The sequence below is a fragment of the Mus caroli genome, unplaced genomic scaffold (genome assembly GCF_978045245.1).
Source record: "Mus caroli unplaced genomic scaffold, Mus_caroli_1 scaffold_8, whole genome shotgun sequence".
NCBI lineage: Eukaryota > Metazoa > Chordata > Mammalia > Rodentia > Muridae > Mus > Mus caroli.
In genome coordinates, this window is record NW_028227263.1 from 138011524 (window position 1) to 138083612 (window position 72089).

The 72089-nt window shown below is 37.1% G+C and overlaps 2 protein-coding genes across 2 annotated transcripts; both read right to left on the reverse strand.

Moving 5' to 3' along the window:
- Positions 1 to 6711: 6711 nt before the first annotated feature.
- On the reverse strand, positions 6712 to 26983 carry LOC147003695 (vomeronasal type-2 receptor 116-like). The gene is made up of 6 exons (XM_085842315.1): positions 26691 to 26983; positions 23587 to 23878; positions 21032 to 21844; positions 19203 to 19430; positions 13190 to 13313; positions 6712 to 9247 (listed from the first exon to the last, which is right to left on the reverse strand). The coding sequence occupies exons 1-6, from the start codon at positions 26885 to 26887 to the stop codon at positions 8343 to 8345; spliced, it is 2559 nt and encodes an 852-aa protein (XP_085698441.1). The 5' UTR covers positions 26888 to 26983; the 3' UTR covers positions 6712 to 8342.
- A 24395-nt stretch (positions 26984 to 51378) lies between these two features.
- LOC110288668 (vomeronasal type-2 receptor 116-like) lies at positions 51379 to 65211 on the reverse strand. Its single transcript, XM_085842486.1, is given in 9 exon segments — positions 51379 to 52214; positions 52217 to 52288; positions 54679 to 54799; positions 56979 to 57187; positions 57190 to 57205; positions 58701 to 59164; positions 59167 to 59507; positions 61210 to 61500; positions 64977 to 65211. Coding segments are annotated over 9 exon segments (2547 nt in total). The 5' UTR covers positions 65174 to 65211.
- Positions 65212 to 72089: the final 6878 nt, after the last annotated feature.

Here is a 72089-nt window from a genome sequence, read left to right on the forward strand (position 1 = left end):
CCTACCATGACCATTACTGATAAAACTAGTTTTCTGTGACTGACAGATCCAAAATGTTTCAAAATACCTCCTGTACACAAGCCGAAAGTCCCATCATTTTGTCTTCACCAAAATGCCTATTTTCTCTGGCTATTCTCAGTGCAATGTCTTCTGTACAATGTAGTTCAGACATGATCAAGTGCCAGGAAGAAGAGTCACCTCCCCAGATTGAGCTGTACACTCAATCTGTTAGGGAGATTCTTGTGATTATAGATGTGCCAATATTTCCTTGAGCTACAAAGGCTGGGCTTGCTGAAACACTCCTAAATTACAGAACTGCTGGCAGAGGCAAGTTGATGTTTGGGATTAGAACCTAGCCTGTCAATGTGAGTTCCATACCAGACAGGAAACCTCTGGGAGAGTTACAGTGTGAACATGACCCAAGCTTGGCCATGTGAGGAGACAAGTTCTGAAAAGAGAAAGAGGGGCCACCAACCAAGAAGGGCAGCCTGAGTGAAGAGAATAGCACAGCTAAAAGTGGCTGCGTTATGTAGGTGTCAGAAGAGCTGGAAGGAGGAAAGCCCAGGGGATCACCTGGACTAGAAAGTTTCAGGGGGTGGGGCTAGGTTGGGGAGGCATGCTATCCAGGAAGGACCTATATGCAATAGAGACAGAGGGATGATGAGAGAAACTGGAGGCCACTGTACAATTGATATGTTAATGGACACTTTAGTTCAATATTTTTGCCTTGGATTTAAGACCCAACTGGTTTTAGGCCTTTGTGTGAATGATACTTGACAGGTCTTCTTGCAAAGAAAACTCAGGAAATTACCACAGAGGAAGAAAGAAAGGACATATTTGAAATTGAGTATTCTTTCACCACTGAACTCAAGAATTCAAACTCTTCTCAGTTAAACACTTCAGATATCTGTGGGAAGCCACCTGTGACATTGCAGGGTGGCGCTGGCTTCTGCTGGCCACCACACATACAAAGGAAGTAAAGTTTTTTATTTTGCCAAGATGAGGTTTTGAGAATTAACCAATATTAACCAATCAGATGAGAGAGAAGTTAACCGATCAGATGAGAGACAAGTTAACCAATCAGATGTAGGCATGCAAATGAGGTGGTAAGCATAACCCAAGCACAACCAATCTGGATGTGAGACACACCTCTCCTAGGCCTATATAAACAGCACCAGTTCTGGGCTTGGGGTCTCTTTGCTTCTGCAATCAAGCTCTCCCAATAAACGTGTGCAGAAGGAAGTGGTGCTGAAACCCTGGAAAAGAAACATCTTCGGGCAGGAGCGAAGACCCCCTGCTACAGGGAGAATTCAGAACTGCATCATGAGGAAGGAGCAGTTAATAAAGTGTTCCTGTAAAACAGACTGCTGAGAAGGATCTGACTGTGTAGATTAATAACTCTTCAGCTTAGGAATGGTGGTATCAGTAAGTCTCCCAAATTGATCCCTGGGTTAAAGGGGGATATGTTTTTTAAGAAAATGGAAAAGAAAAGGGAGGAAAAAATAAAAGGAATCAGTGATAAAGAAAAGGAAATAGTGAAAGAAAGGAAAAGGAAAAGAAAGGAAAGAAAGGATTGAGACGATAAGGTTCATGGCTTTGGGACACATTAAGGTTCCCGGCTTTGGGACAAGTTAAGGTTCATGAGTTATGCTTTTTCCTCCCATTGACCCTTTGTGGGTAGGTCTGATAGTTTTGGTCTTGTTTCTTCTGATATATTCAAACAGGACTCTGTTACTGTTTGAAACTGTGTGTAGAGGCAGTTAAGACAGGTCAGAAAATCCTTACAGAGCAAGAAGAAAGTATGTCGGAAGAGAAGAAGTGCTTAAAAAGAAAAAAGTAACAGAAAGGAGACACAGTGTTATCAGGTGGACATAAAGGACAAAATAAAAGACCCGAGGCAGAGGAGGAATGCGAATTAGCTTCCTTGCCTCCTCCCTATGCCTCCTCGTTATCTACCTATAAGCGGACCTTCTGTCTGGAGGTTTGGAGAGAGGTTAGATTCTCCTTGCTGAGATGTCCTATTTTCACCGACCAAGCAGGGCAGAGATATCATGAACCTCTAGATTTCAAAGTAATCAGGGATTTGGCTGAGTCCATGCAGAAGTACAGTTTAACTGCCTCCTACACTATGGCTCAAGTAGAGGCCTTGAATAGACACTGCATGACTCCATCCGATTCTGCAGTCTTGGTGAAGGCATGCCTTTCACCTTGTCAGTATTTAGATTGGAAAGCCTTCCTTACTGAATTTGCAAATGAACAGGCAGAGGCTAACTCTGCTGCAGGAAATCCAGCATGGGATAGAGATATGCTGCTTGGCCAAGATTGCTTTGCACAACAACAGACAGGATATCCAGTGCAAGTGTTTGAGCAGGTGAATCAGATTGCCATAAGGGCATGGAAATCATTGCCCACACGTGTTATTGGTGTTGCAGAACTCCAGAGAGGCAATGAGGCACTGAATAAGGTAAGAAAGGAGTGCTCTCAATTGGTTTGGGAAAGAGGGTCTGGTTCTCTTTCCTCAGCATCATCAAGAACAGCGGCATGTCCCAGAGCGGCTGACCAGAGCAATTCAGGGCAGGTGGAGCTGGGAGGACGTGGATGTTCCTGTGGCTGGAGGTGGTCCTGCAAGTGAGAACTGAAGAGCTCTGTGTTCCTGAAACCATGCTGTTGACACATTCGGGTGTTTCCTCAATTCTTTACATCTAATGCCAGATTTTAAGCCTTAATGGAACTCGAATAGAATCCATCATTGTTGGCAATTTTACCTCTTGGCTTACCTCTGCTTTTTCTTACTTTAAGGAATGTGTGGGAGTGATTTTGTTTAGTGCTGCCATATGCTGTGGACTGGTGTTCATGCTCTGGTTGGTATGCAAATTCAGTACAACAAAAACGTGGCAAGATGATTATGACTCAGGCACTTTTAGCTATTGAAAACTGCGTGTCCCCTGAAGTTTGGTTATCTATGCTCAAGAATTAGTCAGCATCTGAGTTCTCTGCTATTGCACCCCACAGATTTTTGGATCCATTGCACTGGGATGAGAGAGACTCAACGATCATTGATCAGCCCTTGCAAATCGCTGAGGTTTCCTCATTGCACGAGAAAGGGTGATCATGATTTCACCTCTAATTCATTTTTTGGCTGGCCTCTTTTGTAGAGTTCGCCCTAGGTCATTTAGCAGTTACTGTCACACAGCACTGAGGTATCCAGAGATGGGCAACTTTCCTCATGCACAGACCAACCTAAGACACGGGGCCCGGTGGCGATAGGGTTACCCTATGATGGGTAAGGCTGTGACATTAGAGGAACCACCTAAAACAGGAGCCACGGTGGATGGACATAATTGCACAGGCCTAGACCAGCCTCATTTTATTAAAACAAAAAGGGGGAGATGTGAGAAGCCACATGTGCCTTTGCAGGGTGGCTCTGGCTTCCAGAGGCCACCATGCATACTTAGTCAGTAAAGTTGTTTTTTTGGTTTTTTGTTTTGTTTTGTTTTGTTTTGTTTTTGCCAAGATGAGGTTTTGAGAATTAACCAAAATTAACCAATCAGATGAGAGAGAAGTTAACCAATCAGATGAGAGACAAGTTAACCAATCAGATGAGAGAGAAGTTAACCAATCAGATGAGAGACAAGTTAACCAATCAGATGTAGGCATGCAAATGAGGTGGTAAGCATAACCCAAGCACAACCAATCCGGGTGTGAGACATGCCTCTCCTAGGCCTATATAAGCAGCACCAGTTCTTGGCTTGGGGTATCTTCACCTCTGCAATCAAGCTCTCCCAATAAACGTGTGCAGAAGGATCCTGTTGCAGAGTCATTCTTGCTGGCAATTCGGGGCATGCAAGAGATATGACATCATCACCAATAACTTTTCTATTGTGCATCCCCACGCTAAGAGAAATTTGGAGATGCATAACAGAATTCAGCCCACAAAAACACTTTGGTGTGGCACGAAAGATGTACTTCGGAAGGAAAGTCTAGAGCAGCAGCTTCCCAGGAAAGGTAACACTGGAGCATATGTAAATGTGATCTAGTCTGCAGGGAGTCCCTTTTAACTCCTTACATTTTGCTTCTCCACTGTCCATCTCTGCAACTGCCCTGATATCCATGGTGAATCTGTCTGAACTACATTAACCAGAACTCACTGTGTTCATAAAGGCAGGAAGAGTGGTGGGTTGTCTTAGTGCATACATAAAATCCTAGTGGATATCTGAGTTATGTGACTAGCTTGGTCTACCATCTAGTGCAGCCAAGGCTACACAGAGAAAGACTGACTGAAAGGAAAGAAAGAAAGGAGAGAGAGAGAGAGAGAGAGAGAGAGAGAGAGAGAGAGAGAGAGAGAGAGAGAGAGAGAGAGAGAGAGAGAAAGGAAGGAAGGAAGGAAGGAAGGAAGGAAGGAAGGAAGGAAGGAAGGAAGGAAGGAAGGAAGGAAGGAAGGAAGGAAGGAAAGAAAGGCATTCACCCTGAGCCTAGACAGGTCTGAAATTTGCACCACCATGGTATAACTCGTCTAAACCTTGGGTAGAATCACTCCTATTCATGTGCATTTCTGGACAGCCCTGTCTGAGAGCTTGGAGATGCTGGATGGGGTGGCAGAGGATCCTTAGTTTACCTGATTTTTGCAGCAATCTGGGGTGTGGGTCCTAAGCCCAGGCAGAGGGCTGATGCCCCTGATAGTGATCCAGTCTTACAGTCTTGTTATATTTATTAATTTTACTCTTATAAAGATGGTGTTTGTGGCTGTGTGGCATTGGTACATATAGCAGACATATGATGGAGTTCAAGGTCAGCCTAGACTACAGAGTGAGTTTCAGGACAGCCAGGGCTACACAGCTATTATAAATAAGGTTGCTATGAACATACTGGCACATATATCCTTATTACAAGGTGGAACATCTTCTGGGTATATGAGCAGGAGAGGTATTGCTGGATCCTCCAGTAGTTCTATGTCTGCCAATTTTCTGATGAAACAACAGATTGATTTCCAGAGTGGTTGTACCAGCTCCCACCAGCAATGGAGGAATGTTCTTCTTTTACCACATCCTCCCCAGCATCTGTTGTCACCTGAATGTTTGATCTTAGCCATTCTTACTTGTGTGAAATGGAATCTCAGGGTTGTTTTGATTTGCATTTCACTGATCATTAAGGATGTTGAACATTTCTTTAGGTGCTTCTCAGCCATTCAGTATTCCTCAGTTGAGAATTCTTTGTTTAGCTCTGTTTGTACCCCATTTTTAATGGGGTTATTTGGTTTTCTGGAGTCCAGCTTCTTGAATTCTTTATATATATTGGATCTTAGTCCGCTATCAGATTTAGGATTGGTAAAGATCTTTTTCCAATCTGTTTGTTGGCATTTTGTCTTACAAACAGTATACTTTGCCTAACAGAAGCTTTGAAATTTCATGAGGTCTCATTTGTCAATTCTCGATCATACATTATAAGCCATTGCTGTTCTGTTCAGGAATTTTTCCCCTGGGCCCATATAGTAGAGGTTTTTTTTTTTTTTTTTTTTTTTTTTTCTGCACATTCTCCTCTATAAGTTTTAGTTTGTTTTTATAAGACACTACATATTATATATACACAAATATGTATTTCTATATACATTTTTACATTATACATTTATGTGATATATTTATGTTATTTCTATATTATAATTTATGTTATATATTATAATTATACATTTATATATTTATATTACTTTACATTAAATATTTATATATTTTATATAAGACCATAAGTTTTTATAAGTTTATATATATACATATATATTTATATTATACATGTATATTATATTTTCTATTTATATATTTAATTTTATATATTATTTTTTATATTCTTTTTTTAATTTTTAATATTTTTATTGCATATTTTCCTCAATTACATGTCCAATGCTATCCCAAAATTCCCCCATACCGCCCACCACATCCCTACCCACCCATTCCCATTCTTTTGGCCCTGGCATTCCCCTATACTGGGGCATATAAAGTTTGCAAGTCCAATGGGCCTCTCTTTCCAATGATGGCCGACTAGGCCATCTTTTGATACATATGCAGCTAGAGACAATTGCTCCGGGATACTGGTTAGTTCATCATGTTGTTCCAACTATAGGGTTGCAGATCCCTTTAGCTCCTTGGGTACTTTCTCTAGCTTCTCCATTGGGAGCCCTGTGATACATCCAATAGCTGACTGTGAGCATCCACTCCTGTGTTTGCTAGGCCCCAGCATAGTCTCACAAGAGACAGCTATATTTGGGTCCTTTCAGCAAAATCTTACTAGTGTATGCAATGGTGTCAGCGTTTGGAAGCTGATTATGGGATGGATCCCTGGATATGGCAGTCTCTAGATGGTCCATATATTATAATTATATTTGTATATTTATATTATTTTTATTAAATATTTATATGTAAATATAAGACATATATATATCATATATGACAGTAAGTTTTTATGAGTTTTTATAAGACAGTATTGCCTATGCTAGCAACATTTTCTGACAGGATCCTGATATAACTGTCTCTGGTGAGGCTATGCCAGTGCCTGGCTAATCCAGAGGTGGATGCTCAGTCTCATCTATTATAAGGAACACAGGGCCCCCAAAGAAGGAGCTAGAGAAAGTACCCAAGAGCTGAAGGGGTCTGCAAACCTATATGAAGAACAACAATATGAACTAAGCAGGACCCCCCAGAGCTCATGTGTTTAGCTGCATATGTAGCAGAATATGAGCCACTCCACCATCATTGAGAGGACATGTCCTTGATCTTGTGACTATTATATGCCGCAGTAGAGGGGAATGCCAGGGTCTGGAAGCAGGAGTGGGTGGGTTGGGGAGCAGGGTGGTGAGAGTATATAGGGGATAGTATTTGAAATGTAAATGAAGAAAATATATAATAAAATAATAAAAAATAAAAAAGAATAAATTCGTGAAGAATTCCACTAAACTGTAGTTGAATATCAAATCTTTCTTTGCGATAATGCCATCTTCCATGAATTTTCAATGAGTAAAATGTGGATGTTAATGAAGAATGTGTTCCTTAAAGGGACATTGCTAGTGATCGTATTTCTATGAAGACTGACTTAGGGAAGTTATTGTTTTTGTTAATGCATTTTAGACCCATTTGGTTTCCCATTATATAATGAGAATTGATAAATGTGAAATAGTGCAGCTGCAAACACTCAGTTGTCTTATTGAAAATGTCGTTTTCTAGAAAGTAGCGTAATGGAAGCATCTGCCTCTCATTCTGTTTTCCAGAATTTTCTGAGTCCAGAAACTCAATCAAAACTGCACACAAAGGGCAATCTCTGAAAACAAAATAATAGGTTCAGGCTAATGACGGTAGTTTTACCTATCCCTTCCATGAGTACAATATAAATAACATGTTGAAATATCTTCATGCTTATTTCATTTTATTTTTTTTATTATTACTCAATTTTTTTTCACAGTCTAGTAGTTATCGCCCTCCTGGTCTGCCCCCTGACTTCGTCATCAAATATCTCCTTCCCCATTTCCAAGATGATACCCTACATCCACAATGCCCAGCCCATCCCAATCCCTGGTGACTTAAGTCTCTCTAGGGTTAGGTGTTTCTCTCCCACTGATGCTAGCCAGGCAGACTTATGCTGCATATATATTGGGGGCTTCACATCAGCTAGTGTATGATCTCTGGTTAGAGGTTCAATGTCTGAGAGATCTTGCTTGTCCAGGTTTGTTGAGAATGCTGGTCTTTCTAAGGCTCACCCTTCTCCTCAGCTTCTTACAACTATTCCCAATTCATCCAGAGTCCCTGGGCTTCTGATCATTGTTGGATATAATATATTTGTATTTGACAGCAGAAAAGGAACATTTCCTCCTTAGACTATTGGCCAATAGCTTGAAGAACATATGAAAAAAAGGCAGTATTTTGTTATGTGTGTGCTCTTACTGGAAATGAGAAAATATGTTCTGATTTCATCTTTGCTGATTATTTAGTTAGTCTGTGTTTCTGATTGATTATTTGATTTGGTAGATGGTTTCTATGTGTAACCGTGTCTGTCCTAGATCTCATTTTTCTGCACAAAGTGATGGATTCAATGGCCTTATCAACATTTTTTGGACATTACTAGAGGGAAATCTCCATGAAAGCAAAATGAAAAATGAAATTGAAATAGAGAGTTTAGTTCTGTGAGAATAAATGAAGCAAGTGAATGGGTGCAACATTTTATGGACTCAGTAGATGTGATACTTCCTTATATCACTAGAGCAACCAGTGAGAGTGATTCTAAAACTAGGCAAATGCACTATAACCCAATATTTGGTGGGTATGTACCAAATTTACATTTGACAGAATTCCTGAAATATTTGTTTAGAAATATGATTTTTCCCTGATCTTTTGGGTAGAATTTCTCTCTGGTCGCATTAAAATTATATATATCTTGGGTACAAAAATACATCCAAGCATTCCTGCACTGGATGCCAAGATGGAGAAGATCTCCACAGCAACCATGACCTTGCCCTTGGTGCTATGATAGACAGGGAGGAAAGTGACCCAGACACTGAAGAACACTAGCATGCTGAAGGTCAAGAACTTGGCTTCATTGAATGTGTCAGGCAGATTCTTGGCCAAGAAAGCCACAGAGAAGCTTCCAAGTGCCAGGCAGGCCAAATATCCCAGGATACAGTAGAATGCAGTTACTGAGCCCTTGTTGCAAACAATGATGATGTGGCCATGGAGAGTGTGTTCATCAATATCAACAAAGGGAGGAGAAACTGCTAGCCAGATTGCACACAGAACACATTGGAGTAGGGTACATATGGGAATAATGTAGTTGGGTGTCCCTGATACCAGGAAGTTTCTCAATCTTCTTGCTGGGTCTGTGACTTTGAAAGCCAGAACCACAGTGACTGTTTTGGCCAGAACTGTGGAAACAGCCACAGTGAATACAATTCCAAATGTGATTTGCTGTAAGACACAGATGGCTCTGTTTGGAAGGCCAATGAAGAAAAAGGAGCACAGAAAACAGAACATGAGTGACATAAGTAATATGTAGCTGAGGCTTCTGTTATTGGCCTTCACAATAGGAGTGTCATGGTGCTTCACAAAGACACAAAGTACCACAGCTGTGAATGCAGAGAAACAGAAGGCCATTAAGGCAAGTGCCATCCCCAAGGGATCTTCATAGCTTAGAAATGTGACTCCTTTCTGAATACATTTTTTCTGTTCTGTGTTGGCATAGTGGTATTGTGGACAATTCACACATTGATCCATATCTGAATTCCAAAGGAAAGCTTAGTTAGGTCTGCCTTAGAAATTTTTTGTCAAGGTATTTCAAGTAAGGGTAATGAATGAAACCTTGCAATGCTGCCTTTGATACTGAGAATGTAATGTGAAGGATATTGCTGCTGAGCATTGATTTCAATTTGTAATGTTCATAAAGATTTAAAAGAAATAAAACCAAGCAATTTTTTCTTTGTCTACTTAACTTGATTGTATCATTTATGATGTTATTAGAAAGGGGTTTGTGGGGTGTGGGGGGGGTGAGAGGGGAACCAATCCCTGAGGACCAGCAACAAGAATATTAGCAGGCAACCTCACGTAATAGGAGGGTGGGTGGACCCACCAAAATGCACCAGAGACTTGGGACGTCAGAGACCCTAGATGAAATGTACTAAAGTAGATAGAGAAAACGTATAGAGCCCACCTCCAGTGGGAAGACAGGATATCAAGTGAGTGATGGGGTTCCCATCCCATAGTCACATCTCTAACACATAATTATTCCTGTCTGAATGCAGGGATGAAATGGAGAGGAGCCTGAGGAAAAGAATTTCCAATGACAGGGCCAAAGTGTGATCTAGGTCAAGAGGAGGTCCTATGGCCTCACATTTTACTGAGGCTCTGGAGCTCTCACAAAAAGGATCTATCATGACTGCCCTCCTAAATAAAGTTATTTGCACCCAACCAATGGACAGGAGCAACTAACCCCTGAATTAGGTAAGACTGGAAGTAGTTGATGAGTAAGGTGATCTTGTAGGCAGACCAGCAGTTTCAATTAATCTTGACCCCAGAAATCTCTCAAATAATGTACCACCAAACAGACACAGTACACCAACTGATATGGTTCCCTCAATATAGTAAAGGACTTCTGTGTCAGTGTTCATTCAGAGAACATGCAGCTAACCCTCAAAGACTGAAGGTTCCAGGGAGTTTAGAGGTCAGGTATTGTGGGGCATTGGTCTATGCACAGACAGGCTCGTCTCCAGTCAAACTGAGATGCTGAACCCTTGGACTCGGTGGTCCTAATTTACCTACATAGGAGGGAAGGAGTTCTCTCATGGTCCTGGAACTCTGGATCCTGCCTAAGTTACCTTCCACTACAGCTCCCACAAGAGAAACAAGGCTAGAAGTCATGTAGGCAATATCCCATGCTTTTGACCTTCACGGTAAACTCCTCCCCAGTTACCTAGCAACAGAAAAGATAGCATATTTTAAAAGAGGCTGATTGGCCACTTCTTGCCCTCTCTCTCTCTCTCACTCCTTTGTTCTCTTGCTCTTACTCTCCTCTCACTCTCTCCCTTTTACTTTCTCTTTTTTTCTAGTCCCCCCCTCTCTTTCTTGTTTCTTGTTTCTCTTGGCCTTTCTACAATAAAGCTCTAAAAGCATAGACTGTCTCTGATTATGAAGGCTGTGCTCACTCTTGCCAGTGTGGGAACCTGTCTTCTCTCTTCCCTCTATCCCATAACCTCTGGGCTACAGGGTGTTGCCCCATGGCCCCCAGGTTGGGCTGCCCTTGTCCATCCCCTGTTGAGAGAGTCAGAGGCTTAGATGCCCATGCAGAGCTGAATGGAAAGTGTCTGGCAGCCCCCCCATGTCTGTCTGTCCAGGGCATAATTGGACCTCTAGGGGAAATGGGTCTACACTCCCCTCTCTTTTCCCAGGCTCCCTTTTAATTCCTATAAGGTGGTGTGGGGGATGGGGGTTCAACGTGAAGACAGGATGGGTTGAGGAGAAGGTGTGGGATGTGGAGTATTCAATCGGTCTATGGGGGGATGGGGAATGGAATATAAAATGTAAAAAATAAATAAAAAATAATGTTATCTGAAAGCAAAGATTTCCTAAGCCATTTTTTTTTTTGGTTCTATGTTAACATCAAGTAGATTATTTAACTCAGAGAAGATACATTCATAAACCACAATGTGGTTGGGTATATTTTATAAATACAAAACTCTATACTCTCTTGTTTTGAGATCACTGAATATTTTATGAATTCCTTCCCTATGACACATTGAGACTCTGACTTCTACTGGGAAAAGATGTGTAATAGCTACTGGAGAATTTACTAGCTCAAACTTGTTGACACAGAAACAACACAAAATTGAACAGGTAGGCAGTATATATGTAAATCCTTATATGTGTGAATTCATGTGAAGGTAGGTATTGCATTATTGTATTTAAGTGATTCCTGTCATGTCATAGGAACAGGGTGGAATATGAGAGGAAATATAATGTTTATGTTTGAATAGTAGAAAATATTAATGAAATAAGCCCTAAGATGTTTCCTTATCTGGCAATAATTAATCAAAAGTTCTGGTTATTGTTCATGAGGTGCACTAATTTTTGCACTGAAGAAAAAATACCTCTGTAGATACTTTGTACTGAAAGATCCTTCACCTTGATTTCTTCTTCATATGGAAAGCTGAGCACTTTAATCCTTGCCTCACCTCCATTCTTATGAGAATCAAGGATGAAATCAGTGTTGAGAAACAGAATGAGCCAAATAACAGAGGAATCCTCTGGTAAGGGTGGTAACCCAGGTGGTTTTTGTTAAGCAATTATACTCCATTCTAAAATTGTAATCCCCAACATGGTAACAACATGAACAGTGATTATAATTGCACTTAATTTCCAAGTCATTTCAGAGAATGTTGATGTGCTTCCTTGGTTTTCAGAATTCTTATCTACAACAATGCATTTGTGGACAGATATTATTTGATAAGTTGCCTAAGAGCCTAAGAAGTTGGATTAGATATAAATAGAATATGTTGCTCTACCAGAGAATCTGAGTTCAGATCCCAGTACCCATGACAGATATCTCACAAGTAAATATAAATTTAATGACAGCATTATTATTTGCTCATATGTACACCTGTATATGTGTTATCCACTCCACACACTTAAGCAACTAATGCAATAAAATATTTTATGGATTTTTGTATTTAATTTTGATGTACGTATTAATTTCATCTACGTCTAAAACAATTTCATATACTTTAAATTTGTTTTCAAGCACAGTATATGTTAAAATATATGACTTCAAAAGACAACTTAGTAGATTGCTTGGTTTTACTCCATGCATCATGGGAATAAACTCAAACTGTAAGCCTTAGCAGCAAATGATTTAACTGTTTAAGTGTCTCACAGGCATAATATGTCTTTTAAGAATTTTAATTCATTATGTAGAAGAAAAGACAAAATATTTGAAAAGGTAACCATAAACTTATTGCATTTTGCAACCCTAAAAATTATCTTCACAATGGGTGTAAAATGTAATATACTGAATATGAATCTCATGGTTTATTCCAATTCATAGGTCAACTCTTATCCCCTACATCCTGGATTCTTACTACATCTGGTTTTGAACATGGCCCTCTTAATATCGCATACTTAGCATTTTTTCATAAATTTGCAAATACTTTTGTCTTCTATATTAATCTTACAGAGAACATGGATTTTTCACCTAGTAGTCTCATGATCTCATCCAGTAGATTAAATATAATATTCAGTTCTTCATGGGCTCTTATATGTACATGGTGTGCACAATCATATTTAGGATAGATCGATTCATGAAATATGACTAAATCAATACTAACAAAATTTGTTACTAAAATCTAAATGTACATGTAGTTTTATAATAGATTATCTGTTTGGAAAATCTTGTGCAGTATTCCTGCAAATTGCAGTTATATTTTCTAAAGTATTTTCTTTGTGAAATATAATCTACCATGAATTTTCAATGAGTCAATATGTGGGTCAAGGCACCAGGCATGTTTGTTTGCTTTTGCAAGATTTTGTTAAGGATTTTTGTATCTACAAGTAGTAAATTTGATAAGTAATATACTTTATATCTGCAGTTGCCTTTTAGCTGAATTCAATATTCCAGGGTGATGCAAGAGAAATACTTATTTTCAGGATTTATCAGAGTAGCAAACACTCACTTGTCTCATTAGAAATTTCATTTTCAGGGCAGGGGCTGCAAACAAAACAGCAGGCTGCCATTCCCTCCTTCCATAATCTTCTGAATCCAGGACTACAATCTGCACTGCACACAGAGGATGGCATCTGAGAAAATTAGACACATACTGATAATTAGTTTTAGAAGGTTCTTTTATGTTTTAGATTAGCACTTTAAGATTTCAATAAGCTCATTTTATTCACACAATCTGGTTGACATATATTTGTTTGTTTGTTTTTGTGTTTTGAGGCAGGGTTTCTCTGTGTACCCTGGCTTTCCTGGAACTCACTTTGTAGACCAAGCTGGCCTCAAACTCCGAAATCCACCTGCTTCTGCGTCCCAAATGCTGGGATTAAATATGTGTGTGACCACCGCCAGGCCCCTGATTGACATTTTACAATGTTCACTATTTAATGGCCAGAAATGAATATTGGAAATGCATTGAAGAAACGTTGAATAGTATCTGAGAGTCTAGTAATTTAGGAAAAAGAGCTGATATTGAGATGTATGTGAAAACTACAGAAGTTGCAACCTGATGTTTTTTAGTTAATTATTTTCAACTTAGTATTAAGTCCTATGGACAGAGGAAACTTAATTGAAATGTTCTCTAAGCCCACACTAGCCTGTCCTCATATCTTTGAAGCATTTTCTTCTGTGGTAATTGATATAAGAATGCCCATCTTACTGTGGGCAGTTGAGCCAGTAAGTAGTGTTCTTTTAAGATCTCTTGGAAGAAAAAAACAGCCTAAAGTAATGTTGGTAGTTTTTTCCATTAATGGGAGAATCAGAAAAATGTTTTGGGAAACTGATATTAAAAGATTTTGCCTTACCTTACAATAAAGAAAAAAAATCAATTCTTTAGTTCCAGTTGCCTGAAATCCACACTTGTCTTTCTATAGCTATAAGCCATATGTCAAATCACACCTTCCTCCCCACTTTCCTTATAATCAAAGTTTAATGAAAGCAACACAGAGCAAGTGTGTATTTGAAGAAATTTGAAATAGAAAAAAAAATATGTCCTTAAGTTACAGATAACAAATATGACCTCAAATAAATTACTTTTGCAAAGTATGAGAAATTGTATATAAAAATCGAGGAGTATGCAGACACTGGTTTAATATGGTTGGAGATGATAAATTATTCTGTAGCGACCTTGCATATGGACTATTCCATGATGTCAAAATGCCCTACAGTGGCTTCAAATATTGGGAAAAGCTGGATAAATATTATATTGTTTAAAGTTAATTGACGATTTGAAGTATTCTTTCTATATTTTTGATATTGTTGAAAACTGTCTTACACTTTCCCATCAAAGATCAGAGTATATTTCTCCTGCCCATCATTTTCTTTTTCTTTCTTTCTTTTTTCTTTCTTTCTTTCTTTCTTTCTTTCTTTCTTTCTTTCTTTCTTTCTTTCTTTCTTTCTTTCTTTCTTTCTTTCTTTCCTTATTTCTTTCTTTCTTTCTTTCTTTCTTTCTTTCTTTCTTCCTTTCTTTTTTCTCTAATATTTTCTTTCTTTCTCTCTTCCCTTCTCTTCCCTTCCCTTCCCTTCCCTTCCCTTCCCTTCCCTTCCCTTCCCTTCCCTTCCCTTCCCTTCCCTTCCCTTCCCTTCCCTTCTTCCCTTCCCTTCCCTTCCCTTCCCTCCCTCCCTCTCTCTCTCTCTCTCTCTTTCTTTCTTTCTTTCTTTCTTTCTTTCTTTCTTTCTTTCTTTTTTCCTTCCTTCCTCCCTTCCTTTTCTTCCTTCCTTTCCTTCCTTCCTTCCTTCTTTCTTTCTTTCTTTCTTTCTTTCTTTCTTTCTTTCTTTTTTGTTTTTGTTTTTTGTTTGTTTGTTTTTCGAGACAGGGTTTCTCTGTATAGCCCTGGCTGTCCTGAAACTCACTTTGTAGACCAGGCTGGTCTCGAACTCAGAAATCTGCCTGCCCCTGCCTCCCTAGTGGTGGGATTATAGGCGAGTACCACCATGTCTGGCCCCCATCATTTTCTTTAACTGTATATTAATCCTTTGTTATATATGAAGACTATTTTGAGTTAGAGTATGGAAAGTGTGCATACTTTTGTATTTATGATAATTTATTTTAAGGTAGTGTCTCCATATCACACATGGCTGTTTTGGACTCACAATATAGGGTAGACTGGGACGAAACAGACATAGATATTCAGATTTTGTCTCTAAAGTGCTTGGATGAAAACATGAATCACAAAAACAACCTGATATTATTTCTGATTTTCATAGATAAATTTTTCTCCGCATGTATTATAGTATTGTAAATAGTTTTGTGAAAGAAAATGTTGCAATATCAATATAGGTTCCTTCTGTTCTATCACTATTTTTGTTTCTTTATCTATGAATTAATGTTGGAGTTGGCTAAGAGCCATTTCTGAAGATTTTTTTGGAAAATAATATAATTCTATATTTTGTCATGTATTGCATTTAATGGAACAGCATATATTGAAGTATGCTTGCATCCCTGAAATAAATTCTCCCTTAGAGGAAGAAAAGAGGGGGAGGGGAAAAATAGGAGAAGAATCAGGTATGGTAGAAAATGGAAGATGTGTACAGAGGTCAGGAGGTTGAACAGAGGAGTATAGCAATCAGGGATGGAGTTCTTTGGGTAGCAACCAAAAAGTCCCAGATTCCAGGAAATCAAGAGCATCCCAGGAACCCACAGGGATGACATTAGCCGAAATATCCCAGAATTGGGAGGAAGAGTCTATGGATACCATATCCAGAGGTTAGGCATGGCCCCGTAGTTGAGGAATAGGGCCACCCACACATCTACAAAATTTTAAACCAGAATTGTTCCTGTCTAATGGAAATGATGGGGCAAAGAGTAGAGCAGAGACAGAAGGAAAAGACACACAGAGAATACCCCACCTGGAGATACATCCCAAATGCAGTCACCACACCCAGACACTATTGTGGATGGCAAGAAGTGTTTACAAACCGTAAATACAGCTATCTGATACAGCTATCTCCTGAGAGGCTCTGCCAGATCCTGACCAATACAGATATGGATGCTCACAGTCAACCACTGAACTGAGTACAGGGACCCCAGTGGAGGTGTTAGGGGAAGAACTGAAGGAGTTAAAGTTTCCTATCTGGCATCAATGGGAGGGGAGTCCTTTGGTTCTGTGAAGGCTTGATGCCCCAGTGTAGAAGAATGCTTAGGTGCTGAGGAAGGAGTGGGTAGGTGGTTGAGAGAGTACCCTCATAGAAGAAGGATAAGGGGGGGGATGGTATAATGGGTTTGCGGAAGGGAAACAGGGTAAAGGAGTAACATGTGAAATGTAAATAAATGAAATCTCCAATTTAAAAAAATGGAAAAAAAAGGCACAAATAGCAAAATCACAATTAAAATGGGAGTATAATTCATGGATAGCTTCTAGCCTAACACATACTAGGTTCAATCTTCAACTCTAAGAATGTAATAAACAACAGTAAAATAAGAGCAGTGTTTTGTTGTTGTTGTTGTTGTTAAGGCTTTATATATATATTACTTTTATTAAACCAAAGGCAGCTGGGCAGTGGTGGTACACACCTTTATTCACAGCACTTGGGAGGAAGAGGCAGGCAGATTACTTATTTTGAGGCCATCATGGTCTACAGAATTTGTTCCATGACAGTCTGATAATAAAACGAGTTTTTGTTTTCTTTTGTTTTGTTTTGATTTTTTTTTTTTGTTTTTGATTTTTTTTTTTTTGGCTTTAGTCTCTTTTATACCAGTTGAATGTTAGGTATATGATTGCAAATTTTTCCCATAAAAACCCTACTACATATCAGGCCCTATTGAAGGCACTAAGGTAAAAATAATAAAGTTTTGTGTATATATATATATATATATATATATATATATATATAATATAAACTTGCTATTTACTTCTGTTTCTTCGTATAAAATATTAAAGTATACTGCGATAAATGATACTTATATTTTCATGCAGTGTGCCACATAGATACATATGAGGGTTATCTAAAACTCATTTATTGTATTGTGGTGATTCCTAAATATTTTATAAGTAGCACAGCTCCAAAAATAACAATTTTCAGAGTGAATGATAAAGAGTTGACAAAAATCCTAAGTAGAAAAAAGAATGAGCAAGCCAGGAATATCAGCAGTTGTGGAGGTGTATTAACTTTGAGTAGTTTGCAAGCAAAACTGAGAATTGGACTCATCCCACAAACCTCAAGAAATTCTGTCTACAATAGAAGGAATAGTCAAGTGGAAGCAATGAGTTGGTCTTATTTTGGCTCAAATATCAACGTGATTGTATTTTCACAGTTTTGCTTTCAAGTCCTGAGTACATTCAGTTTATATAAGATTAATTTCCAGGTAGGGGAACAGGGCATTTGTGAGTCACAAAAATTTTCCTACTGACCATTGTATTTGGTAATTATTTTATGATTAATCAGTCATAAAAGAAAATACCAACAGTGTTTGACTACCAGATTCTTGTGTTTTGGCTGGCTTCGAAAAGGACAGTCTATTTCAGGGTGTTAATGTAGAATTCCCATTGACATATAACATCACTTTGTCCAAGTAATTCCTTTTGCAATTTAACATTAATAGTTTATAGGCGCTTCTTCTTATGTTTTTTCACATGCAAATGTGGAATAAATGATCTGAATCAGTAGTTCCAGATGTTCTGATTATCGAATTGACAGTTTGAAATATATTTTCAAAAATAAAGTATTCTTAGTTCTAAACTGGGAATAGGATTTCGTGGTCTTTTCACCTAGTTCAATTTCATATGTTTAGTTACTGTAATGTGTTATGAAAATTTTGTTCTATTATGATGGCTAAGATTTGTTTAATCCTGTTTTATTTTATTATTCTCCCATAGAATCCTGTCATTTTCTAATTAGTGACATAAAGTGGATCTGATGAAAAGGGAAAGAAATAGGAATATTAACTATGATATATTTGCCAGTAGAACTGACAATTGTTCACATCCAAATGGAAACTGTAATTAGGATATATTATGTGAGAATAATTTATTTTCAATAAATAAAATAATCAAAATTAAAAAAAAATCTCCCTGTTCTCAGAGAATGATCTTTCTGTTGTGTGTTTTGTTCTTTTGGTAGGGGTTTTGTCAAGAATTTTTCCACACATATCCATCAAATGTATTGTTCTTGCATGACCTTTTTTCCCTATTATTAAACATTATACTATTTTCCTCCATTTTTTAATAAAGAAAAGTTCCCCTCTTGTATATGAATGTGTCTTACTACCCTCTGCAGGCAACTTAGGAATGTCTTAAAAAATAAACCAGTTTTGTTGTCTTTGAATTCATTTAGAGAATGTTAACAAAAAAGTTCAATTATAACTGAAAATTATTTGTCTGGTTGCTGTTATTGCTGTACTTGAGGTGTGTTAATAGACATTATTTTTTTCTTTTGATCCAGTGATGTCTATATGTTCCTTTGACCTTCTGGTCATCTTATGTAAAAGAGTGAATGGATTCTTCAAATTTACTAAAAAGTGATGTTTCTATGAATATGATTTTCTGTAATTGTGTTCATTAGTGAATGTGGTGAATGTCATTTTATTATATGGTAAATATTTTTGGGTATAATGACAAGGGTTAGCAATTATTACTATTGGTGTTTCATACGTGTAACATTAGCCTCTTTCATATCAGTACCTGTTCCAGAAATTTAAGGTAAGGGCGGAGATTACTGTTTCATTAGCACAATTATGGGAAGAAAATGTTGTTTAATTTAAAGGAAAGAATATCAAACAGTGGTGAAGAACAGTTTTTTTTAATTTATTAAATTTCAAAAAATGGTTCTGATATGACAAAGGTACATGTTATGCATGTTTGAAATCTTCAAATAATTGGTAAAAATGTGAAAAATGAGAAAAAGAAATATTATACAGGAGACTAGAAATTGGTTCCTTATGTGATTAAATTGTTCATTTCAATATTTTGCCATGTATTCATCTGACACTGTTTACTGCTCTGTATTATAAACCAGTAAGCTAGCACACTTACCTTTCTTCTTCCTGTGGCCAACTCAATCATATCTACGTAAAAGTGAAAGTGTTGACCATGTGGTAAATAAGGGCTGAACTTTCCTAACTTCATCTTAATCCCAAAGTGTTGTGAGAGATTCCCAAAGTGAATAATGTCATATTCATCCTGCATTATTACTCTTTGCTTCATAAACACTTTGTCCCCAAGAGGATTAGTGAAGTAGGTCCTTCTTAGAAAGGAGTTCACCTAAAATACAAGCATTGCACTATAATGTATATATCATTCCTTCAAGTCATAAAATTCATTCTGATTTCATAGCAAAGACAAATATATTTAAAGAAAGAAAGAAAGAGAGGAATCACAACAAATGCAATTCCATAAATGAAATTATCACAATATTATAATAATTTCAGTTTTCTCAGCGAAGAATACCAAACACAAACAGAGAAAAATGCAGATCCAAGCACAGGTATGCAACACACACACCAAACACACACACAAATATACACACAGACACCGAGAGAGGCTCACATCTATTCCAAGTCACACAAATTTTACAGCTATACACTTATTTACAAACAAATATACGTACATGTTGACACACATATGTAAATATTCAGGGACATAAATGACAATAATATCCACTCAAATAAAAACAGAGATATGAAATCACACAAAATAATACTCTGGCTCACATACAACCACACACACAGACATACAGACACACACACACAGAGAAAGAAAGAGAGAAAGAAAGAGAGAGAGAGAGAGAGAGAGAGAGAGAGAGGGAGAGGGACAGGGAGAGGGACAGGGAGAGGGACAGGGAGAGGGACAGGGAGAGGGAGAGGGAGAGGGACAGGGACAGGGACAGGGACAGGGACAGGGACAGGGACAGGGACAGGGACAGGGACAGGGACAGGGACAGGGAGAGGGAGAGGTAGACTGACAGCAAAACACGGGTAGAGGTATAAATATTTAAGGACCAGCCATGAACTATGTTGACATACAGAGATTTTTCTACTCACACCTAAAGATAAAAATATAGCCAAAGGCCTTGCCAAGTACAAATAAATAGGCAGACACATACTTAGTAAAGCAGGTACAAATACATATAAGTACTTATAAACACTTACAAAATACATACATTGTACACAATGAAACATCCTCTGACAAAACACCAATGAAACACACACAAATATATAAATAAACACTTATAGAAAGAAATTCCTACATAGAAAAAAATGTTGCTCACTTCCACTTTCAAACAGAGAGATAAACATATATGTTGAAAGTAACACAGAAATAAACGCAGATACACAGAAAGAGTAGAAAATATACATATACTAATTGAGAAGCATAAATTCACACATATAAACACATTTCTACAGACAGAAATGAATACCAACACTATTTCTTATTTAGTTACTCTCAGAAAACCCAGAATGTACTCCAGAGTCCACACTCTTGACATAATCACAGGATTACACTAATGAAAGTAATTCCTACAAATGATTTCCATATAATTGACAAATATAAATAAAAACTCATCTTCTAATCATGGAGAAAATTAATGAGGAAAGACTGTTTATTTCCAATATTGGAAGGGGCATGCTAATCAATATTTGGGTGCTCTGTATAAAACCACATATTTTCAGTGCTAATCTGTGAATTCTTTTTCCAATCACATACATAACAATCTATAGATTTGCTTTTGTTAAGGTAAAATGTTTGGAAAACTATCTATTTTGGAAAATATTTCTTATTTCTTTAAGTCTGGGCATCTGAAAGACTCTAAACTACTATGCAAGTGAAGACACCAAACATCCTCCAATAGAAGAAACTTTTACCTTCAAGCAGTGAGAACTGGCTCCTTTTACATTATCTATTGCATGATTATCAGCCTGTTGCAGATTCATCTCGTGGAGGGCATGGGCTATGGCATGCACAGCATTGTATATGTTATGACTATTCTCACTAAAGGTCATGTCAAACTTCTCTTCCATTAGCCAATCAAATGAGGCATCAGATGAATTGTTCTTCAGTATTTTACAGTTAGATGCTGAGTCTTCGTAGTTAAAATATTTCCACTCTGGCATTACTAGATATAAATCTGTGTTTCTGAGATGGAACCATGTCTGTACAAAATTTTTAAAGCCAGAAATCTCACCATGGTGCGGTAGAAAAGTAAGTGATCCATAGAATATGCAATGACTTATGTCTGTCTTCCTGGCAGGGAAATTCCATTGTTTTGTGGTGATCCATATTCTCTGTAAAATGGGAGGGTCCCACATTCTGAAGATCAAATCAATGAAATTGTATGTTTCTCCATAAATGATAATAACATTTGTGGATGACATCGAAATTTGTTTGTAGTACATTTCAGTTTTTTGTGGAAATGAAACTACATCAACAGGGATCATTTTCACAAAGGCAAAGCAAATTTCCTTGTGTTCACTCTGTTTCTTCAACTCTAAAAGAAATTGGTTTCCTTGATCGTCATCTGGGATGACAAGGCCAATCCAGTTCCAGCTAAAGTAAATTATGAAGGAGACAATTGCCAATGCTAGAGATGTGTCCTTTGGGGCCATCTGATAGAGATAGGGATATTGTTCATCATCACTGAAGATGGAGTGGAAAGGACCATAGGTAAGCTGAAGGATCTACAGCACAAAGAGCAGCATGAGGTGTGGTGCATGTGAAAACACTTGTAATCACACTTACCTGCAAACAGTTGATTATCTGTGACTTTTTCTCTTATCTCTAATTCAAATTATCAAAAGTGGAAGCCTGGCACATCCACTTCTAATGGGAATAGCAAGCATAGCTGTTTCACAAAGAAGTAACAAATGTATTCACATGATATAATGACTGCCTTTCTGTCTTTCAGTTTTAGTCTTTGATATCTGTGTTTCAAATGTTTGAAGGGATTTTTATACTTTTACAATTTGGGGATATTTGAGTAATAGTTTTAAAAAACACTTTTATGCCATAATCCATAAATTCTTCTAAGATTGAAGAGAATAATCCTGTACACAATACTGATATAGCATTTGGAAGAGATATTCTTATATTGCCCTACTTGACATTAATATTGTACACTAGAGGTTGTGACTCACAGAAAGCTGCCAGAGATCTCCTTTTTAAGTTTTGTTATGAATTACTCTGGCAATGTCTGCATCTGTGCCTCCTCAGGAAACAGACAATAAGATCAAAGCATTTGTAAAATTATAAACTAGATTTTGCAGCCTAAAATTATTAGCAGCAGATTGGATTAGAAAAACTCTTCTTACTATATACCCAGGTACTTCTGGTGCAAAAAAATTGGGATTCATAAGTTGTACATCTTGAGGAAAATGTATAGAAATGAAGTTAGATTGAATGGTATTTTGTACTCCTTAAAAAGTGTCTCATAATGAAGCAAAAACCTTCATGTGGAAAAATATGGAAGAATGAGGTATTTGAACCCCATAACTCCTCTCTCTTAGAAAAGTTTACTTGTCAAGTTCTAATCTTGTATGTTATGATGTGGAAGCAAAAGAAAAAAAAAACAGGATAAAACATAGCAATAAATTCTACAGAGTATATAATAATATTATATACTGTTAATAATATACTAATATAAATTAATTACATTAATAATATAATATTATTAAAGAAAATGACATTACAGGTATAGCACTATTGGTGTGAAATTTTTGCCAGGGATCTAATGTCAATTTAAATTCTGTCTTTTAATAGTTGGTCATACACTCACAGGTAATCAAATGATTAACTCCCCAGACTGGATTGGAGCTTTTCATCCATTCTAGTACCACTGAAATGTCATGAGTTGCCTGATTAAGAATGGTATTTCATGCCTTTTCTAAATAAAAATACTCCAGATAGTTAAAAGTAAGGTTATAGAGAAAATGTTGGTAAAATTAATTTCTGTTCCATCACAGTTTATCTATGATGACTAAATTCATAACACCACCATAATTCTATTATTTCATAGATTACCAATGATAATATAATCTTATAACCAAGATAAAAATAAAACCTATCTGGGGACAGAAATAATATGTTCTATATTTTGGAACAGCATGAACACATTTCTGCTTGCTGAGATTGGTACAAATAATGAAACACCCTGACTGACAGTCAGTCAAGGTTGTAAGATACCTTCTACCACCATGCCAGACTCAATTCTCCATGGCCTCTTGTATTCTGTCTTACTGGTATCTTTCTATTTCTGGTGGTAGCCCTTAGCAGAAGGCCTAACATGTTTCTGAATAGTAAGTATCTTGGAACTACCTAGATTGATATTAGCATATGTCCAACCACATCCATTAACTTTCTTAATAGCTATAAAAGTCCCCCAAAGAAACATGATGTTAAGAATTCCTGGCCAATGTTAACTCACACGTGGAGATAAGAAGCTGTTCATGTACTTCCAGAAACTTAAAGATACCTCCCAATTGGGTCCTGTAAGCAGAAAGGAACACATAGTCTCTTCATTACAGAAATAATTAGGGATAGGGCTTTCTTTTTTTTTACGAAATAAATATGGTGTAGGTATTACAGTTTTTCCATCACAATGGCCCAAAGTGTATCTTATAATCAAAGACATATTTGGTAAAAGATCAGGATTTCTGTTGATTTCATCCATTGCAAACACCAATGCCAAAGCATATTTGTGGTTTTTAGTCGTGTTTCTGTAAAAGAGTACAGAGTTTATTATGGACAGATGATTATACATGCACATTTGTATTCAATAGAAGCACTACGCTATACTGGAAGTTTCTGAATCTGACATCTAAAGACGGGAACAAATGGCTTTTGTTATAAGATTGGATTGACACATGGACCTAGAAAATAGAAAGCACTTTAAAAGTTCATGACATTGTTGGTCCCATAAATGAGAGATGGTATTGACCTCATCCACACAGATAATTTCCATTTTTGTTTTTGAGTGCTTGATCAGAAGGTAAAGAGAAAACCACAGATATTGACAAAACAGTAATTCTGATCATGTCTTAATTTTGAAATTATTAAGCAATAAATAAATTTATTAGAGCCACTGAGTTCATGACATTTTCCTGTGAAATTAACTGAATTGGTTAAGGAAATGAAACCATAGCCAGGAGTGGTGTGACACGCCTTTAATCCCAGCACTTGGGATGCAGAAGCAGGTGGATTTCTGAGTTTGAGGCCAGCCTGGTCTACAAAGTAAGTTCTCGGACAGCCAGAGCTATACAGAGAAACCCTGTCTCAAAAAAAAAAAAAAAAAAAAGGAAAGAAAGAAAGAAAAGGAAAGGAAGAAAGAAAGAAATGAAACCATGATTTATCAATGCATAATGGTCTCTCGCTCTAGCAACATTTGATTCCTGTACTTATAATCTCTTACAATTAGGGGCCAAAATTCTTGACACATCCCTTCATATCTATCCTCATACTGTTAGTTTTTTCAATCTTTTATTGAAATAAAATCTTTTCTAAAGATTTATTTCTAATTAAATTCAAATATCAAACACAAATTTGGTAATTGATACATGTCAATATTTAAGTTTGTATGTATTTGAGCAAGGACTATTTAGGTTATAAGACTGCAATACATCCAAATGTTTTATAAGATACTTTCCTGTAGACTCTCCTCAATTCTAAAGCACAGGTATGCAGCAGTGGGAGGTGTTTAGTTCAGAGATTAAGGGCTTGTCCCACCACTGATGTATCATTCTCCTACTTCCTATTTAAAAAGGAATGTGATATATTCACTCTGGGTATTTTATTCATTATAAATAAATATCTAGGAAACATCTTTGACAACCTTTGTCATTACACTAAAACAGTATGAGTATCCTACTGAGAACTCAGAAAATAAGGAAATATCTGTGATATTTGTATATGCCAGTATTATATGCTTATAATATAGAAGAGATTTTTGTGTAAATTTATGGAATGTATTCATTGTTTATTTTTTAAATAAAAGTGGACCACTAGACCATGGGAATGGAATAATAAGATATTGGTTTTATGTTTTTGAAAAAAATGATATCTCCTGTTTTATCCTTGTCATTTCATGTGATTTTATCAATAAACACTATATGTAAACCTGCATATTTAATGATTAGAATGAAGTAAATATAATCAGTGTTTCACTAAAAAATTATACATCTATTGTGTTTTCATTCTATATCCTATAAAATAGGTCATTTTAGAATATTCTTTATTACCACACACACACACACACACATATACAAATCTCAATTAAAGTTTTCCTAATATACAAAATAAATTTGAGAGTAGACATTGTGCAATGCTCAAACTACTACCTATAACTGAAATTTAGGAAACATCAGTTACTTAAGATGTCTGTGTAGCCTAGTAGTCTAAAGGGCTGTGTTTTAAAACAATGATCAGCAATTCACAAAAATTGGTATTGATACCACGTTGTTAACCTGTGCACTAATATTTACTAAAAATATTGAAATAAGTCACACAACATTTAGATATTTTAAAAGGGTCAGAGATTAACCAACTCATACATGAATGGAGAAGACATTTTTCTTAAATATGACAAAAAAACTAATAGAAAGCTACTGTATCACTGTCCTCAAACGTTCCAACTATCCCACAATACAAATGTCACCCATGCCAGTAATAAGGGACATAAGCAGTCACTACTGTTATTGATAGCCTGCCTATTCAAAGCATGTAACCATATCATTGGATTCCATATTTTCCAAATATGGATTACTCTAAAAAGAGAGTGCCCAATTGAACTTTGCAATACATAAAAGCCAGTAATTGTACATAAATAGTGTGAAGTACTAAGCCGCAGTGCTTTTGGATTTTATCTTTTAAAACACTTTGATGTCTTGACCCCTAATGAGCTAAATATTCCTTGCTCATATACATACAAAAATATCCATCCAGGCATTCATATGAAGTAGGACTTTCTGAGTGTAAGTATCTTCTCTTTCCAAACCTGATGAAGTTTTAGAAGTCAATAAGTGACTACACGCCATGAATTTAAGACAGTAAGTTTGTATGTATGTAAAATTTTTGACAACTATATGTGCCATGAATATTACTGGCACCAGAATATGTTCTAGGAGCAACACACTTATGGAAGGACTGTCAGCACAATTTATGACCATTTATTTACATGCACTTGGAATAAAACATAATGAAATATTACAGGATCAATTTCAATAAGTCATTTCTACCTAGAGTGCAATATAAAATGTCAAAAGGCAGGGTTTATGTTAAAGATCAATGTAGATATTCCTTTATTCCAATGTTTCCAACGTTTAAATCAGAAGCCACCTGGAAGAAAACCAAAATCTCCACTGGATTAATTAAATGGAGAATATAGGATTAAATCTGTAAAAGAATTAAGGTTGTTTCTTGGAGTTCAGACTTAGCACCAGGAGAGAAGACTCAAGATGTTGCCTAATCTTCATCCTCAGAGCACTCAAGAAATATTTATGTTCTCATTTAAAGTTAAAATACAAATTTACTTACAGAACATTAAGAGTCTTTTTGAAATAATCTTTTTCAGTGGGTGTCTGAACTGCTGCCAGGATGAAAGCACAAGACATTCCCAAAGATTCATCCGTTATTTCATCCAAATTTATTCTCCAAAAGCACCTGGGATCAATGAAATTGGCCATTAGAACTGTAATATTAAGGAGGAAGAAGACTCCCATGAAAATGAACATATTTTTCCTGCCTTAAACCTGGGCAGTGTGGATTGTGAAGTGCCATGCATATCAGCACATCAGATTTCTACCACCTTTTATTTCTTTGAGCAAAGGAGATGTTAATTACATATTCATGATTCATTTTATTTTCAGGTTTCTCCTGAGCCCTGGAAGAAACTTAAATACTTTCTTCCCTGGGGCACAGCAACTGGTGTCCACAGCCCATGTAATAAACACATGTAGTTAAATACTTAGGAGGATAATTCATTCTAAGTCTCCATGATATCATTCATGTTTGCGAATCTGTGGAAGGAAGCCCCTGTGTTCAAATTTGGTCCTTGGAAAGTTTCAACAATCTGATTATGTGACCACACTTAGAAATGATGTCAGTGGATTGAATCAGATTCATAGTGACACATGCAGTACTAGCAAATCTGGAGCTACTGAGGACATAGAGGACACTGTATTATACAGTCCAAGTCATGCAGATGCAGTCTCATGTTTACAGTCACTGAGCTCCACAGACCATGTAGAGTGTGGACTATGTCACAGAAGTGATAGATAAGAATATCTAAACAAGACCTGTGCTTCCATTTATTTCCAATAAATGAAAAAGTCACCCTACCTCCTAAAAATTAATTAGTAATGTAAAAATCATGTTAATATTTGAATTCCAAACCATTATCTCCCTCCCATGAGCTCATTTTTTCCTTTCAACTTAATAGCTTAGGCTGACCCCTCTACTATATATATATATATATATATATATATATATATATATATATATATATATAGTTTTCCTACATTGTTTTTTGTCAGTTTACAATGAGGTAGTGGCAGTTAAGGAATCTTATTTAAAAATAGGTTTTAAATATCTTAGAAACAAATAGTGACTGTGACGGAACACTGTGGTTCAATTTGTAAACTTTCCCTATATATTCTTTCTACCCATGTATATTGGGTTGCAGTCTAGAGTCAACAGTGACAATCTGAGAGTTTACTGAATATTGTACACTCATGAACCTGTTTCATTGGATTTGGACTGGAAACAAACAGAGTTTATATAAGCAGTTCATCAGTTTGGGCGATGATATGCCCCATTTTATGTTTGAATGACAGAAACAACTTTAGTGTTTTGCATTGTATATTTCTGCATTATGTAAAAGTCACTGTTTTTCCTGTTTATGACTTCTGAATCTTTGATAAATTCAGAGTACAGAGAGTTGTATCTAGAGGAATGAATGAAAATGAAGCACTCTTTCATGAGAATACAGAGGAGGCCTGGGCATGGCGGTGCACACCTTTAATCCCAGCAGTCTGGAGGCAGAGGCAGGCAGGTCTCTGAGTTCAAGGCCAGCCTGGTCTACAAAGTGAGATCCAGGAGAGCCAAGGCTATACAGAGAAGCCCTGTCTTGAAAAACACAAAAACAACAACAACAACAACAACAACAACAACAAAAACAAACAACAACAAAAAAAGCAAAAACAAAAACAAAACAAAACAAAAAAACAAAAAAAAAGAGGAAATTTCTTTTCCAAGTGTGCAAATGAAATTTTAAGTAGTTCAGATTTGATAAGTTTTTTGTTTCATTATCACTTCCCAAATTGTACCTTATATCTTGGGTGTTCTAAGTTTCTGGGCTAATATCCACTTATCAGTGACTACATATTGTGTGAGTTCTTTTTGATTGGGTTACCTCACTCAGAATGATTCCCTCCAGGTACATCAATTTGCCTAGGAAATTCATAAATTCATTTTTTTTAATAGCAGAGTAGTACTCCATTGTGTAAATGTACCACATTTTCTGTATCCATTCTTCTGTTGAGGGGCATCTGGGTTCTTTCCAGCTTCTGGCTATTATAAATAAAGCTATTATGAACATAGTAGAGAATGTGTCCTTCTTACCAGTTGGAACAACTTCTGGATATATACCCAGGAGAGTTATTGCAGGATCCTCTGGTAGTACTATGCCCAATTTTCTGAGGAAGCGCCAGACTGATTTCCAGAGGGTTGTACAAGCTTGCAATATCACCAACAATGCCACCCCCACATCCTGGCCAGCATCTGCTGTCACCTGAATTTTTAATCTTAGCCATTCTGACTAGTGTGAGGTGAAATCGAAGAGTTGTTTTGATTTGCATTCCCCTGATGATTAAGGGGGCGGAACATTTTTTCAAGTGCTCCTCAGCCATTCGGTATTTCTCAGGTGATAATTCTTTGCTTAGCTCTGAGCCCCATTTTTTAATTTGTGAAACACATGAAACTCAAAAAGAACGAAGACCATAGGGTGGACACTTTGCCCCTTCTTAGAATTTGGAACAAAACACCCAGAGAAGGAGTTACAGAGACACAGTTTGGAGCTGAGATGAAAGGCTGAACCATCTAGAGACTGCCATATCTGGGGATCCATCCCATAATCCGCTTCCAAACGCTGACACCATTGCATAGACTAGCAAGATTTTGCTGAAAGGACCCAGATATAGCTGTCTCTTGTGAGACTATGCCGGGGTCTAGCAAACACAGAAGTGGATGCTCACAGTCAGCTATTGGATGGATCATAGGGCCCCCAATGGAGGAGCAAGAGAAAGTACCCAAGGAGATGGGGGGATCTGCAACCCTATAGGTGGAACAACAATATGAACTAACCAGTACCCCCCCCCCCCGAGTTCCTGTCTTTAGCTGCATATGTATCAGAAGATGGCCTAGTCGGCCATCAGCGGAATGAGAGGCCCTTTGGTCTTGCAAACTTTATATGCCTCTGTACTGGGGCATGCCAGGGACAAGAAGTGGGAGTGGGTGGGTATGGGGGGAGGATCGTGTGGGGGACTTTTGGGATAGCATTGGAAATGTAAAATAAATAAATACCTGATTAAAAAATAGAAATAAATATAAATAAATAAATAAATAAATAAATAAATAAATAAATAAATACAGTAACTGTGGTATTTAGTTATGGAGTTTTATAATTAACTTACCTATCTCTTAAAATTGTATATGTAATAAATATTCAGTATGTATCATTTTAATGGAAGTTTTCTAGTTTAGAATCATCTATTTTATTATAATAAAATAACCTTGAGAATAAATAATGAAGCTTTGGGGAAACAAGATATAATAAGTATAGAATTTTTAATAAATAAGATTTATTGAACATAAAAAAGTAATTATTATTTCTGTTAATTAGCATACATTATTGAGTGATTCATTGTTGCACAGTGACACAAATGTAGCATGTACTTTGCTGGTACCTGCACCTCCATGACCCATGCCTATTGCCCATCTTGCTGCTAACTCATTCCTCCTTTCAATCCATCTTCTTCTCCCTTCAAGACATTCTGGGTCATGCTCAATTTGCAACTCAAGAATGATATTTTTCTTTAAATTCTTTGACCATAGGCTTCATATTTCCTTTATTCCTTTATGCCTTCCATATTCCTTTATGCCTTTTTAGTCAAATAATTTCTCACTTTCTTCAGTTTTCTAATTTTAGATCTATTCATTTATCTTATTTCTATGTATATGCATGTTTTATTAATAATTATTGGTTATTTTATTTGTTTGCATTTCAAATGTTATCCTCATTCCAAGTTTCTCCTTCAAACCCCCACAGCACAATCACCTCCTTTCTGATTTTATGAGTGTGTATGCCCACCCATCCACCCACACCTTCCCTACTCTAACTCTAACTTTTTCTTAAGGAATAACATCAAGCCTTCACAGGACTTAGTTCTACCCCTCCCATTGATGCAAGATAAGACCCCCCCTCTTTTAAATATGCAGCTGGAGCCGTGGGTCTCTCCATGTGTATTCTTTGGTTGGTGTTTTAGTTCCTGGGAGTTTTGAGGTGTCTGGTTGGTTGACATCATTACTCTACCTATGGGGTTGTAAACCCCTTCAGCTCCTTTAGTATTTCTTTAACTACTCCACTGGAGTTCCTGTGCACATTCAGTGGTTGCCTGCAAACATTTGTATCTGTATCTGTCAGGTTCTCCTATTGTCTTTCATGAGACATCCATAACAGTTCCCTGTAAGCAAGCACTCCTTGATATCAGCAATAGTGACTGGGATTGTTGACTGCATATGGAATGGATCCCCAGGTCGGACAGTCTCTGGATGGCCTTTCCTTCAGTTTCTGCTGTACTCTTTTCCCCTGTAATTCCTTTAGACAGGAGAAATTCTGGGTTAAATTTTTGAGAAGTGTTGGGGTGGATCCAACCCTCAACTGGTGGCCCTTCCTAACATTTGGATATGGTTTCTATTGCTCTCTCCCCTTGGTTGGGCATTTCAGCTAAAGTCATCCCAGTTTTGTCCTGAGAGCCTTTTGCTTTCCTGGCATAAGGGACTTTCTGTTGGCTACCACCAGTTTCCCAGCTCCCATTGCTACACACCTCTTTAATTTATTGACCCATTGTATATCTCCCTCATCTCCCCTCACACTTGATCCCTCCCCATTTTTTCTTCTCCCCTTCTCTCTTTCTCCCAAATACTTTTTATCCTCTACCTCCTGTGATTATTTTGCTCTGACTACTAAATAGGACTAAAGCATCCAGACTTAGTCTTTCAACTTCTTGAGCTTTGTATGGTCTGTAAGTTCTATCATGGGTATTCCAATATTTTTACCTAATATCCACTTATAAGTGAGTATATACCATGTGTTTGTGTGTGTGTGTGTGTGTGTGTGTGTGTGTGTGTGTGACTGACTGTGTTATTTCACTCAGGATGACATTTTCTAGTTCTATCCATTTGCCTGTGAATTTCATGAAGTCATTGTTTTTAATAGCTCTGTAATACTTCACTGTGTAAATGTACCAAAATTTCTGTACCTATTCCTCTTTTGAGGGACATCTCTTTTGTTTCCAGCTCCAGGATATTATAAATAAGGCTGCTATGAACATAGTGGAGGATGTGTCCTTGTTATATGTATAGGATGTGTCCTTATTATATGTATTTTGGTTATATGCCCAGGAGTGACATGTCAGGTTCCTCAGGTAGGACTATTTCCAATTCTCTGAGGAACCATCAGAATGATTTCCAGAGTTGTTGTACTGGCTTTCAATCTTCGTGAAATGGAGGAGTGTTCCTCATTCTGCACATCCTCACCAGTGCCTGCTGTCACCTGAATTTTTTATCTTAGCCATTCTGTCTGGTAGGAGGTAGAATCACAGGGTCATTTTGATTTATATTTCCTTGATGACTGATGATGATGAACATTTCTTTAGGTGCTTCCAGCCTATTCAAAATTCCTCAGTAAATAATTCTTTATTTAGTTCTTTACCTCAGTTTTGTTTTTATAGAGTTATTTGGTTCTGTGGAGTCAAACTTCTCATATTTAGGAAGGAGAATCAGAGTAAAGTATAAGAAATAATCAAGATGAGGGGAAATAAATAAGATACAAACAAATGAAAGAACAAAAAGAATTAAATAAAGTAAACGTTTGTTGTTATAAAAAAATTAAGACACTCAAACACATAGCTTTATACGTAGAAATCCATGAGAGAAAATCGAAATTAACAAAATATGGACTGAAAAGAGGGTATCACAAGAAACACCAAATATCACTAAGAATCATAAGGGCATCCATTGAAATTTTAGACTCAATTAAATCGGAAAATCCAAGAGAAATCACTAATATTCTCAATAGATATCACTTAGAAGGGAGATGAAATATGGGTTTTCTGAGGGGAAACTGGGAAGGGGTATAACATTTCAAATAGAAATAAATAAAGTAACCAATAAATATTAAAAAAATTAAAATATATATATATACTAGAAAAAAACAGAAACATGAACAGATATAAAGCAAAAACTTTCAGATTTTGGAATTTTGTCTAAGTGGTATGCTAACTCTAAGATATTATGAAGACCACAATGGAAACTGAAATGTAATATGTTTGGCAATCTGGACTCCATCAACATGGTCACTGAGAGGGAAGGTTTCCATAGGCACCCAGAACTTATAGTGGAAAATCATTTAGAATACCTGAGAAAAACTGTATGTCAGAATAGGAGCAACAATGGACAGTGTTGGTAATCTTAAATCACTTTCTCCAGGATACTGTTGTCTCTGAATGCGTGCTCAGGGCCCTTAACTATCGCCTCCTGGTAGAAACTTAAAGAAGATCTAGTTAGGGAACAGCAGAACCTCAAACTTAAAGCAGGGACCATGCCGTTGTTGAAGCTGGTACAATCTTGCTTAAAAGATGAAGAATGTCAGCAAATGGTTAAGGCGGGGCAGAGGGTACTGGAGGAGGTTCAGGACAGTCTATCAGAGACAGAGTGGGGAGAGAGGTTAGGAGTCAGAGAAAACAAGGTGCACCTAAGAAAAAAAGCCCTTCCGCGGACCTTGAGCCTGAGGAAGAGAGAAACAAGGGAAAGTATGCCCTGGGAGAGACTAGAAAAAGGGATTGGAAGGGAGAGATGAAGAGAGATCAAGCTGGGGAGGCCCCTAGGGAGAGGAGCCTCTATCCGCTGTTAGATGAGTTTAAGGCTCTAGGTTTTGATAGATCAGAATCGGATGAGGATCTTGACCCCTCTGAGGAAATAGACTTAGAGGAAGAGGCAGCTCGATATGAGGAAGAAAGATACCATCCAGATGAAAGAGGAGCTAATCAGTCACAGAATAAGACAAAAGCACCTAGAGACAATTGTCAGCTCGCTGCACGGTCTCCGGGCCCTCGATCTCTGCGTCCTAGTGCACCTCCGCCCTATGTGCAGAGGTATCATTCAGACTCATTCATTCTGTAAGAGGAACAAAGAAAAGTGCAGCAAACGTTTCTGGTCTTTGAAGGCACCGATGGTGGATGTGTTCACGCTCCAGTGGAGTATATACAGATTAAAGAACTTGCTGAGTCAGTCTGTAACTATGGAGTCAACACAAATTTTACTATAGCACAAGTCGAAAGGCTTGCTACTCTGGCAATGACTCCCAGGGATTGGATGACTGTAGTGAAAGCTGCAGCTCCTAATATGGGAATGTATCTAGAATGGAAAGCTTTGTGGCAAAACTCCTGCCAAGCACAGGCAAGGACCAATGCCGCCGTTAAAGGGGACCAAAGAACATAGACTTTTGAGTTGCTTACAGGTCAGAGACAACATGCTACTAACCAGACAAATTACCATTGGGGAGTATACGCCCAGATCTCAGCTGCTGTCGTTAAGGCCTGGAAGGCACTCTCTAGGAAGGGAGAGGCAAGTGGATATTTGACAAAGATTACTCAGGGTACCCACGAGCCATTCTCAGCCATTCTGGCTAGAATGACAGAAGCAGCAGGGAGAATTTTTGGAGACACAGAGGCAGCTATGGCTTTAATTGAACAGTTGGTCTATGAACAGGCTACGCAGGAATGCAGGGCAGCTATTAGACCCAGAAAGAGCAAGGGATTGTACGACTGGTTGAAGGTTTGCCTTGAGCTTGGGGGGGCCGCTCACTATTGCCGGTTTGGCAGCTGCCATTCTACAAGGACAGAAGCGCCCTGAAATGGCTGAGCTCAAACTCTGCTATAATTGTGGCAAACCAGGACACTTAAAAAAGGACTGTAGAGCCCTTGTAAAAAGGAGAGCGCCAGGACTGTGGACTAGGTGTTGGAAAGGGTATCATTGGACCAGATATTGTCGCTCAGTCAAGGACATTCGAGGCAGGCCCCTGCAGCCAGAATTTCCTCAAGCAGTAGAGAATGAGGCCATTTCAAAAAACGGGTATCAGGGCCCCAGGACTCAGGGCCCCAAAACATATGGGATCCCAGCAGGCAAAAGGTGGACCCCACAGTCCGCAGGGCAACATAAGGATCAGCTGCGTTGGACTCACATGCCACCACCCGATTCATGCTGTTGCCCCAAATGGGGGTGCAGCCCATTCCTACTGACTACAAAGGGCCTCTGCCATCTGGAAGTGTCGGCCTAATACTGGGCCGGGCCTCCCTTAACTTACAAGGCCTTATTGTTCACCCTGGAGTCTTAAATCAAGATTATGAAGGAGAACTTCAAGTTTGTTGCCCGCCGCTTTTGTGTCCCCCTGGTAAGAACACGCTCAGGGCAACCGGGATCTTCTGCAGCACAAACTTTATTGCTTACCCCATCAGGAGCCAGTGGAGAAGAGAGCCAGAGAGAGAGAGAGATGGCGGAGCCCCCTCCCTTTTATGGAGGACTGTCCTCCGCCTCGGACGTGTCACTCCCTGATTGGCTGCAGCCCATCAGCCAGAGTTGTCGTCACGGGAAAGGCAGAGCACATGGGGTGGGAAACTACCCCAGTGAATGTGCAGATGGTTTGTTTATTACTTAGAACACAGGTGTCAGTGCCATCTTATAATGGCGAATGTGAGGACGGCTCCTTACATCTCCCCCTTTTCTTTTATTTAAGAGCAATAGGCCACCCATAATAATGAGAGTGGAGATAGAGGTCAAATCCCCAGTGTGTAAAATAGGGGCTTTACACAAAACCTCCTCCCAGGCTCATCACCCGAAGGGGTCTTGGTCTGCTCCCGTGTCGTTTTTCCTGGGGGAAGGACACTTGGACACTCAACCTTCTTGAAAGATGACATGTCTCCCTAGAATAGGTTCATATATGCCACAGAGCCCTTCTACTGCAGTGCTTAGCCATGCAACTCTCTCGGGCTGCTGAAGCACACTCACTCTATCCCGTGCAATGAGACTAGCCTCGTGGGGTGCAAGAGCTGAGTGGCCAGCGACCTATTGCTTAAGCATAGATAACCATATATCAGGGGAAGCACCATGTTCTAGTGCTGCAAGCGCCTGGGAAATAACCACCATGTCTCTCCTAATTTGGGCCTTAAGCTTACAGACCAATCAGAGAAGCAACACTAATCCACAGCAAAGAACAGCTCCAAATAATTCCACCCCCACCCATTCTTTAAAGAAGGAAAATGTTGAAAAGATAGTCCTTAGGTCAGGGACAGGTCCAAGTGCGTGGGGCAAGTCTCAATTTTCAAAGGGTCTGTTCAAATTTAGCCGTCCAATTCTGTATCTCCCAGTGCTGCTCTCCCTTTGTTGTTGTCGCCCTTGGCATCACCACGATGAGGGACATCAGGATTCCCTGGGTCAGTCTGGATTTTTCGGGTGAGTCTTTCTGGTATCCAAAATGGGTTGTCTTCATTCTGTGGAAAAACACAAACAGCTCCCCTGGATCTTATCAAAATAGGATCCGGGCCTTTCCATTTGTTATTTAAAACATCTTTCCATTTAACCATCTCTTTGGGCCTATCTGGCTCTGAACAATGACGTTCAGCCGCTGTATCTTTGTTAATTGTCCAGTGGCTTCACCTGTTCGGGAGAGCGCCTTCCAGGCCTTAATAGCCGTGGAGGAAATTTGGGCATAAGCTCCCCAGTGATAATTTGTTTGATCAGCGGTATAAGCTCCCTGACCCGTTTACAGGTCAAAGGTCCAATCTCTCTGCTCTGGAGTCAAAGCGGCAGCATTTGCTCGGGCCTGCATTTGTGCAGCCTCTTGCCATAGTGCTCTCCATTCCATATATTTGCCCGCACTGGGGAGAGCGGCTTTTGCAATCATTTGCCAGATGGCAGGAGTTAATGCCTCGCCAGCAAGCCTGCCTAACTGCACCAAGGTGAAATTAGCATTGGCTCCATATTTACGAACCTATTCGGCAAGCTCTTTAATCTGTGTATAATCTACCGGAGCGTGAACACTCCCACCCTCGGCTCCTTCAAAGACCGGAAATGCCTGTTGTATCTTCCTTTGTGCCTCTCTTGAAATGAACGAGTCCACGCACTGCCTCGCTGCACAGGGCTGACGCACTACGCAGGGAGGGAGCTCCGCATAGGGCGGAGGTGCACTATGACTTTGAAGCCAACTGCCCAGAGGCCGAGCAGCAAGCTGGCCTTTGCCAGCCGCTTTTGGCTTCTTTCTTGACCTATAAGCTCGCATTTCTCTCTCATAACGAGCTGCTCCCTCCTCTAAGTCTGTTTTCTCAGAAGAGCTAATTTCTTTATCTGATTCACAGCTACTAAGAACTGGCTCTTTAAACTCATCTCTTTTCTCCTCTTTCCTTCTAATCTCTCCCCAGGTATTTTTCCCTGACATTAACTTTTCTTTTTTCCTTTGTTTTTTCTCCTCTTTCCTTCTAATCTCTTCCCGCTTTACTTCTGATAGACTGTCTTGAATTTTGTCCAGAATTCTCCACCCTGTCTTAACTGCTTGTTGACATATGAAAAGAAATAAAAGGGCTTTTAACACTAGAGAAATTTCAAGACCAGACATACCTTGTAAAGCTGTAACAAACGCGCATCCGTTCCCCAGCTGAAGAGTTCTGAATCTACGCCGGATCCTTCTCAACAGTCTGTTTTGTGGGAACACTTCATTACCACAGTTCCCCAGCTGAAGAGTTCTGAATCCAAAACCGGATCCTTCTCAACAGTCTGTTTCCGGGAACACTTCATTAACCGCTCCTTCTCCGTGATGTAGTAGCTCCCGGGTTTCGGCACCATTTGTTGCCCGCCGCTTTTGTGTCCCCCTGGTAAGAACACGCTCAGGGCAACCGGAATCTTCTGCAGCACAAACTTTATTGCTTACCCCATCAGGAGCCAGTGGAGAAGAGAGCCAGAGAGAGAGAGAGATGGCGGAGCCCCCTCCCTTTTATGGAGGACTGTCCTCCGCCTCGGACGTGTCACTCCCTGATTGGCTGCAGCCCATCAGCCAGAGTTGTCGTCACGGGAAAGGCAGAGCACATGGGGTGGGAAACTACCCCAGCGCATGTGCAGATGGTTTGTTTATTACTTAGAACACAGGTGTCAGTGCCATCTTATAATGGCGAATGTGAGGACGGCTCCTTACACAAGTTCTCTGTTCCTGTCCTCAGGGTGTCTTTTCTATTTCATAAGGGGATAGAATAGCTCAGTTAATAATTTTCCCAAGGCTACATGGCTGTTTTCCCTCCTCTGGTGTCCCTCAAGCTGTCAGAGGACTTGGTTCTACTGGAAATGATTCTGCTTACTTAATAATGGCTCTTGACTCCAGGCCATCCTTAGAATTAGTTATAGAAGGGAAACAATTTAAAGGGATTTTAGACACAGGAGCAGATAAAAGTATCATCTCTTCTCACTCGTAGGCAAAAGCCTGGCCTGTTACTCAGTCATCACATTCTTTACGGGGGCTAGGCTAGGCTGTCACTCCTGCCCCACTATTAGCTCCCGTTCTTTGAGGTGGCAAGCACCTGAAGGTCAAATGGGACGATTCACTCCCTATGTTTTACCACTCCCAGTAAATCTCTGGGGGAGGGACATTTTACAGGCACTGGGAATGACCTTGACTAATGAATACTTGCCACAAGCTGTTCAAATGATGATGAAAATGGGCTATAAAGAAGGAAGGGGATTAGGGAAAGGAAAGCAGCGTAGACTGGACCCTATCCCTCAAGAAGGTAATAATGGGAGACAAGGTTTGGGTTTTTTCTAGGGGCTATTGAGGGCACCATGCAGATACCATGGCTTACAGAGGAAGCTGTATGGGTTCCTCAATGGCCTCTCTCCTCTGAAAAATTAGAATCAGCCACAAAACTGATTTTTGAACAGCTACGCTTGGGTAATTTAGAGCCCTCTACCTCACCCTGGAATACACATATTTTCGTAATTAAGAAAAAATCTGGCAAATGGTGCTTATTACAGCCATCTTGTAGCAAAATGGACCCTTATTGTGGGTCCACCCTAATGCCTCCCCTTCAAAAATCATTGAGTAGTATCCTAATGTAGTTGCTCAACTTGCACTTCGGGGGATAAAAGCAGCCATTACTCATTTTGGGAAAGAACCTCATATGCTAATTGTGCCTTATACCTCTGCTCAAGTTCAAACCCTGGCAGCAACAACTAATGATTGGGCAGTCTTGGTTGCCTCCTATTCAGGACAAATTGATAATCATTATCCAAAACATCCACTTTTACAGTTTGCCTTAAGCCAAGCCATAGTGTTTCCAGTAATAACATCCAAACACCCACTTCCAGATGGGGTAGTAGTGTATACAGATGGATCCAAATCTGGCATAGGTGCATATGTAGTAAATGTCCAAGTAACATCTAAACAATATAATGACACATCACTCCAGGTTGTAGAGTGTTTGGTGGTACTAGAGTCCTTGAAACTTTTCCGGGACTGCTCAATATTGTATCTGATTCCTTATATGTGGTTAATGCAGTTAATATGCTTGATGTTGCTGGTTTAATTAGACCCTCTAGCAAGCTTGCTCACAGTTTTCAGCAAATTCAATCTGCCCTATTACATAGAAGACATCTTGTTTATATTACTCATGTCAGGGCTCATTCTGGCTTTCCTGGCCCCATGTCTCAAGGAAATGACTTGGCAGAAAAGCCACTAGAATCGTGGCTGCTGCTCTGTCCTCGCAGGCAGAGGCTGCAAGGGAGTTTCATAAATGCCGCCGTTTCACTTTAACCAGGAACGAAGCTCGTGATATTGACACCCAATGTCAAAATTGTTGTCAATTTTTGCCTACTCCTCATGTAGGGGTAAACCCCCGAGGCATCAGGCCATTACAGGTCTGGCAAATGGAAATAACTCATATTTCCTCCTTTGGAAGAAATCAATATTTACATGTTTCCATTTAGACCTGCTCCGGTGTAATGTTTGCTACACCTTTAACAGGTGAGAAAGCCTCTCATGTTATACAGCACTGTTTAAAAGCTTGGAGTGCTTGGGGTAAGCCCACAATCCTTAAAACTGACAATGGGCCAGCATATAACTCTGCTAAATTTCAGCAATTTTGTCATCAAATGGATGTCACTCACCTGAATGGCTTTCCTTATAATCATCAAGGACAAGGCATTGTGGAACGTGCCCACCGTACACTCAAGTCTTATTTTATAAAACAAAAAGGGGAAGTTGATGAGACTCTGCCCTCAGTGCCAATATTAGCTGTCTCCATGGCACTTTTCACACTTAATTTTTTGAATCTTGACCAGCAAGGTCGCTCTGCAGCTGATCGACATAAATCAGACCCTGATAGACCAAAAGAAATGGTGAAATGGAAGGATGTCTTATCTGGTCCGTGGAGAGTCCCGGATCCTATTTTAATAGGATCCAGAGGAGCTGTCTGTGTTTTTCCACACAGTGAAGACAACCCATTTTTGCTGCTGGAACAACTCATTCTCAAGATATTAATCAAGGATGGTGTGGAAGATGCTGACCTCCCGAGGACTGCTCCTGATTCTGACAATGCTGAACTTGTCTCAGGTTCCTAGTATGATGGGCGAACAGAGATTGGCCATTCTCTCGGCTTTCCCTAAACCAATGCCAGTTCGCCATGATGCTATCATTTTTCCAAAATTCTTTACTACTAATAAAAAACTGGACTTACCATATTTGCCATTTGATCCTTTACGGGTCCTGTTAGGAGAAAATCACTCCCTCCAAGAACAAGGTTCCCTATGTTTTCAATTATCAAAAGGGAGACTGTATTCAGCTCAGTATCCATATGTTAGGATCATTTTTGGATAGTGGGAATGTAAATTTCACCCAAACTCGAGGAAAAGCAAACAGTGATATTATTCATGATACATGGTTTTGGTGGCAATCGACAGTCTGGCTAAACAGTACATTCCCGTCTCCCAATTGGAATGAGACAGAGCATTCTCGTCAACACAAGATTGCTCCTCATTGTGGTGGAGAGAATGTAGGGGAGTTGCCACCATGGTCAGACTGCCAGTCGTCTGTAGCCAGATGGATTGATGAGCACAAATATTTTACCTTCTCCCCAAATATGTTTTTGGGCCTGAAGAAGTATTTGTAATGAGTATGGGCCTCTTCTTGCAGGACCGCAGAATGAGCCCTTAAAGCAAATGGCTACTTTGTGGGATTAATGGAAGCTGTACAGGTCTTAATTCCATTGTTTTCTTAAAAGGAGGTGTTGTAGGAAAGGCCATTTGCACTAGTCTCTCCAATTATACCCTGATTGGGGCATATGGGCCAACAAAAAATACATGTAATTCATACTGAAGAAATCTCTGGTTTAGATAAGACACAGATTAATCCAACCAGCTATATATCGATTCCAGTATGTGTCTATCCTCCCTTTTTGTTTATTTTGTCTAATGATTCATTTGAAAGTTGTGTAAATAATTCCTGTTGGATTTCTCAATATTGGGATGCAACAAAGGACACCCGCGCCATGGTGGCCCGGATCCCACGTTAGATCCCTGTTCCAGTGGAAACACTCTCCATCTTATCCCTGTTTCAACAAAAAAGAGATTTTGGCATTACTGCTGCCATGATCATAGGAATTTCAGCCAGTGCCGCTGCGGCTACAGCTGCAGGGTACGCTATGGCTAGTAAGGTCCAAACAGGCACAAAATTAAATCAGCTTTCAGTCGATCTGACTGATGCCATCAATGTCCAAACTTCTGCTAGTGCCAAGTTGAAGGGAGGGCTGATGATTTTGAATCAGCCCCTGACCTGGTTGAAGAACAGATAGGCGTCCTATACCAGTTGGCCCAGTTGGGTTGTGAAAGAAAATTGGGCGCTCTGCGTATTACCAGTGTCCAATATGAAAATTTTACTCGTGCAGCTAAACTGTCTAGACAGCTTTCCTTGTATCTCGCAGGAAATTGGTCCGAAGGATTCGATGAGACTCTTGATGCCCTGAGGGCAGCAGTTCTAAGGATCAACGCGATGCGAGTGGACCTATCATTGACAGAGGGCCACTCCTCCTGGATTTCATCTGCATTTTCTAATTTTAAGGAATGGGTGGGGGTAGTTTTATTTGGTGCTGCCATCTCCTGTGGGCTTGTGTTCATGCTCTGGTTGGTCTGCAAGCTCAGAGCCCAACAAAAATGTGACAAGGTCGTCATTGCTCAAGCACTTGCTGCCATTGAACAAGGGGCCTCCCCCGAAATCTGGTTATCTATGTTGAAATAATTAATATTGTGGTGATAAGTTTAGGAACATCATGATCAGACCTTGCACACCGCTGAGGTCTCCTCATTGCACGCAGTAGGGTGGTCTTGGATCCTTCTTCCTCATCACATTTTGCTTCGGCTAGCCTCTGATATAGAGTTCGCCCTAGGCCAATTCTAACTATAGCATAAGTACTGTGGTATCCAGAGACAGGCAACCTTCCTGGTGTGCGGACCAACCTTAGACATGGGGCCTGGTGGCGATAAGGTTTCCCTATGACAGGTAAGGCCATAGCATTAAAGTAATGACCTAAAACAGGTGCTACAGCCGATATTCAGATCAACAACTCAGGCCTAGACTAGCCTTGATTTAGTAAAACAAACTTTTTCTTTAATAAAACAGAAAGGGGGAGATGTGGGGAGCTGTGAGCAATCTCCATTACAAGATGGCGCCGGTTTCCACTGTGCCTAACTGGTAAACAAGCAATGTGCACAGGTGCAAGAGTGAATTCGTGCCAAATCACTGCCTATCCCGGGGCATAGCATGAGGCAATGGGTGAGCAACAAATCAGGTGCTGTCACACCATGCTAAGGTGTATATAAACAGCACCCTTTTCTGGGGTTCGGGGTCTTACTCCTGATGAAGCAATAAAGCTTTGCTGCAGAAGAATCCGGTTGTCTGAGTGTGTTCTTGCTGGCGAGGCATTAGCTGGGGACAGGGCAGGTTAAAAATACGGCAAGAGTCTGAGAAAAAAATGACATTTGCTGAGAACGCCTCTCCTACAAATAGAGATATATCAATGATGTCTCATCAATGTGGTACCTAAACAAAAATGGAAAAGGTGATGCTGATTGACATGGGAACATGGAAGTGTTTAACTTTATGAAAACTCAACAATATGCAGAGAACTACAGACAACCAAGGAATGCTGAAATTGGGAGAAATAATCTACCCAAGAAAAAAGATTTTCAGTTGGTAATACAACACCAAGAATTCAGCCCTGAAGTATTTATACATACAAGTTATGTACTAAGTAATTTTTATTTATATATTCAGAACATTAGTAAACGTATACCACGAATATGAAAGTGTTTGATGAGTGTGCATGGGATTGATTGAAGTGTTGAATGAAAGGGGGAAGTGATATAATTATATTTAAATCTTAAAAGTAAAATGTTTTTCTTAAAATTAAACAAGTTACAAAAGAAAAATATTTCCCAGAATATTTTCATGTTATTATTATGAATTTTTTATTAGATTATACTAAGTGTTCTAATGATTTCTATTGCTTCACATGACAGCAAGTTTTTCCTTTTACTCCTAATTCAATAGAAATTAATTCTGACATGTAGTAGTATGTTCCTTTGACGAGTATTTTAAATTGGGTCAGGTTAGATGTTACAAAGTTAGGAAATAAATTGAGGGCAACTGTCTTAGTTAGGGTTTTACTGCTGTGAACAGACACCATTACCAAGGTAAGTCTTATAAAAAACAACATTTAATTGGGGCTGGCTTACAGCTTCAGAGGTTCAGTCCATTATCATCAAGGTGGGAACATGGCAGCATCCAGGCAGGCATGGCACAGGCAGAACTGAGAGTTCTATATCTTCATCCAAAGGCTGCCAGTGGAAGACTGACTTCTGGGCAACTGGGGTGAGAGTCTTAAGCCCACACCCACAGTGACACACCTAATCCAACCAGGTCACACCTATTCCAACAAGGCCACACCTCTAAGTGGTGCCATTCACTAGTCCAAGAATATACAAACCATCACATTCCATTCTTTGGTACTCATAGACTTGTTCATAAACATGAGTTTATGAAGGCCAAATTTAAACATAGCATAAGGCAACTGCATTTAGTCCAACTTTCAAAGTCGTCATAGTCTATAGGAGTCTCAACAATGTTAAAAGTTCAAAGTTCAATGGTTCTTCTGAGATTTATCCAACTAATTAACTGTAATCTCCAAAGCAAGGCAGGAAACCAGCTGGGCAAACTCCAAACTCTGCATCTCCATGGCTGATATAAAAGCAGTCTTTGGATCTCCATTCCTTTTTCATCTTTGTTGCCTGCAACAAACTGCTTTCTCCTGGGCTAGTTCCACTCCCTGTTAGCAGCTTTCCTCAGCATGTATCCAATAGCTGTGGCATCTTTAATATCTTTGAGTCTCCAAGGTAATTTCAATCTTACAGCTTCTTGTTTCAGAGTCTGGGATTCAACTTGGTCTTTTCGACTCCTCCTAAGGGCTGGTGTCACTTCTCCAGCTCTGCCCTCTGTAGCACTATAAGCTCAGGTTGATCCACTCCACTATGGCTGTTATTCTTGGTGATCATACCATTGTACTGACATCTACAGTACACTGGGGTGTTCCACACCAACTAGGCTTCACCAATATTTTCTCATAGCCTCTGTTCATGGTGCCAAGCATGAAATCCTTTGCCTGACACCTTCAGTCCTGGGCCATCAGCTACAGCTGAGGGTACACCTTCTCCAATGGCCTTCTGTGACCACCCACAGTGCCAAGCCTCAGCTGTTCCTCAGGACATTTTCATTCCTTCAAAACCAGTACCACCTTGGTGACTCTTACACATTACCAAGTACAGCTGCAGCACGAGGTACAAACTTGTCTATCTCTGGAACACAGCTTCTTTGTGCTCCCAGAAAACAACTCCCAGATTTCAACCCATTGATGCTTGTCTCTTCTTAATCATTGGTAATGTCTTAACTCCAGGTAACCACCATCAAGTGTCCCAATAGTTCCTTTCATTCTTAACTCTAGAGCCAGAGACACATGGCTGATGCTGCCGAGTTCTGCTGCTTACAGGAACTAGAACATTATCCCCTTGTACTATTTCATTATCACTGGCTTTATGTTTTCTAAATCCTTCACTGCCCAAGCTTGACTATCCTGGTTCTTGCTCAGTACACTGACCTTGAATGCAGAGATCAGCATGCTTGTTTCATGGGAATAAAGGTGTGTATCTTCATGCCTGGATCTAAATTCATTTGGGTAGGATCTTGCCCCAAGGTCCCACTCCCTTAATCTGTTATTTCCTAGAACACAGGATTTTGCTCCATTTCACTTCCTGCTATGCCTTTAATACACAAACCATATATTTTATATTTTGCCTTTCTAGGCTTGCTATGCTTGTTCAAACTTCTCTTTCTGAGACTTAACCAGAGAACAAAGTTTCTGCTGGGCTTTTTTGAAATTTCCTTTGTCAATGCAATTAATGCAATTAATCCAAGTCCCTTCACCTTAGCCTCAGGCAGACTTTTCAGACAAGGGCCAAAAGTAGTCACATTCTTCACAAAAATACCACAAAAACCAGTCTTTATGCCACATACTGAAATTCTTCTCCTTTGAAATCTCTTGGGTCAGGTAAATACAGTTCAAATTACTCCCAGCAACAAAGTCTTCCATATTTCTTCTAGGATGACCCACTAAGCCCCATTTAAAGCATTCCACTGAGTTCCAAATCCAAAGTCCAAAAATCTACATTCTTTCAAATAAAAGCATGGTCAGGCCTATTACAGCAATACCCTACTCCCTGGCACCAACTTCTGTGACTGACTTCCAGGCAACTGGGGTGAGAGCCTTAAGCCCACGCCCATAGTAACACACCTACTTCAACCAGGTCACACCCTGTCCAACAAGGCCACACCTCCAAATGGTGCCACTCCCTTGTCCAAGAATATACAAACCATCACAGCGACCTAGGATGATCCTTATGAATGATAATGTTTAGCAGTTCTGTAATTCAAAAGGTATGTACTCATTTCTGAAGATGCCTTACACTTTAGTTAAAGAACATGAAAAAATCAAGCAGGAAACTTCAACTTTACTGGCTATTTTTAATACTCTTTGAAGTAATCATACATATTATCCAAGTGTGAGCCCTGAGAGGTATAACAACAATAAGGCTGTTGGAATAGTGCCATAACCATCCTAGGAATGACCAATGGATGGGTTCATATGGACTGAATATCCAGTTCACAAAATGATTCCCCTTCCTAGAACCGTTTCCAAGGGAAAAATATGCAGCTAAAAAGTTACATAAAGTTTGGAGAAGGACCTAACAGTCATAGTTTAGATAAATGTCCATATTGATAATATTTCCTCTGAAATTTATTTTCATTTTGAAGAATATTTTATGTCTCAATCCTCACCAGGTGATTTACTTTTCAAAATTTATGGTGATTAACTTGTGGACCCATAATCATTCAGAATGGTGGGAGTAAAAAACTTTGGTGTTTCCAGCTAAAATAAAACACATGTATTATACCTTTCATTCCAAGACTCCAGAATCATCCTGGAAGAAGTTAGAAGATATGTAAAACCAGACGTGGCCTATAAAGCCACTGAAGCAGGCTTTTCTCAGACAGAAGAGGGTAGTTCCCCTCATAAATTCATTTGTTTTAACAATATGCACAAACCTTCCCCAAATCAACCTAAAAAATCTGAGTGGAGTAAAGGGTGTCAGAAAATTCCCCAACTATCAGTACACCTACATACAAATTCATTTCTTAACACTATTCATATTTCATTTCAGTTCACTAAGTAGAACACGTGGTATTTTTTCTTCATGGAACATAGGAAATTTGGAGGGAATAGTGGTGTTGTTTAAGAGATTTGCAAAGTAATAATTGCAGGTGAATTTGAGTAAAACACTCATGCAAAAATAAAATTTGTAAGTAATATTTAAGTATTAATAGTTCCATCTAGTTTTATTTAAAAGAAGGCAATTTGATTTTGTTGGAAATAGTCATTAAAACCTGGTACCAGTGAGAAATTGAGACTTCTCCCACTTTCTCACACATGTGTTTTAAACTTTTTAGAATCTTCCACAACATACTTGGTCAGTTTTCAGGGATAGTGAAAACTTATGCCTACAGAAAACACCTGATCTTTGTAAATGTTCACAGCAAAATCTTATGTATTATTGTTATTAATCAACTTGAATAGATTCATAAATGATTTGGAATCCTGAAGGTAACTCTGTCTTTGTCATTTTAGGTGACATAAAAATTGCAATCAAGTAGAAAAAAACTAAGAAGTCTCTTTGTCTAATACTGAGCTATTAAACACCAGATATCTTTTCTTACTAATATTGTTCATATATTGTGCTACATATATCAAACATTATTCATATTATGAAAAATAATAATGTTAATATTGTCCAGAATATAATATTGTAACAATATTAGTAAAATATATGAATATTTTCATATATATATAACATATATATATAACATATATATATATATATATATATATATATATATATATATATATATATATATATATATGTTAAAATATATGAAACTGGTCTAAACAGTAATACAACATTTCCTTAACTAAGAATTTGGAAGTGTTCTAGATTCTGTTTATCTCAATGTGAATTCCTGTGATTTCATCACTGCATCTCTGGTATAATAGGCCAGCAGACTAAAATGCAGAATTTTTTTCCTCCATTGTCCTTAGAAATGTTCAGTGTGTGCTGTGCAGTTTATCAGTTAGTAATATCACTCAGAATTGAAAATTAAATTATAGTCCACAGAGGAAATGAATTTATATGAAGGAAATATTGCAGTGAATTGAACTCAAAGAAAGGGACCATGACGGGACACATGGGACACCAACACTGAGATGAAGATGAATAAAAACTACTGACCTGGAGAGGAATTGGGCATTTTTAGGTTTTTATTAAATCTGTTTCCAAACATAAACCTGGGGGAATGAAGTTTAGAATTTAATTCATTCTGCTTATACCCTGCAGGTATTCACAGGATAAAGGATTTAGAATTTCAACTCATTACAGGAATCTGTGGAGATCAAAAAATGATGAGTTTTCAGTGTCATGGGCCTCATACAAGTGTTGTAATCTACCCACTCAGTACAAACTTTGGTTTAAATAATATTTTTTTAATGAAAAAAGTTCTGGATGAGCTAATTTTTCATGTTCTAGTCTAAACAATTGACACAGTAAGATTTTTGTAGGATAGTAGAAATGTATACAACAGCAAAATCTTTGATACATAATGGTGTCCTGCCTACAAGATAGGACAATGGTGGCCTAAATTTTGTGAGAATATTAAGCAAACAATACCAGATTTATATGAATTACCAATCCACAAAATTGTCTCGAGGAGACACTATTTGCTTTATCAAGTATGAAATATTAAGTAGATCAGGTACCAAAAAACCAAATCCTACTACTCACTAAAAGAGTAACAACATTACTTGTAATGACATTTTTTAAAACTCATAGGTCAATGCCTTACAAGGCCTACATCAGTATCTTTTTTCTTCTGTAGTTAGAAAAAATTGAGAGATCAACATCCAGATATTACATGAAAAATAGAAAACTAAGTATAAAACGGGCATCTCCATTAAATATCTGCAGTCCACGCCTTAGAAAGCACCATGGCACATAAAGAAAAAGTAATGTAACAGCTGAGATCATGGAAGGCACAAAGGAAACAATTGCTTCTGCATCAACAGCAATGGCACTGTAGAAAATAGATATTTAACCAAAGAAATACGGTTTCCATGGATCTGTCCCATTTGGTGTCCTAGAGCAGAAAATAGATGTGGTCACAGACCCTTTCACTATTCCTGAAGCAATGCTTGATTAATAACAATCCTGTAGTGCAAATGTCATCAAAGAAGACTCACCAGGGAAGAAAACCTCTCTTAATGTTAGATTTCCTGGCCAGCAGAAAATCTACAGCAAAGAGGAAATAAACAATTATGTATCATTGGAGGACCATGTCTGAAAATGTCATGACAGGGTTCTAAGCCTCAACACTGTTATCCAATTACATATGTATATATGTGTGTGTGTGCGTGTGTGTGTGTTGTTATTCTTGTTGTTTATTACAATTCTATTGTATTATTTTAACTTACATTTTTGTTGTTGTTTTTGGTTTCTGTACCTTTGTTTTTGTTTTGGATTTGGCTCTTCAATTTCATTCAGCTTTATCTTGTCATTTGAGGGAGTTAATAAACATAAAGTTATAGTATGGTATAATTTATTCTTTCTGCCTTACCACTTTGAATTCGTATAGTAAATATTTTCTAAATATATATTTATTTGTATTTTCTTTGTAATTATATTTGCCCAACTGTTTGTCAGGGTACCACATGAATGTTTTTCCTATGGAGGCCTGAATAGGGAAGAAGATACACTGAAAAGGCAGTTACAAAGCATTGTGTTTCCCAATTAGGGTTTTTATAACTTAACTAGGGTCTTCTATGAGATTAACCTCTGGGTTGATAAGCCTGGCTCTCTACTTGAAGCTATATCTATCTGTTGGACATGGACTATTTGAGTTCCCTCACTTTTGGGAAATTTGGCTAAGGTTTGACTCCACTGAGTCCTGGGAGTCTCTCAGCTCTCAAGTCTGTAGTACTTCCTTAAGGGTCCACCCACTTCCTTCCCCTGGTTGCTGCACACTTCAATTCATTCTCCTGGCTCTACAATTCATTCTCTCCAGCACCACCCTCCATAAACAACTGAGGTAGTTTTGTTTTCAGTCAGACTCCCCCTGTGTTTTTTTTTGTTTCCCCTTCTAACTGGGATTGAAATATTCTCTCTTAGTCCTTCCTAAAGGTTGAACTTCTTAAGGTCTATGGATTGTATCTTGGGTATTCTGTACCATTTTGACAAGTATCTACTTATCAGTGAGCACATACCATGCAATCTTTTTGGGGGCTGGGTTACAAGAACACACTGACCAGAGTAGAAAAGGTCCTGAATTCAATTCCCAGCAGCCACATGATGGCTCAAAACCATCTACACAACTACAGTGTACTCATAGACATAAAATAAATAAAAACAAATCTTTAAAAAAGGTTCTTCATATTCTATGCATCATGTATCAAAAATAATCCACACATCCTTAGATATCAAATCGTGTGATATTTTGAAATGGAAGTGTCTAGATCATGAATAACGTGTTACGTTAGCAAGTTTTTCTAATGTGACAAGAAATCATTTATCCTCTTCATTAATTTAATAGATTCCTTGAACCTTGATTTCCAGCTTCCATCTTTAACAGTCCAATTGATCTTTTGCCATTTTCTCTTCTCCTCTGGCTCCTACACTTACATAGTGACCAAGAAATATATAGGGACATATATTTAAATGTAAAAAATAATGAGGAATATTATGAAAATTAAAGATTGAATATAATATAAATATAATTTTAGAGGAGATCATTGGGTATAATAATAAACTTGTGTAGAATTCCCTTAAACTTCAGTTGAATATCACATCTTTCTTTGCAAAAAATAACATCTTCCATGAATTTTCAATGAGTAAATTGTGGATGTTAATTCTTAATGTGGTCTTTAAAGGGACATTGCTATGATCATATTTCTATGAAGAGTAACTTACGGAAGTAACAATTTTTATTAATGCTGATGCAATTTAGACCCATTAGGCATCCTATTTTGGAAGGAGAATTGACAAATGTGAAGGATTTAGTCTATTTGCAAACACTCCATTGTCTTTTTGGAAATTCCATTTTCCAGGAAGCAGCATAGTCAAAGCCTCGGGCTCCCAGGCCACCCTTTGAGAATTTATGATTCCAGAACCTCAATCAGAACTGCATATGAGGGCAGTCTCTGAGAAGATATTAATTTCATGTAAATATCACTAGTTTTACATTTCCCTACTATAAATATAATTTTCACCTATCTACAAGATTATTTTAATTTTTTTATCCTTTAATCTTTTTTTAACAGTCCATTCATTATCCCCCTCCCAGTTTGCTCCCTGACTCTTCTGCATTTCATCCCTCCTCCCCCATCTCCAAGAGGATATCCTCACCTCCCCAAACCCAAGAATGTCCCAATCTCTGGAGTCTCAATATTCTGGGGACTTAGGTGTGCATTCTATCACTGAGGCTAGACAATGCAGTCTATGCTGAATATATGTCTAGTACATCAGTTTCTGAGAGTTTCTGTTTGTCCATGTTAGTTAAGAGTTCTGATCATCCTATGGGGCTCCACTCTCTTCAGCTTCTTGCAACTATTCCATAATTCAACCATAGGGGTCCTCAGGTTTAGTTCATTGTTGGTTATAATATTATTGTATTTCAGAGCACAAAAAGAACATTTCCATTTTCGACCATTGTCTTATAGCTTGAAGAGCAGCTGAAGAGATCAGGCAATGTCTCTCATGTGTGTGCTCCTATTGAAGATCAGAAAATGTGTTCTGATTTCCTCTTTGTTGATTCTTTAGTTTGCTGATTTGTCAAATTGATTGTTAGATATGATATATGGTTTCTATGTGTAGTGCTGTCTGCCCTAGAACTCACTTTCTGTACAAAATAATGGATAAATCTTCCTTATCAATTTTTACTGGAAGTTACCAGGGGGAAATCTCCATGAAAGCAAAATGATGAATAAATCAGTCATAATAATTTAAAATTTTTAGTTTTCCTAGATTAATGAATCAAGTGAATGAGTGCAAGATTTTATGCACAATGCATGCAAGATGAGTAAATATTATACTTCTAGACATCAATACAGGATCCAGTAAGAGTGATTCTAAAACTAGATATATGCACTGTAACCCAATATTTGGTAGGTGTGTACCAATTTCTCATTTGACAGAATTCCAGAGATATTTATTCAGGAATGTGATTTACCCCTGTTTTTTGGACAGAATTTCTCTCAAGTCTCATGAAAATGATGTAGATCTTGGGTGCAAAGATACAACCAAGAATCCCTGCACTCGATACCAGGATGGAGAAAATCTCTACAGCAACCATGACCTTGCCCTTGGTGCTATGGTAGACAGGGAGGAAGGTGACCCAGAAACTGAAGAACACTAGCATTCTGAAGGTCAGGAACTTGGCTTCATTGAATCTGTCAGGTAGATTCCTTGCCAAGAAAGCCACAGTGAAGCTTCCAAGTGCCAGGCAGGCCAAGTATCCTAGTACACAGTAGAATGCAGTAACTGAGCCCTTGTTACATATAAGGATAATGTTTCCATGCTCAGAACGTACATCAATATCAACAAATGGAGGAGAAACTGCTAGCCAGATTGCACACAGAATACATTGAAATAGGGAACATATGGGAATAATGCAATTGGTTGCCCCTTATAGCAAGATGTTTCTCAACCTTCTTCTTGGGTCTGTGAATTTAAAAACCAGAATTACAATGATTTTTTTGGCCAGAACTGTGGAAACAGCCACAGTGAATACAATTCTAATTGTGATTTGCTGTAAGACACAGGTGGTTCTGTTAGGATGTCCAATGAAGAAAAAGGAGCACAGAAAACAGAACATGAGTGACATGAGTAATAGGTAGCTGAGGATTCTGTTATTGGCCTTCACAATAGGAGTGTCATGATGCTTCACAAAGGCCCAAAGTACTAGAGCTGTGAGTTCAGAGAAGCAAAAGGCCATTAAGGCAAGAGCCATCCCCAAGGGGTCTTCATAACTTAGAAATACCACAGTTTCTGAATGCATTTGTTCTTTTCCTTGTTGGCATACTGGTATTCTGGACATTTCACACAGTGATCCATAACTGATTTCCAAAGAAAAGTTTAGTGAGTGCTGCTTTAGAAATTTACTGACAAGGAATTTCAAGTAAAGTAGTTGAAAGGAGCCTTGCAATGCTGCCTTTGATGCTGGTCATGTAATTTTAAGGGCATTGCTACACAGCATTGATTTCAATTCATAATATTCATGAATATTTAAGGGTAAATAAAACCAATATTTTTTTTCTTTGTCTATTTAACTTTGTTCAACATATCACTTGTAATGTCATCAGAGACAAAAATTTCCTAAACCCCTTTTTGCCACTACGTTGATATAAAATAGATCATTTAATTAAAAAAGATACAATCATAAACCACAATGTGGTAGGGTTTTTTTAAAAATACAAATTCCTCTACTGACTGATTCCCGATATCACTGACTTTTATGATTTCATTCTGTATGACACATTGTGACTCTTACTTCTACTGGGCAAGATCTGTAATATGTACTCGAGAATTCACTAGCTTAAACGCATTGACATAGAAGTAATACTAAATTGAACATGTAGGCTGTGTGTTTGTGTACATATTTATGTGTATGTTCATGTAAATGTAACAATTGCATTATTTAAGTGATTCCTGTAATGTCATAAGGAGTTAGAGAGTGAGAGGTAATAAAATATTAATGTTTAAAAAGCAGAACACCTTAAAGAGTAAGACCGCAGATGTATCCTCATCTGTCAATAAGTAAACGAACGTTCTGATTATTATTTGAGAGATGCACTGAGATTAGCACTGGTGGAAAAGAAGCCTCTGTAGATACTTTGTACTAAGAAGTCTTTGACTTTGATTCCTTCTTCATTTGGAAAGCTGAGAACACTTATCCTTGCCTCATCTCCATTCCTATTTGATTCAGAGTCTTTGAACTTACTCAGGGATGAAATCAATAAGGTTAAATAGAACGAGCAATATAACAGAGGAATCCTAGAGCAAGAGCAGCGGTAACCCAGATGGTTTGTGTTAAGCAATAATACCCCAATCCTAAGTTGTAATTCCCATCATGGCTGCAATATCAAAAATGAATGTATTTGCACTTAATTTTAATGTCATTTCAGAGAATGTTGATGTACTTCTTTGGTTTTCAGAATTCTTATCTACAACAATGCATTTGTGTACAGTTATTATTTGCTAAGTTGCCTAAATACTAAGAAGGTGGATTAGCTATAAATAGAATAGTTTTCTCTACCAGAGAAACTGGGTTCAGATTCCAGCCCCCATACCAGGCATCTCATAAGTGCATCTAAATATACAGACAGGGTTGTTATTTGCTCATATGTGTACCTGTACCAGTGTTCCCTACCCCATTCACATAAGCAATTAATGTAACAAAACATTTCATAGATATTTTTTGTGGAATTCATTGATGTAAATATTAACTCTTATTTGTTTTTTATATCTAAAACAATTTCAGTAAAATAATTTCAAAAATATTTTCACGTGTAGTGTATGTTGGAAAGCATGACTTCAAAAGACATCTTCTGAGTAGGTTGCTTGGTTCTAGTACATGCATCATGGGAATAAACTCAGATTGTAAGCCATGGCCACAAGTGATTTAACTATTGTATTATCTCACAGGCATTATATTTCTTCTGAGAATTTTAATTCATTATATTGAATGAAAGGCAAAATAATTGAAAAAATATCTATAAACTTTATGCATTTTTTAAGCCATAAATAATTATTAGAGTAATTGATGTGGTATCTAATATACTAAACATGAGTCTTATAATATATTTAACATCATTGGTCAACACTTATTCCGTAGTTCCTGGACTCATATCACACTTACTTTTAACATGGCCCTCTGAATATTACATACTTAATAGCTTGTCATAAATTTGTTAATACATTTGTATTCTACATAAATCTTACAGTGAACATGTATTTTGTATCTATCAGCTTCATGATCCATTCCAGTAGATTATTATATTATAATTGCTTCTTCACAGACTCCTATATGTATGTGGTGTGCATAATCATTTGTAGGACAGACATACTCAGAAAATATGATGAAATTAATTGTATTTAAAGTTGTGACAAAAATGTAATGTACATGTAGTTTTATAGTAGATTAATTATTTGGAAAGTCCTATGGGGTATTCCTTCAAATTGAGTTTTATTTTTTAAAGCATTTCGTTGTGAAAATGTAATCTGCCATGAATTTGCAACGAGTGATTATGTGGGCAAAGACACAAGGTATATGTGTTTGATTTTTAATTCATTTGTCGGTTTTTGGTAGGATTTTGTTATTTATTTTAATGTTTTAAACTAGTAAATTAGAAAAGTGATATGTTTTATATTAAAAGTTGCCTTTTATGTGACTTCATCATTCCAGTGTGGTAAAAGAGGGATATATTATAGAGCAGATAAAACTAAATTGTATCATTAGAAATTTCATTTTCAGGGCAGACGCTGCAAATGAAACAGCAGGCTGCCACTCTCTCCTTCCAGGATCTTCTGAATCCAGGACCACAATCTACACTGCACACAGAGGATGGCATCTGATTAGATAATTAGACACATATTAATAATGAGTTTTAGATATTATTTTATGTTTTATACAAGCCCATTAAAAGTTTAATAAACTTATTTTATGTATAACAACTGGTAGACATTTTGTATTGTCCATTGTTTAATGGACAGCTGTGAATATTGGAAAGACATTGAAGAAATGTTGGATAATTTCTGAATGTCTATTAATTCAGGAAACAGTGCTGCTAGTGAACTTTGCAAAAACTACAGAGATTGCAACCTGATATCATTAATTTTTTTTATTTTCAATTTGGCACTAAGTATTGTAAACAGACATAGGGAACATTATTGAGATTTTTTTTTCACCCAAAACTAGCCTGTCCTTATGAGTTTGAATCATTTCCTTAATTGGTAATTGATCTAGGTGTGCCCATCTCACTATGGGTAGCAGAGCCAGTAAGTATTATTCTTTGTTTTCTGTCTTTTTTTTATTGGATATTTTCTTTATTTACATTTCAAATGTTATCTACTTTCCTGGATTCCATTCCTTCTGGAAATTTCCTATCTGTTCTTTAATATCTATGCTTTAATGCCAGTTTCCCAATATCCACACTTGTCTTTTCATGAGTGTATATAAGCCATATATCAAATCTTTCCTTCCTACTTACTTTACTTATTATCAAAGTTTATTTAAAGCAACAGAAAAGCAAGCTAGTATTGGAAGACATTTGAAGCAGAAAAAATATGTCCTTAAATTACAGATAACAAATACGACCTTGAATTAATAAGCATTGCAAAGCATGAAAGACTGTTTATGAAAACAGCGGAACACGCAGACACTGGTTTAATATTGTTGAAAATGATAAATCTATGTGTACTGACCTTGAATATAGAGTGTTCCATGAAGACACCCTCATATGTCTATTTACCATAATGTGTTATGAAAATTGTGTCCTATTATGATGTCTTAAATTTTGTTTAATCTTGTTTTACTTTGTTATTCTCCCATAGAATCCTGTTATTTCCTAATGAGTAACAGAAAATGTATCTGATGGAAAAGACTATCAGGAGGTAAATAAGAGTATTAACAATGATATATTGCAAGTAAAACAGAATTGGTCACATCCCAGTAGAAGGAAAGGGAACTGTAGGTAGGATATATTATGTGAGAGTAACATGCTATTTTTAATAAATAAAAATAAATCTCAATTTCAAAAAAATTGTCTCTGTTCTCAGAGAATAAAATTTCTATTTTGTGTTGTTATTGTTGTTGCTGTTGTTTTCTCTTTTTTTGGGTGGGGAGGTGTTTTTTCAAGAATTATTCTATAAATATCTATCCCAAATTTTCTCAAATTTTTATTGTTCTTTCAAATTTCCTTTTTCCCTCTTACTACACAATATGTTTTCCTCATTTTTTAAAATAAAGAAATGTTCTCCTCTTGTATGTGAATGTGTCTCCCCACCCTCTGCAGGCAACTAAGGAGTGTCTTTAAAAAATAAGCCAGCATTGTTGTCTTTGATTTCATTTACAGAATTTTAACACAAGTGTTCACTTATTATTGAAAATTGTTTGTTGCTTTTGTCTGGTTGCTATTTTTGCTGTACTTTAGGTGTGTTAATAGCTATTTCTTTGATGTTTTAGTGCAGTCTGTACTTTCCTTTGAAATTCTGCTCATCTTAATTAAAAATATGACAGGTTTCTTCAATTTATTAAAAAGTCATGTTTATGTGAATACGAATTTTTATAATTGTGTTCATTATTGATACATGGTAAGCATCCTTTTGTTTTGTAGGAAAACATTTTTGGGGAAAATGACAAGGGTTAGCAATTATGACTCATAGCGATTCCCAAATGTAACATTGGTCTCTCTCTCTTACCAACACCTGTTCCAGAGGTTTAAGGTAAGGGAATAGATTACTGTGTAATAACAGCCACAAAGTGAAAAATATATTGTTTAATTTAAAGGAAAGAATATCAAATAGTGGTGAAGAAGAGTTTGTATTTATTAAATTTCAGAAAATAATTTTGATATGACATAGGTAAATTTTATGCATGTATGAATCTTCAAAGAATTGGGGAAAATGTCAAAATAAACATAATAAAGGAACCTAGATATTGGTTCTTGATGTTAAAATATTTTTTTCATTTCAATATGTTAATGTGTTTACTGCTGTGTATTATGAATCAATAAGTTAGTACACACTCACCTTTCTCCTTGCTGTAGCGAACTCAAACATGTCTACATATAAGTGAAAGTGTTCACCATGTGGAAAATATGGACTGAACTTTCCTAACTTCACCTTAACCCCAAGGTGTTGTGAGAGATTCCAAAAGTGAAAAATGTCATAGTCTTCCTGCAGTATCACTCTCTGTTTCATAATTACTTTGTCCCCAAGTGGATTAGTAAAGTGTGTATTTCTAGAAAGGAGTTTACCTAAAATACAAGCATTGTACTATATTGTATATACCATTCCTTCAATTCATGAAATGTATTCTGTTTCCATAATAAAGGCAACTATGTTTAAAGAATGAAAGAGAAAAATCACAACGAATGGCAATGGATAAATTAAAGTATCATGATATTCCAAGAATTTAATTTCTTTCAGTGAACAGTACCGAAGACAAAGAGACTAAAATGCAGAACCAAACGCATGTATGCAATGCACACACACACACACACACACACACACACACACACACACACACAGTAACACAGAGAGAGGCTCAGGTCCTTTCTAAGTCACACATGTAATACAGCTATATACTTACACAGAAATATAAATACATGTTCTCATAACTTTCAGTCACATAAGAGACATATGTGCACTCAACTAGAAACTCAGCTATAAAATTTCACTGGCACACAGACAAACACAGAAAGATATAGAGATAGATGGAGAGAGGGTGATAGAGAGAAATAGAGCGAGAGAAAGAGAGAGGGAACACATGGGGAGAGTCATAAATAGATAACCACCAGCCCAGAATGATATTGACACACAGGGAAATTTATGCTCACAACTAATGACAGAAAGACAGGCAAAGGCCAAACCACGCACAAAGAAATTGGCAGACAGATAAACAGTTAAGTAGACACAAATATATAAAGCACATACAAACACTCACAAAATACATACAAGGGTACTCAAGACACATACTCTGACAAAAACACAAAGAAACACACACACATATATAAACACACTTATAATAAGAAAATCATACATAGAAAAATTGTGGCTCTCTTACTCATACAAAGAAATAAACCTGTATGTTCAAAGCAACACAAATATAAACACAGGTATATATACATATATATATATATATACATATATATATATACATGTTTATATACATATATATATACATATACAAAATATATACGTGTTTTACTCTTTCTGTCAAGAGTAAAGATAGAAAGAGTAAAACATGTATATATACACAGTGAATATATGTATTCACACATATAAACACATACATATATATATAACTGAGTGCCAACACTCTTTCATGTTCAGTTACTCTCAGAAAACCAAGTAAGTTTCTCAAGAGAGTGCACTGCAGGCATATTCACTGGAGAAAGTAATGGAAACAATTCCTTAAAATAATTTCCATTTAATTGGCAAATATAAATAAAGCTTACCTTCTCATCACAGTGAAAATTCATGGGGAAGACTGTTTACTTCAAATATTGAAAGGGTTGAGCTAACATCTGAATGTTTTATATAAAACCCACAAATTTTCATTGATAATCTGCAACTTGGTTTACCAATCACATTCACACCAATCATTAGATTTTCTTTTTCTTTAAAAAAAAGTCAGAAACTTATCTATTTTCAAAATATTTCCAATTTCTTTAAGTCTGAACATCTGAGAGACACTAAATGGCTATGCAATTGAAGCCACCAAACATCATCCAATCAAAGAAACTCTACCTTAAAGCAGGGATACCTGGATATTTTCCCATTTTCTATTGCCTGATTATCAACTGATTGAAGATTTGTCTCATGGAATGCATGGGCCATGGCATACACAGATATGTTTTGGCTACCAACACTTAAGGTTATGTCAAACTTCTGTTGTATTAGCCAATCCAATATAGCATTTGATGAAAAATTCATCAGTATTTTACAGTTACATGCTGAATCTTCACAGTTAAAGTACTTCCACTTTCGAATTTCTAGGTTTAAATCTTTGCTTTTGAGATGGAGCAATGTTTGTATAAACTTTTTATAGCCAGAAATCTCACCATGGTGGGGTAGAAAAGTAAAAGTCCCATAGAATGGGCCATGAGTTAAGTCTTTCTTACTAGTAGGGAAATTATGTTGTATTGTGGTGACCCATATTCTCTGTATAACTGGAGAATCCCATATTCTGAAGCTCAATTCATAAAATTGCTTGTTTCCCCATAAATAATAATAACATTTGTGGATGACATCATAATTTGGTTGTAGTTCATTTCAGTTGTGGCATAGGTGAAAATCTTAGAGATTCCTATCACTTTTACAAAGGCAAAGCAAATTTCCTTGCCTTTGCTCTCTTTTTTCAACTGTGACAGAAACTGATAGCCTTCATCATCATCAGAGATGATAAGGCCGACCCAGTTCCAGTGGAAATAAAGTATGAAGTAGACCATTGCCAATGCTAGACATGTGTCCTTTGGGGCCATCTGATAGACATAGGGATATTGTTCAATATCATTGATGATGGAACTGAAAGGTCCATAGGTAAGCTGAAGGAACAACAACACAAAGAGCAGCATGAGGTGTAGTGCAGCCAATAAAACCAGTAATCATATTTACCTTCAATGAGTTGATTATCTGTGACTTTTTCTCTCATCTCTGATTCAAATGAGCAAATGTTCAATCCTGGCACATCTATTTCTAATAGTAACTGCAAGCTTAGCTCTTTGACAAAGATGCAACAAAATGTACCTGTATGTTATAATAACTGCCATTCTGTCTTTCAGTTTTAGTCTTGATATCTGTGTTCTCAAGGCTTACAGGGATTTTAATATATTTACAACTTGGGGATATTTACCTAATATTTATAAAAAGGCATTTATTCCTCCATCCAGAAATACTTCTTCTAAGCTATAACAGAAAGTCCTATGCAAAATACTGCTTTACTTTTAGAGTAAAATTTACCTTGCCCTACTTGAAGGTATTCCTTCTACACTAGAGTTTGTAACTCACAAAAAAAGTGCCAGAGACCTCCGTTTTAAGATAAGACTCCAAAATACTCTGGGAATATCTGCCTCTGTGCCTCCTCAGGACACAGATAACTAGAAGAAAGTACATTTAAAAAATGTAAACAAGGTCAGCAGCCTTAAAATGTTAGTAACAGATCATATTAAACAATCAAACAAACAAACAAACACCCTCATTCTACTAAATACTCATGTAATTATGTGTCAAAATATCGAGGACTCATAAATTGTATCTCTTGAGGAAAATATACAGAAACAGTGTTAGATTTGACAGAGTTATCTCTTCCATACAAGTGTCTTGTAATAATAGAAAAATAAAAATGTGGAAAAAATATGAAAGAATGAGGTATTAGAAACCCATAACTCCTCGTTTATAGAAAAGTTCACTTGTGAAGGTCTACTCTTGTATCTTATGACGATGAAACAAAAGAAAAAAAGATAAGACATAGCAATAAGTTCCATAAAGCTAATGACATAACCTCTATACTATTAAAATGACTTATAATAATTAAAGCATAATGTTGATGAAATATTTGCCATAGTGTCTAATGAAAATTGACACTATGACCCTTAATTGTTAGTTATATATTCACTGGTAGTAAAATGGCTAACTTCACAGACTGGATTGGAGGTTTTCTTCCACTCCAGTGCCACTGAAATGTCACAAGTGGCCAGGCTAAAAATGGTCTGTATTATCTTTGCACAAAAACACTCCAGATACTTAAAAGTTGGTTAATAGCAGAAATTTTTGTAAAATATTATTCTGTTCCATCACAATTTATCATTGATCACTAAACTTATAACACCACCATAACTCTGTTATTGTACACTTTACCAATGATAATCTAAACTTATAACCAAAATGAAGATAACACATATGGGACATAAATAATATGCTTTATGTTTTGGAACTGCATGAATGTTTATCTGCTTACTGAGATTTTTATAAATAAAGAAACACTCTGACTGCCAGTCAGTCAAGGCTGCAAGATTCTCTCTACCACCCTGCCAGACTCCATTCTTCATTTCCTCCTCTATTCCTTCTTTCTGGAATCTATCAACTTCTGGAGGTGGGACATTGCAAAAGGCCTATCATCTCTTTAAATAGCAAGTTCACTGGGACTACATAGATTGACATAAACATAAGACTAATCTCATCCATTAACTCTCTTAATATCTGTCTAATCCCCCAAAGAAACATGATGTTAAGATTACCTGGCCTATGATAACTCACATGTGGAGATAAGAAAATATCCAGGAACATCTGAAAATATAAAGATGTGGTCATATCTGGTCCTGTAAGCAGAAATGAACACATAGTCTCTTCATTACAGAAATAATTTGGGATAGGCTTATATTTTTTCTGATCAAGAAAATCGGCTGTATTTGTCATAGTTTTCCCATCAAAACGGCCCAAATTATATTTTATACTCAAAGACATATTTGGTAAAAGTTCAGAATTTCTGTTGACTTCATCCATTGAAAACGCCAATGCTAAAGCATATTTGTGGGTTTTAGTTGTTTTTCTGTAAAAGAGTACAGCGATTATTATGGACAAATGTAAATACATGATCATTTGTACTCAATAGAAGCACTATACTGTACTGGATGCTTCTGCCTCTGTCCTCTAAAGATTGAAACAAATTGCTTTTGTTGTGAGATAGAATTGAATTGGGAACCTGGAAAAATAGTAAACACTTTAAAATTTCATGACAGTCTTTCTCCCATAAATAAGATATGGTATTGACCTCATCCGCAGAGAACGTTCCCATCTCTGTTTTTCAGTGCTTGATCAGACATTTAAAAAAGGGAAAACCAGCCAGGCGTGGTGGCGCATGCCTTTAATCCCAGCACTCGGGAGGCAGAGGCAGGCGGATTTCTGAGTTCGAGGCCAGCCTGGTCTACAGAGTGAGCTCCAGGACAGCCAGGGCTACACAGGGAAACCCTGTCTCGAAAAACCAAAAAAAAAAAAAAAAAAACAAAAAAAAATAAACAAAAAAAAACCAAAAAAAAACAAAAAGCTGTGCTTTCCCCAGTCAGAACTGCACTCAAGGGAGGCCATGCCACAGTTCAGCTCCCACTCTTCCTACAAGAATGGTGTTAATTTAGGCAACAGTAGACCTGATAATAACTTGGCAAAACTTAAAAAAAAAAAAAATTTACAAGGGCCGGGCGTGGTGGCGCACGCCTTTAATCCCAGCACTCGGGAGGCAGAGGCAGGCGGATTTCTGAGTTCGAGGCCAGCCTGGTCTACAGAGTGAGTTCCAGGACAGCCAGGACTACACAGAGAAACCCTGTCTCGAAAAACCAAAAAAAAAAAAAAAAAGAAAAAAAAAAAAAAGGGAAAACCACAGATATTGACAAAACTTTAATTCAGAACATGCCTTCATTTTGAAATTATTGAGCAATATAGAAATGCATGTGTTATGAGACCAATTGAGTTCTTGATATTTTTGTGAAATTCACTTAATTAGTTAAGGTAGTGAAAATATGACTTATCAGTGCATAATAGTCTTTTTGCAGCATACTTTGGTTTCTGTACTAATAATCACTTATAATTAGTTGCCAATATTCTTAGTGTCTTCCCTTATATCTATCCTCATTTTCTTATTTTTCTTTCAATCATTTGCTGAAAGAATACCTTTTCTAAAAATTTATTTTTATGTGAATTCAAACATCAAACATGCATTTGGTAAATGATCCATGCCTATGCATATATTTGCATGTATTTGAACAAGGTTTGTTTAGGTCATAGTAGGGAAATACATCCAAGTGTTTTATAAGATACTTTGCAGTAGCCTATCCTCAGTTCAATTGTGAAAGTATACACATTCACTGACTTTCTGGTTACAAAGTAATATGATATAGTCACTCTGGATACTTCTTATCATTGTAACTGAATTTCTAGGAAACATTCTTGATAACCTTTCCAGTTACATTAAAACAACACTAGCATCCAACTGAGAACTAGGAAAATAAGGAAACTTCTGTGATGTTTTATGTGTCAATATTATATGCTTATAAAATAAAAGACATTTTGCTGTAAACTGTATAGAATATTTTCTTTTTTTGTAATAAAAGTGTGCCACAAGACAGTGGTAATGGAATAATAACATATTGTGATTGTATTTGTATTTATTGTTATGTAAAGTATAGTATCTCACGTTTCATTCTTTTCATTTCATTATAATCTGATCAATGAATATTAAACATACACCTATATTTTTGATGATTAAATTTGAAGTAAATGCAATGAGGTTTTCACCAAAATGTGTACCCCTGTGGTGTTTTCATTCTATATTCTACAAATTTGCCAATTTATAATATTCTTTATTAACACATAAAAAACTCAATTAAAAATTTCAAATAACCAAAAGAAATTTGAGAATGGATCTAGAGCAATGCTCAAACTACTTATTACAAGTTAACTTTAGGAAGTACCAGTTACATAAAGTGTCTGTGTAACCTTGTATTCTATAAGGTTGTATTTAAAAAGAACTATCAATGGAGGATCTAGAGAAAGTAACCAAGGAGCTTCAGGGATCTGCAACCCTATAGGTGGAACAACAATATGAACTAACCAGTAATCCCAGGAGCTTGTTTCTCTATCTGCATATGTATCAGAAGATGGCCGAGTTGGCCATCAGTAGAAAGAGAGGCACGTTGGTTGTGAAAACTTTATATGCCTCAGTACAGGGGAACTCCAGGGCCAAGAAGTGGGAGTGGGTGGGTGGGGGAATGGGTGGGGGACCATGCGGGGGACTTTTGGGATAGCATTGGAAACGTAAATGAAAAATACCTAATTTAAAAAAATAAATAAAAAGGACTATCAGCAGTCCACAAAAATGGGTATTAATACCACATTGGTATCAATGTGCACTTGTAACAGGTGCACTTATATTTAATAAAATTTCTGAATAAAGACCCAGAAGACATATATATATATATATATATATATATATATATATATATATATATATATATGTCATTAATGGATCAGAGATTAAGGAACATAGACATGAAGAGAGATGACATGTTTCTTAAATAATGGGAGAAAGCTAATAAACAACTACAGTATCACTGTTCTCAAGTGTTCCAACTAACCTACACCACAGATTTTACACAATGCAGTGACAAGGGATATAAGTAGCCTCTATTGCTATTGACAGCCTCACTATTCAAGGAATGTAAACATATAATTGGATTCCATATGATCCACATATATTTTACTCTAAAGAGAGAGTACAGATCTGAACTTTATAAAAATCAAAAGCCAGTTATTGTACATGAACAGAGGGAAGCACAAAGCCACAGTGCTTTTGAATTTTATCTTTTAAAATATTTGGATATCTTGATCCCTAATGACCTAAATATTCTTTGCCCATATTCATACAAAAATGTCCATCTAAGCAATCATATGAAATGTGAATTTCTGAGTGTAAAGCTCTTCTCTTTCCAAACTTGATGAAGCTTCAAGAGAAGAAGTGGCCACATGTAATGAATTTGAGAGAGTAAGTTTGTAAGTATGTAAAGTTCTTGACAACTCTAGGTTCCATGAAAATTACTGTAAGCCGCATAAGCTCTGGGAGCAACAAACTGATGGAAGGACTGTCAGCAGTATTTATGGCCATCTATTTGCATATTCTCAGAATAAAATACAATGAAATATTACATAATTAATTTCAATGAGTCATCACTGTCTAGAATGCAGTAAAAACTGTTAATAAGAAGGCTGTATGTGAAGAATCAATGTAGATAGTCCTTTATTCCTCAGCTTCCAGTCTTCAAGTTGGAGGTCACCTGACTTAAAGAAAACCAAAACCTTCACTGAAGTACTTAAAAGGAGAAACTATGATTGATTCTGTAAAAGAAATCATGTTGTTTCTTAGTGTTCAGACTTAGCAACAGTACAAAACACTCAAGCATTTGCCTAATCTCCATCCTCAGAGCTCTCAAGAAATGTTCAAGTTATCATTTACATGGAAAATACAAATGCACTTACAGGACATTCAGAGTCTCCTTGAAATAATCTTTCTCCATAGGCATCTGAACTGCTCCAAGGATGAAGGAACAAGTTTGATCCAAATCTTTATCATTGACTTCATTCATGTGTAGTCTCCAAAAGCATGTGGAATCAATGTAATTGGCCATGAGAAGTTGAATCTTGAGGAGAAAGAAGACTCCCACTAAAAGTAACATATTTGTCCTGCCTTAAACCTGGTCAGTCTGGATTGTGAAGTGCCATGCATATCAGCACATCAAATTTCTGCCTGCTTTTATTTCTCTAGTCAAAGGAGGTGTTTGTTCCATAGTTAGGATTCATATTATTTTCAGATTGCTCCTGAGCCCTGGAGGAATTCTTAAACACTGTCTACCCTGGGGTTCTGCAACTGGTGTCCACTGCCCATGTAATAACATAGATAGGTAAATACATAGAATAGTATATTCTGAGGCCCCATAGCATCACTCATGTTTTTAAACACTTGGGAGAAAACTCTTTTGTTCAAATTTTGTACTTGGAAAGTTTTAAAAAGGTGATTATGTGAACACAATTAGATATGATATCAGTGGATTATATCAGAAGATTCACAGTGAGACATACAGTAATAGTACAATTGAAGCTAATTGGGACACACAGTCCATTGTATTATAATGTCTAAGTCAGGGATAGGCACTCTCAAGCTTATAGTCAGTGAGATTCACAGACCATGTAGAGTGTGGACTATGACATATCAGTGACACTAACAGATTCTATAAACAATTGTCGAGAATTCTACCATTGTCTTGAGAATCAATAAAAAGACCAAGTCAGAAATACATTTTATCCAGTTCTATCAAAAATTTTTACAGTTCTTCATAGATCCCCAGTTAACTTACATGATACAGTCTGAGTTTTAAACGTTCAACAATATCCAGAGAATGTCATGCTGTGAGCTTCATTTCTTTTTTTCATTCTTTTTATTGGTTATTTTATTTATTTATTTACACCTTAAATTTTATCCCCTTGCTCGTTTCTCTTGCACAACTCCCCATCCCCTTATTCCTCACCCTGCATCTATGAGTATGCTCTGCCACCCACCCATCCACTACTCCTCAACATCCTATCATTCCCTACCCTGTGTCATAAAGCCTCCATTGAACCAAGCAGGTACCCTTCCAGTAACGTAAGAGAAGGCAGTCCTCTGCAACATATCCAGCTGAAGCCATGGGTTTCCTGATGTAGAATCTTTAGTGAATTTAGACCCTCAGACTTTACTTTCCAAACATTCAATAACAATGAGAAACAAATCTTAATATTTGAATTCCAAACCATGATCTTCCTCCATGAATCTCATTAAAAAAATAATAACTTGTATAGACCTATATATTTCACATTATATATTTCCCTACATTGGTTTGGATCATTTTATATTGCACTAGTGGCTGTGAGGAAGTGTTGTTTAGAAATATCTTCTTAGTGTCTTAGAAACAAATAGTGCCTGGGAAGCAACACTGTGTTCTAAAGTGTAAACTTTTCTTATAAAAAAATTCTACCCATATATTCTTGTTTGCATTAAAATCCACACTGACCATTGGAGAGTTTACTGATGACTATATACTCATGAACTTCTTTCAGAGCATTTGGACTGAAAAAAATAAAACAGGATACAGAGGCAACACATTTGTGGGGGGTGATGATATGCCCTATTATGTGTTTTAATGACAACCACGTTTAGTCTTGCACTGGATATTGCTGTACACATAAATACCATTTTCACCATATGTATAACTTCTGATTCTGTGATAAGCTGTCCTTGAGTGCTTAGACTTGTGTCTAGAGAAATGTAAATGGAAAAGTGTTTCATAAGTATACAGAGTAAAGTTTTCTTTCAAGAGTGAGGGATGGGGCCATCCACACATCTCAAAAGTTTTAATCCAGAATTGCTTTGGTCTAAAGGAAATAAAGGAACAAAGAGTGGAGCAGAGTCTGTAGGAAAGACCATCCAGGGACTGCCCTTCCATGGGATTCATCTCATATGTAGCCACCAAACTAGACACTTTTGCTGATTACAAGAAGTACTTGCTGACAGGAGCCTGATATTGTTGTCCACTGAAAGGCTCTGCCAGAGCCTTATGAATACAGATGTGGATTATTGCTGCCAACCATCAGACTGAGAATAGGGACCCCAATGAATGAGTCAGGGGAAGGACAGAAGAAGCTGAAGGGATTTGCAACTCTAAAGGAAGAACAACAATATCAACCAACCATATACCCCAGAGCTCCCTGGGACTAAACACCAACCAAAGAGTACACAGGATGAACCTAATTACTCCAGCTGAATATGAAACAGAGGATGGCCTTATCTGGCATCAGTGGGAGGGGAGGCCCTTTGTCCTGTGAAGGATCAATGCTCCAGCATAGGAGAATACTAGGCAGTTAAACAGTAGTGGGTGAATGGGTGGGGGAGCACACTCATAGAAGTAGAGTGGAGGCAGAATTGCATAGCAGTTTGGGAACTGGGTAATAGGGTAATATTTGAAATGTAAATAAATAATATAATGAAGAAAAAACTGCAAATGAAATTTCGAAGAGTCCAAAGTTAGTATCCAGTTTTTGTGGTTATTAATTATCGTTTTTTGAAAATACCATACTTAATTTTGGGTTTCATTATGGGACACTGACACAAATGTAGAATGTACTCTGTTGATATTTGCACCTCCTTCACCATTATCTGTTGTCTATCTTGCTAGTGACTCATTCCTCAGTTCAATGAACCTCATTCTCCCTTCATGATATTCTATGTGCATGTTCAATTCCAATTCATATGTGATATTTTCATCTATATTTTCTTACTAACAGCTTCATATGATACATCCATTCCCAGTTTTCATGATTTTCCAGTTTTCAAAAATACCTCTCAACTTTCTTTGTGCAAGGATGGGCAAACTCACACACACACACACACACACACACACACACACACACACACACACAGAGGGGGGTCTCTCACTGACAAAAAGGCACACACATATGTCTAGACACTATAAAGTTTAATACCCTTAGTCAGTCTTTAATTTGCAATTATGATCTCCTGTTCTATTCTCAATTCATGTTAAAAATCATATAATTCTTGTATGTTGGAGAAAAGTTTTTGTGTATGTAAACCATTCATGTCTCTCATCGAAAATGTAATGTTACTACAAGGTCAGTGTACCCTGAAATCTATTTTTCCAATAAATTGGCAGAGTTTATTAAAGTATTTAACAAAATCATTGAATCCCAGTTCTTCTGGGAACAGTTCTTATTTAAGTGAAAGGAAATGTACATAGAATGACTGTTCAAAAATTCACTATTAAGATTTTATTACATGCAGTAAATGCTTTTCATTTGTTTAAGGCTTCCTGTCCAGTGTAACTATTAAGATTTGGTTATTTGACATGCTATGGAGAAGAGATAGAGGGAAAAGAGGATCCAAGAAATGCAAGCAAACCCTTAGGAATCTTGGATTTATGAAAACAGTAATTCGTATAAATAACAGAAGTAGCAGTCAATTAATTAAACATTTACGTACATTTATCAAGAAAAAATAGTATGAATTAGTAAATATCATAATTGAATTTTTATATTTTTACAATATTCACTTAAAATGCCACGGACCATATAGCTTTTAGATGATTTATAAGGTTTAAATGAATTAGTGTACCAATTTGTAGAAACTATTTAAACAGTTAATATTGTGCATTATAAAATAGAAGCTATCATTTTTTAAGATATTTTCTTTATTTACATTTCAAATGTTATCCCCTTTCCTATCCCCCCCCAAAAAATCCTCTATCTCATCCTCCCTACCCCTGTTCCCCAACCCATCAACTCCCATTCTTGGTCCTTGCACTCCCTTGTATTGGTGCATAGAGCCTTGAGAGGACCAAGGGCCTCTCCTCCCATTGATGACCAACTAGGCCATCCACTGCTACATGTATAGCTAGAGCCATAAGTCCCAACATTTTTTTTCTTTGATTGGTGTTTTGGATCCAAGGAGCTCTAGGGTACTGGCTAGTTCATATTGATGTTCCTCCTATGGGGTTTCAGACCCCTTCAACTCCCTGGGTACTTTAATTTAATCCATGTTTTTCAATCATTTCTCCATTACATAAGGTCTATTTACTTAAAAATGTATAAGCTTGGTTTGTGAGTTTTATTCTAAATATTTATATTTAAGCATGGATATTCATTGATTTACACTGATAAAATTCTGAGGATGCAGTTTAAATAGAAATAATAAATATCCATTTTTGAAAGTAAAATAACTAAATTTTATATTGTATACTTTATTTACACATTTTTGAAATGTATCAAGATTTGTGGCATCTTGCATATTATAATGATCATAAAATGAAAATAATTGAAAGAAAATTACCTATGTAGTATGCTCACTCATATTTACTTCTAGAAAAATCCACCAGAGCTGTGATAAAACTATTAAACAAACTCTTACTGGTATTGTCTCTCATATTAGAATCTTTTGTAGACTGTGCACAAAATTTTCAAGCTCAATATATTATTTAATCCCTGTTTAGCTATCCTATCCCAAAGTGAAGTTAGATTCACATCTTATCTGAACTTTATTTTTATTTTCATATGAAATGCACATGTCATAATCATGCAATCTTTCAAATCTTGAAATTTGGAAGGAAAAATTGAGTACTATTCTAAAGGTGTCAATTATTATTATTGGCACTGTACTTGCTGTAAACTATAATCATCATGTTTAGGTAATTCATATACATCTCTAATGGCTTCAGTCATTTTATTATGAAATGGTACTGGATATTTTAAAATGACTTTCTTCCTCTAATCCATTCTTCTGATGCTTACAAGTAATATACTTGAACTTCAAAGATGTACATTATCTTAGAATTAACAAATTGAAAAAATTTGACACAAATAAATCTAAGGAGCAAGATGGTGGAGTCATTCCAATAGTTAACAAAATAGACTTCAATCCAAAAAATAAAAATCATAAGAGATAAAGGGTGCTACATGTTCATCAAATTTCTTTATTCTTATTTTGTTTGCCACAAACACAAGGATATCACTTTTGTAAAATAAATGCAATTAAAGCATAGATCACATATTCACCTTCAAATATTGATAGTGGGAGGTTTCAATACATTATTCTAAACAATAAAATGATAGTTCAGAAATAAAAAGTAAATGGAAAAACTGCATGTAATAAGATATTTCTAAACCAAATGACCTAACAAATATCTAAAGAATATTACAAATAATCAAGAAAGAATATAATTTCTTCTTGTCATGCATGGATTATTCTCCCAAATTTCCATATTCTCATTCATAAAATCAATATCTACAAATACAAGGAAATTTGAAAAACCATTCTTATTATCAGACTGACATATATAACTACCGAGTATCAACAATAATAGAATATACAGAAATCATTCAAAGTCATATAAGCTGAACAATGGTTATGAATATTGGAGTAAGACAAAAATAAACAAATTAAAGACACCCTATAATTCATTTAAAATAATGTAAAATATGTCCACACCTATGGGCTAAAATGTAAGCTGGGAAAAGAGGAAACTCCATTATACCAAGTGCGTACAACAACTTAAGAGTACACTTTAGAACAAAAGAACTCAGGAAACATAAGAGGAATAAATTATAAAAAATAATTAACATGAGTAGGAAAACAACTAAGATAGAAATAAAAAAAACATAAGGAATAAAAGAAACAAGGACTTTGTTATTAAAAAAAAACAAAAAACAAAACAAAACAAAACAAAAAAAACAAAAAAAACTTGCCACTCAAGCACTTAGCCATTCTAAAAAATAGATGGCAATAACACTATGATTCATGAAGGCATTTGATGAAATTCTGTACTCAATTAAATTGGAAAATCCAAGAGAAATGTTTAATATTCTCAATGGATATCACTTAGAAATTTTTGGTCAAGTACAAATCCGCATTTCAAGTAAACATACAATCCTGAAGGAAACAAGCAACCATTAAAATCTGATAATCTGACTACAGTGTGTCCTACAGAGCTAAAGTAATGAAAATGTATGGTATTCATATGGGAACATACAGGTTGATCAATGGATTAAAATTAAAGTCCCAGAAATAAAACTGCACAGTTGCAGACATTTTAGTTTTACAAAGAAGGCAAAATAATTCTAAGAGAAAAGCAGTGTATCTTCAACAACTGCTGCTAAACCAACTGAATATCTGCACGTGGAAGAATGCAAATAGACCCATGTTTTTCACCCTGCAGAAAACTCAAGTCCAAATGGCTCAAAGTCCTCAATTTTACATTTAAAATACCTCAGTCCTCATGCCCCTTAAGGATTACAGAAATGTATTACAGAGTGTCTATTGATGGAGATGAATTATATCTTGAGAACGCTTGTTCATATCAGCAAGCCAGGCAAATACAATAATGAACAGTGAGCATCTCTGAGGGACAAGTTAGAAGTGTGGTAGTATCCCTTCACTCTAGTGATATCAGGAACTGATCAAGTCTGGGAAGGGGATCCAACAAATCTTGTATTGTAGAGACAATAGACTGATGGACAAGTATGAGGTTTCAACTACTCTGCTCTCCTGCAATCTGGGTTTCCAAACATTTATGAGCAATTGTTCTATAGATACATTGAAAATGTTGTTGTGGGATTTAGTGCTCTCTTAGTGCTAGTGTGACCCCTAGCATTATATGACATGCCATCAGTACATATTCCTAGAAATGTTAGTAGTGAAAAACACTCTATAAACCAATCTGGACTTGGTTACATATTCGGCCTCTTTGCCTTCTTTTTCCTGGGATTAATGAGGTCACCACTTTAGACTGGAAACTGTTTTTGTGTGACTGACTAGCTTTAATTGCTTAATACAATTCTTTCTTGGTATCCATTTTTTTCTTCATGGTACATAACTTTGACCTAGATAGTATTTGTAAACAAAAATATAGAATACACGTACATATCAAATTTTGTTGGATATTTATCTTGTTTTGATTTTAGGTTACAAGTTACTGAACAAAATGATTTAGGAATAATTTCTTCTTTGTTGAGGACATTATAGCTTTGTTGCCATCCTACACAAATCTCCAG

Excerpts from the sequence above, each read along its gene's own strand:
- LOC147003695 (XM_085842315.1), bottom strand. The coding sequence starts at position 26,887 with ATGTTCATTTTCATGGGAGTCTTCTTCCTCCTTAATATTACAGTTCTA. Across the intron at positions 19,431-21,031 it reads CCAGTTCTCACTGCTTGAAG|GTGAACTCCTTTCTAAGAAG; the intron begins GTAAAAGTTTCT and ends CTTGTATTTTAG. Across the intron at positions 9,248-13,189 it reads TGAAATTTCTAATGAGACAA|ATATGGATCAATGTGTGAAT; the intron begins GTGAGTGTTTGC and ends TTTGGAATTCAG.